Genomic DNA, 72,089 nt, shown 5'->3' with positions numbered 1-72,089 from the left:
ACTTCTATGCTTCTGAAAGAGGCAACACTAGAGGAGTGATAGAGCTAAACAACGTGGATGCACTGCTGGCTCAAAACAAGATGATCACCAAGCAGCTGGCTGACCTTACCAAGAAGATGGAAAGGAACCAAGTAGCAGCAATCACCACCTCATCAGCAGCTCAAGAAGGAGTGAATGCAGAGGCAGAGAATGATCAGAAACAAGCCAACTATATTGGGAACTCACCTAGGCAGACCCATGATCTATACTCCAAAACTTATAATCCTGGTTGGAGGAACCACCCAAACTTTGGGTAGGGAAATCAACAAGATCAAGGCCAAGATCAGAGACCTAAAAACCCCAATAACAATGCAGCTCACCAACATTCCACACAGAGATCATATCAGCACCCACCTAACAACACCTCTCAACACCCATATCAAAACCAAAATGGCCCTTCTCATCCCTCCAATCTCAACTCACCATCATCCGAAGATAGACTCTCAAGGATTGAGACTCTACTTGAACGTATATGCAAAGAAGTTCAAGACAGTAAAATATTCCAAGATGAAGTGCGGTCCAATATGCAGAATCAAGATGCTGCCATCAAGAAACTTGAGACACAAATTGGCTACCTATTTAAGCAAATTCCCAGCTATACCCTATGCAGCAACACTGAACCAAACCCAAAGGAGGAATATCAGGCTATCACCCTCAGAAGTGGGAAGGAATTGAAGGAAACTTCCAAGAAACCACAAGAGAAGAACTCAAATGAAAGGGAAGAGGAACAAGATGAAGTTCAAGTTCCCACTCCCAATTCACATCAAAAAGGAGAAATGCCGAGGCCAGATGTTCTAAAAGCTCCATATCCCCAGCAATTGAAAAGGAAGGGGGATGACAACCAATTCTCAAGATTTTTGGAAATCTTCAAAAAACTACAGATTAACATACCCTTTGCTGAAGCAATAGAGCAAATGCCGCTCTATGCCAAGTTTTTGAAGGAATTAATGACCAAGAAGAGAAGCTGAAAGAGCAACGAGACTGTGATACTAACTGAAGAATGCAGTGCCACCATTCAGCATAAACTATCCCAGAAATTGAAGGATCCTGGGAGCTTCTAGATTCCTTGTATTATAGGAGAAATCACAGTGGAAAAGGCTTTATGTGATTTAGGAGCCAGCATCAATCTGATGTCCGTAGCTATGATGAGAAAAATGAGGATTGAAGAAGCCAAGCCAACAAAAATGGCCCTACAACTGGCAGACCGATCATTCAAGTTTCCTCACGGCATAGTAGAAGACTTGCTGGTGAAGGTAGGAGATTTTATCTTCCCAACAGAATTTGTAGTGTTGGATATGAAGGAGGGAGCCAAGGCCTCTATCATCCTGGGAAGACCATTCTTGGCCACTGCTGGAGCTATCATTGTTGTCCAAAAAGGTGAACTTACTCTGAGATTACACAATGAGAAGATGACATTCAATGTGTTCAAGGCCATGAGTTACCCACAAGAACCATTGGGAGAATGTATGAGGTTAGATTCACTGGAAGATGCAGTACAAGAGATTTTTGAAGAAGAAGAACTTAAGGAGTTAACAGAGGAGGAATCAGCATCAAGCGAAGAGGCTGCAACAACGGAGATTCATGTTCAGGGCACACTAGAAGAGGAGAATGAAAGAAAAGGAGCACCCAAACTTGAACTCAAAGCACTGCCGCCCACTCTCAAATATGCATATTTAGGGGAGAATGAAAGTTACCCAGTGATCATAAACTCAGTCCTCAGCCAAGAACAAGAGGAGGAACTACTCTAAGTATTACAAAAGCATAAGGATGCCATTAGATGGACCCTCGCTGACTTGAAGGGAATCAGTTCGGCCATATGCATGCATAAGATACTGCTGGAAGATGATGCCAAACCATCCATCCAACCCCAAAGGAGGCTAAATCTAGTCCTGAAAGAAGTGGTAAAGGAAGTCATGAAGCTGTAGCAAGGAGGGGTGATCTACCCAATTTCAGATAGCCCATGGGTCAGCCTCGTCCAAGTGGTCCCCAAGAAAGGAGGAATCACTGTAGTACCAAATGAGAGGAACGAACTCATCCCTACAAGAACGGTCACAGGATGGAGGATGTGCATTGACTACAGAAAACTCAATGAAGCTACAAGAAAAGATCAATTCCCACTCCCCTTCATGGATCAGATGTTGGAAAGACTTGCAGGACACGCATATTACTGTTTTCTAGACGGCTACTCAGGATATAATCAAATAGTGGTTAATCTGAGAGACCAGGAAAAAACGTCATTTACTTGCCCATATGGAGTGTTTGCATACAGGCGCATGCCATTTGGGCTATGTAATGCTCCTGCAACGTTTCAACACTGCATGCTTTCTATCTTCTCAGATATGATAGAAAAATTCATTAAAGTCTTTATGGATGACTTTTCAGTATTCGGGAATTCCTTTCCTAATTGCCTAAATCACCTTGCCTGGTGTTAGAAAGATGCCAAGAAACCAATTTCGTCCTAAATTGGGAAAAATGTCACTTTATGGTGACAGGAGGAATAGTCCTCGGCCATAACATTTCTAACCGAGGCATTGAGGTAGACAGAGCTAAGGTGGAACTCATTGAAAAATTACCTCTACCAAGTGATGTCAAGGCAATTAGGAGCTTTTTAGGGCATGCTGGCTTTTACAGAGGGTTTATTAAAGATTTTTCAAAGATAGCCAAGCCCTTAAGCAATCTCCTTGTATCTGGTACACCATTTGTCTTTAATGAAAAGTGCATGCTAGCATTCGAAAACTTGAAAAGGAGGCTGTCCTCTGCTCCTATCATTTCCCCACCTGATTGGAACTTACCATTTGAACTGATGTGCGATGCATCTGATTTTGCAGTTGGGGCAGTGTTAGGACAGAGGAAAGATAATTTGGTTCATGTGATATACTATGCCAGCAAAGTCCTCAATGACACTCAAAGAAATTATACCACTACTGAAAAGGAATTGCTGGCAATAGTTTTTGCATTTGACAAGTTTAGATCATACCTCATTGGTGCCAAAGTGATCGTTTTCACAGATCACGCCGCACTTAAATATTTATTTTCCAAGTAGGAATCAAAACCAAGACTGATAAGATGGATCTTGTTATTGCAGGAATTCAATATTGAGATCAGAGACAAGAAAGGAGTGGAGAATAAGGTAGCCGATCACCTGTCCAGAATCCCTCATGACAAAGGTGGAACACATGATGCCAGTGTGAATGAGTGCTTCCCAGATGAGCAGTTAATGACGGTTCACAAAGCACCCTGGTTTGCAGACATTGTCAATTGCAAGGCAACTGGGGCTTTACCTCCAGAGATCAACAAACTTCAAAATAGAAAGCTCATCAATGATGCAAAATATTTTGTCTGAGATGAGCCATATCTCTTCAAGAAGTGTTCAGATGGAATCCTGAGAAGATGTGTCTCAAAAGAAGAGGGACGAGAGGTCCTGTGGAACTGCCACAGCTTGTGCTATGGAGGCCATTTTGGAGGGAAAAGAACTGCAGCAACGGTGTTACAAAGTAGATTCTTTTGGCCCACCCTTTTCAAGGATTCCAAAGAACTAGTAAAGAACTGCAATGAATGCTAAAGAGCTGGAAACCTACCCAAAAGAAATCAAGAAGGACTGGTCGAAGAAGCTAGATGATGCTCTTTGGGCATACAAAACGGCATTCAAAACACCAATCGGGATGTCCCCATACCAACTGGTGTATGGAAAGGCCTATCATTTACCATTGGAGCTGGAACACAAAGCTTTCTGGGCTCTCAAGCTACTAAATTTTGATAGCATTGCTGCTGGTGAAAAGAGGGTCTTGCAGCTGCAGGACATGGTGGAGTTTAGATCTCAAGCCTATGAAAATGCCAAGATCTATAAAGAAAAGGCGAAGAGAAGACATGACCTTAATCTGACACCTAGGAGCTTCGAAAAAGGATAGCAAGTGCTCCTCTACAACTCCAAATTGAGACTTTTCCCTGGAAAACTCAAATCAAGGTGATCAGGACCCTTTCTTGTCACAAAAGTCTCGCCATATGGACATATAAAAATCATGGAGGAAAGTTCAAAGAGGGTTTTCACTGTGAACGGACAAAGGCTCAAACACTACATGGGCAACATGGGGGAAAACCCCAAAATAAAGTATCATCTCAACTAATGGAGAAATCGTCGAGCTAGCGACGCTAAAAGACCGCTTCATTGGGAGGCAACCCAACCTAAGGTAGTTTCCTTTTCATGATCACTTCAATAAAAGTTATAAGTAGTTTTCCCTGAATTGTGAGGAGCTAAGTTTGGTGTTGCACACCAAAACAATCCAAGAGTGAATGTGTAATTCTAAGTTTGGTGTTCCACCAAATATTTCAGTTAGAATCACATTACACCTCTTCAATGGCAAGTTGCTAGCCCCAACCAATCAGGGAAACCACTTAACAGTAGTGTAGTTTCTAGTTCATAGTCATTTTATTAATAAAAGCACATGAGGTCCTCTGCATGCATTCAATCTGTTGCATTAGGCAAGGAATTAAGTTTGGTGTTCACACACCAGATTAAGTTCAGAAATTCACAAGCATACATGCATGCTAACTATTTCTCAAGTGATTTGAGAACAAGCAACTTCCAACAACTTTGCAGGAATTTAATCAATCTTCTAAAAAAAAATAGTACACCATCCTCCAAGGAGGGGAAGAAGGATGCAAAAGCTATGGATGATGACAACAAAAGGATAGCAAAAAGGCACCTCCAAAAGGTTGTATTGTTACTTGATTCTATATGCTTGGAAATGCTCAAATTGGAAGTCTGAATGTGCCCCTGATTAATAGTTACTCCTTAGTTTAGATCACTAGAATTTAATGTTTGTTTCCTGTGCTTTTGTCACATGTGTGCTGGTCCAAGTTACCTGTTTTCATCTTCATCCTACTTACTTGTATGCTTGCCCTTTGAATTTAATGAAAGAGAATGTTATGAAAGAAATTAGAGTAGAGTTCATATGGTGGAATAAGTCCTCAAGGTTGGTGGTGGGATAATAGATTAGCTAAGTTGGATCACCTATAAGGTATGAGGGCACTTATGTGTATTAAAGTACATGCTTGAAGCACATTCTATGAGATTAACCAAACAACAAAAATCCTAATAAGAAAAAGAGAAAGAACAATAAGAGTTTGAGAAAGAAAGAAAAAGAATAAATAAGGCTAGGCACCAAGGGTTTGAATCTTGAGGGATGTGTCTGTGGTGATCTTGTACCAAGGATCTACTTGGATGAATAAGTTCTTAGGAGTGCTTCATCACTTGGTAACTTGGGTTAACTAACCCAAGATATTTCAACTGAAAATCCACTATCAAGAGCAACCTTACTACAGAACATTTAGTAACCCAAAGAGGTGCTGGACACCAAGACCTCAAGGAAAGAAAATAACAAATCATGTGCCTGTGGTGTGCATGTATGGGGGAGAGAGACTTGAGGGAGTAAGTCCTTAGGGGTGTTTCAACACCTAGCACCTTGAACCAACTGGTTTGGGAGTGTTGGCTGAAAGCTTATTTTAAAGAGTCGCCCCCTTACAGAGCACTTAGCCTAAGGATGCAATAAACCCTAAGAAAAAAAAGGGGGGAGGATCAAAGAATAAAGATCTCATAGGATGCAATCAAGCAAGTATTCAAAGGCATGATAAGGACCTAGAAACCAGTAAAGGAATGAACCTAAGTTGCTATGCATGAAACCCCATAAACCAGGAGCTTTACTTCTATAATAAGAACTTATTTCTCTTGATTCTTTCATTCATCATTCTCATATTTCAGTACTTGCTTAGGGACAAGCAAGCTTTAAGTTTGGTGTTGTGCTGCTAGGGCATTTTGGCCAGTTTCACTGACCTTTTCTTTACTGTTTTAGGGTGGTTTCAAGCAAATAAGCATGTTTTGGGTAGATATTCACTTACATCTTGATTCAAGCAAACATTGTGAACTTTACATGATTTCATGAGAATTATAGATGAATTGAATGGCAAATTAGATAGTGCATGATCTCATGACTTGGGATAGAGCTTTGATGCACTTTAATTGCTTGATTTCAGGACAAAGGAAGCAAGGAAGAACCACGTTAGTAGCCACGTTAGTCTAATTAACGTGACCACTAACATGGAATGGGAGCTAATTGCAATGTTAATGAGAAAAGTGAACGCCAATAACACCTTCGAAAGCCATTATAGCCCACGTTAGTTGCCACGTTAATTACATTAACATGGAAGCTAACGTGGAGGAGAAGGGAAGCTCCAAGGTTAGTGGTAAAAGTGAATACCACTAACGTTGGAAAAGGGGCACACTTGGCCACGTTAAGAGTCACGTTAATTACATTAACGTGAACTCTAACGTGGAAGGAACAAGGAATTGCAAACGTTAGTGACACTCATTTTTGTCACTAACGTTGGATTAAGCCACTAGTGCCCACGTTAGTTTCCACGTGGAAGCTAACGTGGAGGAAGAATTGATGGACCAACGTTAGTGACACTCACCTTTGTCACTAACATTGGGAACGGAAATCACTACCATGTTAGAGGCCACGTTAATCTAATTAAAGTGAACTCTAACGTGAGAAGGAGGGGCGTTTGGAGCGTTAATGACAAAGGTAAGTATCACTAACACTCTCGAAGAAAAGCAAGCCCACGTTAATGGTCACGTTAGTTATACTAACGTGAACTCTAAGGTGGGGAAAAGGGGCAATAAGCAACGTTATTGGAAAAAGTGAATGCCAATAACATTTGCGAAGGACCAAGAGGCAACGTTAAGGGTCACGTTAGTGCCACTAACGTTGAAGTTAACGTGGACCATTTTTTGGCTTGGAACGTTAGTGAAAAAGGTGATTGTCACTAACGTTCTCGGACCCACATTTTCACTATACGTTAACGCCACTAACGCCCTAACTAACGTCCATGCCTAACTCACACTTTTTCTGCAAGCAAAGCTGATCCCACTGAAGACTGTAACTGCTTCAACTAAAGATCCAAAGGCCCATATCCAAGACTTGAAGAGCCAACTAGAAGATCAGAAGAGTAGTATATATAGGAGTAATTTTGAACTAGATAGGGAGCTTTTGGCATTTTGGAGAACTACACTCTGTATTTTACTTTCTTTGCAACTTCTAGTTTTATTTTAGAAAATGTACTTTTCAATGATGCTTTCCATTTCCAGAGCCATGAACAACTAAACCCCTTTCTTTGGGTTAGGGAGCTCTGTTGTAATTTGATGGATCAATAATAGTTTTCATTATTCTTCTTCTTTCTTTTCTCTTGATTTTACTAGAAAGCTTTCAATCTTCATCCTATTGGGTAGTTGTCTTGGAAAAAAAGCTATTCATACTTGGATCTCTTCGGACCTTGGAAAAGGAATGAAGAGATCATGCTAGAAATGCTTTCTCATGTTGGACCAAATTGGGGTTTGGATGGATATGGTGACATATAATCCTACCAACACTTTGATTTGGGAATACATGTGGTATAATCAGTGACCATACTTCATCTCTTCTCATGAGCAATTAGACCAAGGAATTGGCTATTGATCAAGATTTGAGAGATTGGGTTGCCAAGGAATTGGAATCCAATCACTTAAGATTGCCTCGGAGATCAATGAATGCATTGATTGAGGAAGAGATGAGAATGAACTTGATCCTGAGAATACAACATCTCCTGAGCCCAATGATTCCCTCACTTCTGATCTTACCCATTCTCTTTACTTTCTGCCATTTACCTTTATGTTCATTTCCCCAAATCCCCATTTAAGATTCTGTAATTTACTTTCCGTCATTTACATTCTGTCATTTACTTCCAGTAATTACATTTTCTCTTATTTACTTTCCCGCCATTTACTTTTCTGCAAATCTCAACTCAGTTCCTGCTTAGCTCAACTAGAACATTCCTCTGATTAAAGTTGTTTGACCAATCAATCCCTGTGGGATTCGATCTCACTCTATTATGAGTTTTTACTTGACGACAATTCGGTATACTTGCCGAGGGAAAATTATTGAGAGACAAGTTTCCATACATCAATAGCAGAGGCCAGACCGGTAAGTGTGCTTTCCATTGTCTGTTGTCTTTAGTGAATAACACTAAGAGTGTTGTTATCCAATGGAGGTTGTGATGGATAGGAGGGTTCATTTGTTGGGAGAAAGGGCTCATGATAGGAAGGTGATTTATCTTGATAAGGATATGGAGATGGTGTATATTGAAGTGGTGGTTCTTGGAAGTATGGCTCGTAAGGCTTTTAGTGTGGTGGGAAAGAATTAGGGTCATATGGAGATGAATGGTGGAAAGGGGCTTGTGAGTATGGTGGTTCAAAGCTATGTTGAGGAGGGGGGTCATAGGCATATGGTGGAGCTTGTTGGTAACTACAAGGGGGTCCACCATATCCATTGTCTTGGTATGCACCTTGGAATGGCTCTTGTTCATAGTAAGTTGCAGGAGGTTGTTGCCAAGAGGGTTGATCAAATCTTGTGGCTCCTCCCATCTCTGATTGTTCCATCCTCGATGCATGTTCTCATTATAATCTCCTCTTCCTGCAACATAATTAGATCCAAACTCATAGCCAAAGGGGTGAGAGTTCATAGTAGCTAAAGAAAATAAAAACAAAAACTAGTAAAAATAAGCAACTAAGTCCTGAAACTAACAAAAACTAACAAATAAACAAAAAGCAAATATTTACAATAACCAATAATGAGGCACACGTTTGTAATTCCCCAGCAACGGCGCCATTTTTACGAACAGATTTCTGCTAGTAAAGAATTTTACAAATAAATTCTCATTGCTACTATAGTTTCTAAACCAACAGAGAATCCTTTCATACAAAAATTTTGGTTGTCACTAAAACAAATCCAATAAAAGTAAACCGAAGTATTTAAACCTCGGGTCATCTCTCAAGGAATTGCAGGGAGGTGTAATTATTATTGGTTATGAGATTGTATCTTTTTGGGGTTTTTGAAAGGTTGAATAGGAAAATTAAATGGCAAGAAAGTAAATTAAGAACTAGAGAAGCTCTTGGCAAGGTATGAGAACCAGAAATCTCATCCTAGTTATCCTTATCAATTGTGATGAGAATTGTTCATTGCTCCCACTTAGTTAACCCTTACTAAATAAAGGAAAGTCAAGTGGACTAATCAAATTGATTTCTCAAGTCCTAATCAACTCCTAAGGAAAGACTAGCTTTAGAGGGATCCAAATCAACCAGCAAATTCCAATTATCAATCAACAAAGGAGTTTGATAACTCAAGTGTCACCAATTACTCAACCAAAGCCAAAAGGGAAGAAATCTAAATTAAATTGAAAACATTAATAACATAGATTGAAGAAAGCAATCATAAATCTAAAATACCTCAAATTGCATTAAATAGAAAATCAAATTAAATATGAGAATTTATAAACCAAATAGCAACATAAAGTAATCAATAAGGGAAATAGATAAACTAGAATGCTAGAACAAATAAAAGTAGTAGAGAAACTAAATTAAAGGAACATTGAACCTGGAATTGAGAAGAAATAAACCTAAAACTAAGAGAAATCCTTAATCCTAAATCCTAAATCCTAGAAAGAGGAGAGAGCCTTTCTCTCTCTCTAGAAAACTACATCTAAAACCTAAATTGTGTGAATGTAAGTTGTATTTAATGAATGAATGCATTCCCCCACTCTATAGTATCTAATCGGTGTTTTTTGGGCCGAAAACTGGGTCAAAAACAGTCCAGAAATCGCCCCCAACAATTTCTGATACGTCCAGCACGTGGCTCTGTCACGCGTATGCGTCATCCACGCGTACGCGTGGATTTAATTTTCTCTAGGCCACGCATACCCGTTATCCACGCATGCGCATTGCTGGTGCTCAAAATTGTGATCCTTAACAACGGCGCCAAAAACTTGGTGCTCAAAACGTAATTCACACACTTTGTCATAACTTCGTACAACTAACCAGCAAGTGCACTGGGTCGTCTAAGTAATAAACCTTATGTGAGTAAGGGTCGATCCCACGGAGATTGTCGGCTTGAAGCAAGGTATGGTCACCTTGTAAATCTCAGTCAGGCGGATTCAAATGGTTATAGAGTTTTAATAATTAAAAGATAAATAAAACCTAAAATGGGATAGAGATACTTATGTAATTCATTGGTGAGAATTTTAGATAAGCGTATAGAGATGCTTTCGTTCCTCCTGAACCTCTGCTTTCCTGCTATCTTCATCCAATCATTCCCACTCCTTTCTATGGCAAGCTTTGTGTAGGGCATCACCCTTGTCAATGGCTACTTCCCATCCTCTCAGTGAAAATGGTCCAAGATGCACTGTCACCGCATAGCTATTCATCTGTCGGTTCTCGATCATACTGGAATAGGATTCAGTAAGCCTTTTGCGTCTGTCACTACGCCTAGCACTCGCGAGTTTGAAGCTCGTCACAGCCATCCCTTCCCGGATCCTACTCGGAATACCACAGACAAGGTTTAGACTTTCCAGACCTCAAGAATGGCTGCCAATAGTTCTAGCGTATACCACGAAGACTCTGATCTCACGATCAGAATGCTAAGAGATACACGTTCAAGCTTGTTTGCATGTAGAACGGAAGTGTTTGTCAGGCACGCATTCATAAGTGAGAATGATGATGAGCGTCACATAATCATCACATTCATCATGTTCTTGAGTGCGAATGAATATCTTAGAGAAGAAATAGGCTTGAATTGAATAGAAAAACAGTAGTACTTTGCATTAATTCATGAGGAACAGTAGAGCTCCACACCTTAATCTATGATGTGTAGAAACTCTACCGTTGAAAATACATAAGAATAAGGTCTAGGCATGGCCGAATGGCCAGCCTCCCCAAACGTGTACAAAATGATCTAAAGATATTCCAAAGATGTAAAGACAATAGTAAAATGTTCTATTTATACTAAACTAGTTACTAGGGATTACATAAATGAGTAAATGATACAGAAATCCACTTCCGGGCCCACTTCGTGTGTGCTTGGGCTGAGCATTGAAGCTTTCACGTGCAGAGGTCTTCCTTGGAGTTAAACGCTAGTTTGTAACCTGTTTCTGGCGTTTAACTCTGCTTTGCAACCTGTTTCTGACGTTTAACTCTAGAATAGGGCAGAGAGCTGGCGTTGAACGCCAGTTTGAGTCCTCTAAAATCGGGCAAAGTATGGACTATTATATATTGATGGAAAGCCCTGGATGTCTACTTTCCAACGCAATTGAGAGCCTGCCATTTGGACGCTTGTAGCTCCAGAAAATCCACTTTGAGTGCAGGGAGGTCAGAATCCAACAGCATCTGCAGTCCTTCTTCAACCTCTGAATCTGATTTTTGCTCAAGTCCCTCAATTTCGGCCAGAAACTACCTGAAATCACAGAAAAACACACAAACTCATATTAAAGTCCAGAAATGTGATTTTTATTTAAAAACTAATAAAAATATACTAAAAACTAACTAAATCATACTGAAAACTATGTAAAAACAATGCCAAAAAGCGTATAAATTATCCGCTCATCACAACACCAAACTTAAATTGTTGCTTGTCCCCAAGCAACTGAAAATCAACTAGGATAAAAAGAAGAGAACATACTATAAATTCCAAAATATCAATGAAACTTAGCTCCAATCAGATGAGCGGGACTAGTAACTTTTTGCCTCTTGAATAGTTTTGGCATCTCACTTTATCCCTTGAAGTTCAGAATGATTGGCATCTATAGGAACTTAGAATTCAGATAGTGTTATTGATTCTCCTAGTTCAGTATGTTGATTCTTGAACACAGCTACTTTATGAGTCTTGGCCGTGGCCCTAAGCACTTTGTTTTCCAGTATTACCACCGGATACATAAATGCCACAGACATATAACTGGGTGAACCTTTCAGATTGTGACTCAGTTTTGCTAATGTCCGCAATTAGAGGTATCCAGGGTTCTTAAGCACACTCTTCTTTTGCTTTGGACCTCGACTTTAACCGCTCAGTCTCAAGTTTTCACTTGACACCTTCACGCCACAAGCACATGGTTAGGGACAGCTTGGTTTAGCTGCTTATGCCAGGATTTTATTCCTTTAGGCCCTCCTATCCACTGATGCTCAAAGCCTTGGATCCTTTTTATTACCCTTGCCTTTTGGTTTTAAGGGATATTGGCTTTTTGCTCTTACCTTTTGGTTTAAAGAGCTTTTGGCTTTTTTTGCTTGCTTTTTCTTTTTCTTTCTCTTTTTTTTTCGCCATTTTTTTTCTTTTTTTCGCAAGCTTTTGTATTCACTGCTTTTTCTTGCTTCAAGAATCATTTTTATGATTTTTCAGATTATCAAATAATATTTCTCCTTTTTTATTATTCTTCAAGAGCCAACGTATTTAACATTCATAAACAACAAATTCAAAAGACATATGCACTGTTCAAGCATTCATTCAGAAAACAAAAAGTATTGTCACCACATCAAAATAATTAAACCAATTTCAAGGATGAATTCGAAACCATGTACTTCTTGTTCTTTTGTTTTTTAGAACAGTTTTTATTTAAGAGAGGTGATGGATTCATAGGACATTCATAGCTTTAAGACATAGACATTTAAACACTAATGATCATGTAATAAGACACAAACATAAATAAAACATAAAAGCAAAATTTTCGAAAAACAGAAAATAAAGAACAAGGAAATTAAGGAACGGGTTCACCTTAGTGATGGTGGCTAGTTCTTCCTCTTGAAGATCTTATAGAATGCTTTAGCTCCTCAATGTCTCTTCCTTGCCTTTGTTGCTCCTCCCTCATAGCTCTTTGATCTTCTCTAATTTCATGGAGGAGGATGGAATGCTCTTGGTGCTCCACCCTTAGTTGTCCCATCTTGGAACTTAATTCTCATAGGGAAGTATTAATTTGCTCCCAATAGTTTTGTGGAGGAAACTGCATCCCTTGAGGCATCTCAGGAATTTCATGATGAGAAATTTCCTCATGCTCTTATTGAGGTTCATGAGTGGGCTCTCTTGTTTGCTCATCCTTTTCTTAGTGATGGGCTTTTGAGATGAATCTCTCCATCTCCATGACTCAGAGGTGGAAGCAATTGCCTTCCCTTTCCTATTTCTAGAGGTTTCTCCGGCCTTAGATGCCATAAATGGTTATGGAAAAATAAAAGCAACACTTTTACCACATCAAACTTAGAAGGTTTGCTCGTCCTCGAGCAAAAGAAGAAAGAAAGTAGTAGAAGAAGAAGATGGAGGTGTGTGAATGGTTCGGCCAAGGGGGTTTTAGGTGGTTATGATGTGTGAAAAGGAAGGAGTGATGGTTTGATTTTGAGTGGGTGGGTGTAGGTGGGTTGTATGATGGTTTTGGAGGAGTAATGGAGGTGATTGGTGGAGGTTATTTTGGGAAAGAGTGTTATGAAAAGGTGTGAGGAGGAGAGGAGAAGAGGTGTGGTAGGTGGGGATCCTGTGGGGTCCACAGATCCAGTGGGGTCCACAGATCCAGTGGGGTCAATGACTTAGCATCCTTGCTCCAATGAGGCGTGCAAAACGCCCTCAGAGTGCATGTCTGGCGTTAAACGCCAGCTTACTACTTGTTTTTGGCGTTTAACGCCACTTCCATGCTCTGTTCTGGCATTAAACGCCAGTCTGGTGATTGTTTCTGGCGTTTAACGCCAGCTTGATGCTTCTTTCTGGCGTTAAACGCCAGTTTGATACTTCTTACTGGCGTTTAAACGCCAGTAAGTTCTTCCTCCAGGGTGAGCTATTTTTAAAGCTGTTTTTCATTCTGTTTTTTATTTTCAGTAGTTTTTGTGACTCCACATGATCATCAACCTAATAAAACACGAAATAATAATAAAATAAAATAGATATAATTAAATAACATTGGGTTGCTTCCCAATAAGCGCTTCTTTAATGTCAATAGCTTGACAGTGAGCCCTCATGGAGCCTCACAGATTTCAGAACATTGTTGGAACCTCCCAACACCAAACTTAGAGTTTGACTGTGGGGGCTTTGGTTGACTCTGCAGTGAGAGAAGCTTTTCATGCTTCCTCTTTATAGTTACAGAAGAAGATCCTTGAGTTTTAAACACAAGGTTATCCTCATTCAGTTGAATGATCAATTCTCCTCTGTCCACATCAATCACAGTTCTTGCTGTGGCTAGGAAGGGTCTTCCAAGGATGATAGATTCATCCTCATCCTTCCCAGTGTCTAGGATTATGAAATCAGCAGGGATGTAAAGGCCTTCAACCTTTACTAACACGTCCTCTACTTGTCCATAAGCCTGTTTTCTTGAGTTGTCTGCCATCTCTAAAGAGATTCTGGCAGCTTGCATCTCAAAGATCCCAAGTTTCCCCATTACAGAGAGTGGCATTAAGTTTATTCCTGACCCTAGATCACACAGAGCCTTCTCAAAGGTCATGGTGCCTATGTTACAGGGAATTAGGAATTTACCAGGATCCTGTTTCTTTTGAGGTAATTTCTGCCTATCCAATGCATTTAGTTCATTGGTGAGCAAGAGAGGTTCATCTTCCCAAGTCTCATTACCAAATAATTTGGCATTCAACTTCATGATTGCACCAAGGTACTTAGCAACTTGCTCTTCAGTAATGTCTTCATCATCTTCAAAGGATGAATACTCATTAGAGCTCATGAAGGGCAGAAGGAGGTTTAATGGAATCTCTATGGTCTCTAGATGATCCTCAGATTCCTTTGGTTGCTCAAAGAGAAACTCCTTATCGGTCACTGAGCGTCCCAAGAGGTCTTCCTCACTAGGATTCACGTCCTCCCCCTCCTCTTTGGGTTCGGCCACACCAAGTAAGGTAATGGCCTTGCACTCTCTTTTTGGATTCTCTTCTGTATTGCTTAGGAGAGTACTAGGAGGGGTTTCAGTGACCCTTTTACTCAGCTGGCCCACTTGTGCCTCCAAATTTCTAATGGAGGACCTTGTTTCATTCATGAATCTTAAAGTGGCCTTAGATAGATCAGAGACTATATTTGCTAAGCTAGATGGATTCTGCTCAGAATTCTCTGTCTGTTGCTGAGTGAATGATGGAAAAGGCTTGCTATTGTTAAACCTGTTTCTTCCACCATTATTAAAGCCTCGTTGAGGCTTTTGTTGATCCTTCCATGAGAAATTTGGATGATTTCTCTATGAGAGATTATAGGTATTCCCATAGGGTTCCCCCATGTAATTCACCTCTGCTATTGTAGGGTTCTCAGGATCATAAGCTTCTGTTTCAGAAGATGCCTCTTGAGTATTGTTGGATGCAGCTTGCAATCCATTCAGACTCTGAGAAATCATATTGACTTACTGAGTCAATATTTTATTCTGAGCCAATATGGCATTCAGAGTATTAATTTCAAGAATTTCCTTCCTCTGAGGCGTCCCATTACTCACAGGATTCCTTTCAGAAGTGTACATGAACTAGTTATTTGTAACCATGTCAATGAGTTTTTGAGCTTCTGCAGGCATTTTTTTTAGGTGAATGGATCCATCTGCAGAATAGTCCAATGATATCTTTGATAATTTAGACAGACCATCATAGAATATATCCAGGATGGTCCATTCAGAAAGCATGTCAGAAGGACACTTCTTGGTCAGTTCCTTGTATCTCTCCCAAGCTTCATAGAGGGATTCACCTTCTTTTTGTTTGAAGGTTTGAACATCCACTCTAAGCTTGCTAAGCTTTTGAGGAGGAAAGTACTTGGCTAAGAAAGCCGTGACCAGCTTATCCCAAGAGTTCAGGCTATCTTTAGGTTGAGAGTCCAACCATATTCTAGCTCTGTCTCTTATAGCAAACGGGAAAAGCATAAGCGTGTAGACCTCGAAGTCAACCCCATTGGTTTTAACAGTATCATAGATTTGCAAGAATTCAGTTAAGAACTGAAAAGGATCATCTGATGGAAGTCCATGAAACTTGCAATTCTGTTGCATCAGAGAAACTAATTGAGGCTTTAGCTCAAAATTGTTTGCTCCAATGGTAGGGATTAAGATGCTTCTTCCATGTAAATTGGAATTTGGTGCAGTAAAGTCACCAAGCATCTTCCTTGCATTGTTATTATTTTTGGCCATGTCTCCTTCTTTTTCAAAAATTTCTATCAGATTTTCTCCAGAGAGTTGTGCTTTAGCTTCCCTTAGCTTCCTTTTCAGAGTCCATTCAGGTTCAGGATCAGCTTCAACAAGAATGTTCTTATCCTTGTTCCTGCTCATATGAAAAAGAAGAAAATAGAAAAGAAAATATGGAATCCTGTATGTCACAGTATAGAGATTCCTTGATGTGAGTAGAAGAAGAAAAGAATAGAAGAAGAGAAATTCAAACACCAGGAGGAAGAGAGAGTTCGAATTTTTAGATGAAGGGAAGTGTTAGTAAATAAATAAATAATTAGAAGGAGATGAGAGAGAAGAATTTTCGAAAATAATTCAAAAGAAAAAAAATATTTTTGTTTTTAATTTAAATTTAAAGTTAAAATTCGAAAATACAAAAAAAAAGAAAACAAAATTAAATCAAATTAAAATTTAAAACAAATATTTAATTAAAAAGGAATTTTGAAAAAGAGGAAGGTGATTTTCAAAAATTAGAGAGAGAGAATTAGTTAGGTAGTTTTGAAAAAGATAAGAATCGATCAAAAAGATAAGATTAATTGAAAAAGATTTGAAAATCAATTTTGAAAAGATAAGAGGTTAGAAAAGATTTTGAAATTGATTTTGAAAAAGATGTGATTGAAATTTATTTTGAAAAAGATTTGAAAAAGAATTTTAAAAAGATTTGATTTTGAAAAAATTAAAGTTGATTACTTGACTAACAAGAAATAAAAAGATATGATTTTAAATTTAAAGATTGAACCTTTCTTACTAGGCAAGTAACAAACTTAAAATTTTTGAATCAATCACATTAATTGTTAGTAAAGATTTTGAAATTATGAAACAAAATAAGAAAAAGATTTTTGAAAATCAACTTGAAATTTTCGAAAATTATGAAAGAAAAATGAAAAAGATTTGATTTTTGAAAAAGATTTGAAAAAGATAAGGTTTTTAAATTGAAAATTTGATTTGACTCATAAGAAACAACTAAATTTTTAAAACTTTTGACTAAATCAAATCAAATTTTCAAAAATTATGAGTGAAATAAGGAAAAGATATTTTTTTTTTATTTTTGAATTTTAATGATGAGAGAGAAAAACATCAAAAAGACTCAATCCATGTAAATTATGAATCAAAACACAAAATGCATGCAAGAACACTTTGAATGTCAAGATGAACACCAAGGACACTTTGAATGTCAAGATGAACATCAAGAACATATTTTTGAAAATTTTTAAGAAAAGAAAAAGATGTAAGACACCAAACTTAAAAATTTTTATTCTTTAGACACTAATAATTCAAGAATGCATATGAAAAACAAGAAAAGACACAAAACAAGAAAATATGAAGATTAAAATAGAGGATTCATCAAGAACAACTTGAAGATCATGAAGAATGCATGATGAATTTTCGAAAAATGCAACAAAGAGATAAACATGCAATTGACACCTAACTTACAATTTGACACAAGACTCAAACAAGAAACACAAAATTATTTTTTTGGTTTTATGATTTTATTAAAATTTTTGGTATTTTTCAAAAATTATTTTGGGAAAAACGAAAAAGAAAAAAAAATTTTGTATTTTTCGAAAATAAGAAATAAAAAGCTTAAAATTAAAATAAAATTACCTAATCTGAGCAACAAGATGAACCGTCAGTTGTCCAAACTCGAACAATCCCCGGTAACGGCGCTAAAAACATGGTGCTCGAAATTGTGATCCTTAACAACGGTGCCAAAAACATGGTGCTCGAAACGTAATTCACACACTTTCTCACAACTTCGCACAACTAACCAGCAAGTGCACTCGGTCGTCCAAGTAATAAACCTTACATGAGTAAGGGTCGATCCCACGGAGATTGTCGGCTTGAAGCAAGCTATGGTCACCTTGTAAATCTCAGTCAGGCGGATTCAAATGGTTACAGAGTTTTAATAATTAAAAGATAAATAAAACGTAAAATGGGATAGAGATACTTATGTAATTCATTGGTGAAAATTTCAGATAAGCGTATAGAGATGCTTTCATTACTCCTGAACCTCTGCTTTCCTGCTGTCTTCATCCAATCATTCTCACTCCTTTCTATGGCAATATTTGTGTAGAGCATCACCGTTGTCAATTGCTACTTCTCATCCTCTCAGTGAAAATGGTCCAAGATGCATTGTCACTGCACGGCTATTCATCTGTCGGTTCTCGATCATACTGGAATAGGATTCAGTAACCCTTTTGCGTCTGTCACTACGCCCAGCACTCGCAATTTTGAAGCTCGTCACAGCCATCCCTTTCCTGATCCTACTCGGAATACTACAGACAAGGTTTAGACTTTCCGAACCCCAAGATTGGCCGCCAATAGTTCTAGCCTATACCACGAAGACCCTGATCTCACGATCAGAATACTAAGAGATACACATTCAAGCTTGTTTGCATGTAGAATGGAAGTGTTTGTCAGGCACGCGTTCATAAGTGAGAATGATGATGAGCGTCACATAATCATCACATTCATCATGTTCTTGAGTGCGAATGAATATCTTAGAGAAGAAATAGGCTGGAATTGAATAGAAAAACAGTAGTACTTTGCATTAACTCATGGGGAACAGCAGAGCTCCACACCTTAATCTATGATGTGTAGAAACTCTACCGTTGAAAATATATAAGAACAAGGTCCAGGCATGGCCGACTGGCCAGCCTCCCCAAACGTGTACAAAATGATCTAAAGATAATCCAAAGATGTAAAGACAATAGTAAAAAGTTCTATTTATACTAAACTAGTTACTAGGGTTTATAGAAATGAGTAAATGATGCAGAAATCCACTTCCGGGCCCACTTGGTGTGTGCTTGGGCTAAGAATTGAAGCTTTCACGTGCAGAGGTCTTCCTTGGAGTTAAACGCCAGTTTGTAACCTGTTTCTGGCGTTTAACTCTGCTTTGCAACCTGTTTCTGGCGTTTAACTCCAGAATAGGGCAGAGAGCTGGCGTTGAACGCCAGTTTGCGTCATCTAAACTCGGGAAAAGTATGGACTATTATATATTGATGGAAAGCCCTGGATGTCTACTTTCCAACGCAATTGAGAGCGCGCCATTTGGACTTCTGTAGCTCCAGAAAATCCACTTTGAGTGCAGGGAGGTCAGAATCCAACAGCATCTGCAGTCCTTCTTCAACCTCTGAATCTGATTTTTGCTCAAGTCCCTCAATTTCAGCCAGAAATTACCTGAAATCACAAAAAAATACACAAACACGTAGTAAAGTCCAGAAATGTGATTTTTATTTAAAAACTAATAAAAGTATACTAAAAACTAACTAAATCATACTGAAAACTATGTAAAAACAATGCCAAAAAGCATATAAATTATCCGCTCATCAATTGCCTAACAGCATGGCAACTATGTCAAATTATATATCGTTTCAAAGCCCCGGATGTTAAATTTCTAATGCAACTGAAACCGCCTCATTTGGACTTTTGTAGCTCAAGTTATGGTTGATTTAGTACGAAGAGGTTAGGCTAGACAGCTTTAGCAATTCCTTTAATTTCTTGTATTCCTTCCACTTTTGCATGCTTCTTTTCCATCCTCTAAGCCATTCCTACCCTATAAACCCTGAAATCACTTAACACACATATCAAGGCATCAAATGGTAATAAGAGAGGATTAATAATTAGCAATTTTAAGGCCAAAGAAGCATGTTTTCAATCATAGCACAGAATTAGGAAGGAAAATGTAAAACCATACAATTAGTATGAATAAGTGTGCAAAGACTTGATAAAAACCACTCAATTGAGCACAAGATAAACCATAAAATAGTGGTTTATCAGCCATTGTCAGTGGTCATTCAATCTGACGGAGGGTGAAGCGCATAGCAGTCCATTCTCTTGGTGATCCTACTCAAAATGCCACAGACAAGGTCGAATCTTCCGGATCAGAGCTGCCTCTTTGGATTCTAACCTATACCACGAAGACCTTAATCTCCCCGGAGATCGGCTGAACTAGTGTCTCGAGAAGTCTCCTACAAAATCGTGGATTAACCGTCTGAGAGATGTATAGACATAGCTGTTGATTTGTACTTTCCGGCCAAGTATTCACACGAACCCAAGTAGATGTGGGTGTTTGTCAGGAACGTTAATCTTAATGTGATGAACAGAGCTGATTTGTCAGATCGTCCTGTTCATCACAATGAAGATCAAAATATACATCTTAGAGATAGATCAAACACAGATCGAAGAAGAAATAGTAATTTTATTAATTCATAGGATTCAGCAGGGCTCCTCCCCTTAACCTAGGAGGTTTAGAAACTCATACTGAAGTAAGAACAATAGTAAAAATGTGAATGATGCTCTCCTAAATTGGAGATTCTGTAAAAAAAGTCTTAGATCTCATGAATACAATCCCTTAAATACTAAACAAATGACTAGTAAGGGTAAAATAGTCTATTTAGTGCTAAAATCCACTTTTGAGACCCACTTGGTGAGTGTTTGGGCTGAGCTTTAATAAGATCCACGTGCTTTAAGGCTCCTTGGGCATGGAATACCAGCTAGAGGGTCCTCTCTGGGCTTTTGGATGTTGAGCTCTGCTCTTTGGGCGCTGGACGCTTGGAAGGGGGCAGGAAGCTGGCGTTGGATGCCAGTTTTGGACCTTCTAATCCGAAGCAAAGTATGGACAATTATATATTGCTGGAAAGCTCTAGAAGTCAGCTTTCCATAGTCGTTGAGAGCACTCCATTTGGACTTTTGTAGCTCCAGAAAATCTCTTCCGAATGCAGGAAGGTTAGATTTAGATAGCATCTGTAGTGCTTTCTTTGTCCTTGAATCAAACTTCTACTCCAACTCCTAAATTTTAGCCAGAAATTACCTGAAATTGCCCAAAAATACAACAACTCATAGTAGAATCTAAAAATGTGATTTTAACACTAAAACCTAATCAAACTCAATAAAAACTAAATAAAAACTATTAAAAACTATATGAAATTGATGCCAAAAAGCATATAAAATATCCGCCATCATTTCCTGAGTGCTGCCAGCTGCAGCTTGCATTCCAGTCAAATGCTGAGAGATCATATTGCCCTGCTGGGTCAAGATCTTATTCTAAGCCATTATGGCATTTAGAGTATCAACTTTAAGAACTGTTTCTTCTGAGAGACCCCATTGTTCACAAGATTTCTTTCAGAAGAGTACATGAATTAGTTGTTTGCAACCATCTTAATGAGTTCTCTTGCTTCTGCATGCATTTTCTTTAAGTGGAGTGATCTAGCTGCAGATCTGTCCAATGATATTTTGGACATCTCAGACAAACTATCATAGAAAATTCCTATGATAGACTATTCTGAGAGCATGTCAGGAGGACACCTCTTGATTAGTTGCTTGTATCTTTCTCAAGCTTCATAGAGGGATTCACCTTCTTTTTGACTGAAGGTTTGAACTTCCACTCTGATTTTGCTCATCTTTTGAGGAGGAAAAAATTTAGCCAAGAAAGCATTGACCAGCTTTTCCTAAGAGTCTAGACTCTCTTTTGGTTGAGAATCCAACCATATCTTAACTCTGTCTCTTATAGCAAAGGGAAAGAGCATAAGTCTGTAGACCTCAATATCCACTCCATTGGTCTTAACAATATCACAAAGTTGCAAGAATTCAGCTAAGAACAGATGTGGATCTTCCCGTGGAAGTCTGATGAGCGGATAATTTATACGCTTTTGGCATTCTTTTTACATAGTTTTTAGTATGATTTGATTAGTTTTTAATATATTTTTATTATTTTTTAAATAAAAATCACATTTCTGGACTTTACTATGAGTTTGTATTTTTTTCTGTGATTTCAGGTAATTTCTGGCTGAAATTGAGGGACTTGAGCAAAAATCAGATTCAGAGGTTGAAGAAGGACTGCAGATGCTGTTGGATTCTGACCTCCCTGCACTTAAAGTGGATTTTCTGGAGCTACAGGAGTTCCAATGGTGCGCTCTCAATTGCGTTGGAAAGTAGACATCTAGGGCTTTCTAGGAATATACAATAGTCCAAACTTTTCCCGCGTTTAGATGACGCAAACTGGCGTCCAACGCCAGCTCTCTACCCTATTCTAGACTTAAACGCCAGAAACAGGTTGCAAAGCAGAGTTAAACACCAGAAACAGGTTACAAACTGGCGTTTAACTCCAAGAAAGACCTCTGCACGTGAAAGCTTCAACGCTCAGCCCAAGCACACACCAAGTGGGCCCGGAAGTGGATTTCTGCATCATTTACTCATTTCTGTAACCCAAGTAACTAGTTTAGTATAAATAGAACTTTTTACTATCATGTTAAAAAAAAAATCTTTTGACCATATTTAGATCATTGTATGCGTTTAGGAGGCTGGCCTCACGGCCGTGCCTGAACATTCATCACTTATGTATTTTCAACAGTAGAGTTTCTACACACCATAGATTAAGGTGTGGAGCTCTGCTGTTCCTCATGAAGTAATGCAAAGTACTATTGTTTTTCTATTCAATTCAAGTCTATTTCTTCTCTAAAATATCCATTCGCACACAAGAACATGATGAATGTGATGATTATGTGACGCTCATCATCATTCTCACTTATGAACGCGTGCCTGACAAACACTTCCGTTCTACATGCTAAGAAAGATTGAATGTGTATCTCTTAGCCTTCTGATCATGAGATCAGAGTCTTCGTGGTATAGGCTAGAACTATTGGCGACCATTCTTGAGGTCCGGAAAGTCTAAACCTTGTCTGTGGTATTCCGAGTAGGATCCGAGAAGGGATGGCTGTGACGAGCTTCATACTCGCGAGTGCTGGGCGTAGTGACAAACGCAAAAGGATTACTGAATCCTATTCCAGTATGATCGAGAACCGACAGATGAATAGCCGTGCGGTGACAGCGCATCTTGGACCATTTTCACTGAGAGAATGGGAAGTAGCCATTGACAATGGTGATGCCCTACACAAAGCTTGCCATAGAAAGGAGTGGGAATGATTGGATGAAGACAGCAGGAAAGTAGAGGTACAGGAGGAACGAAAGCATCTCTATACGCTTATTTGAAATTCTCACCAATGACTTACATAAATATCTCTATCCCATTTTACATTTTATTTATCTTTTAATTATTAAAACTCTATAACCATTTGAATCCGCCTAACTAAGATTTACAAGGTGACCATAGCTTGCTTCAAGCCGACAATCTCCGTGGGATCGACCCTTACTCACGTAAGGTTTATTACTTAGACGATCCAGTGCACTTGCTGGTTAGTTGTGCGAAGTTGTGACAAAGTGTGTGAATTACATTCCGAGCACCAAGTTTTTGGCGCCGTTGTTAAGGATCACAATTTTCTGCACCAAGTTTTTGGCGCCGTTGCCGAGGATTGTTCGAGTTTGGACAACTGATGGTTCATCTTGTTGCTCAGATTAGGTAATTTTATTTTAACTTTAAGCTTTTTGTTTTTATTATTTTTAATTTTCAAAAAATTTAAAAAATAAAATAAAATAAATTATTCTATGGCTTCAGAATTTTTAAGAATGAATTCTAGAGTTTCAAGAGATATATTGAATCCTGGCTGGCTGTTAAGCCATGTCTAATCTTTTGGACCGAGGTTTCACTTATCCTTAAGAGAAGAGCTTCTTTGTCTTCTTCAGCAATTCAGCTGTTGTATGTCTGATTTGTATCTGTTGATGCTTGGCTGGCCGTTGGCCATGTCTAGTGTTTTGGACTGGAGTTTTCACTGAAAGCTTGGCTGGCTAGTAAGCCATGTCTAATTCCTGGACTGGAGCTTTAGACTAACATTGCATGATTCCTGGAATTTTAATTAGAAATTTTGAAATCCTTAATTTTCTTTTTCCAATTAATTTTCGAAAAAACCAAAATGAAAAATTAATAAAATCATAAAATCAAAAATAATTTGATGTTTCTTGTTTAAGTCTTGTGTCGGTTTTTAAGTTTGGTGTCAATTGCATGTTTATCTCTTTCTTGCATTTTTCGAAAATCCATGCATTGCATTCTTCATGATCTTCAAGTTGTTCTTGGTAAGTCTTCTTGTTTGATCTTTAAAATTTCTTGTTTGGTGTCTTTTCTTGTTTCTCATATGCATTTTTGAATTATCAATGTCTCAACATTGAAAATTTCTAAGTTTGGTGTCTTGCATGTTTTTCTTTTCTCAAGAATTTTAAAAAATAAGTTCTTGGTGCTCATCTTGACATTCAAAGTGTTCTTGTGTTTATCTTGACACTCATAGTGTTCTTGCATGCATCTTTTATTTTAATCCAAAATTTTTATGTTTTGCATCAATTTTATGTTTTTCTCTTTCTTCATTAAAATTAAAAAATCAAAAAAATATCTTTCCCATTTTCTCTCATAAACTTTCGAAAATTTGAGTTGACTTTTTCAAAAAGTTTCTAAATTTAAGTGTTTCTTATGAGTCAAATCAAATTTTCAATTTAAAAATTCTATCTTTTTCAAATCTTTTTCAAAAATTAAATCTTTTTCATTTTTTCTTTCATATTTTCAAAAATTTTAAATTTTGATTTTCAAAATCTTTTTCTTATTTTGTTTTATAATTTCAAAATCTTTACTAACAATTAATGTGATTGATTCAAAAAAGTTTGTTACTTGCCTATTAAGAAAGGTTCAATCTTTAAATTTTAAAATCATATCTTGTTGTTTCTTGTTAGTCAAGCAATCAACTTTAATTTTCAAAATCAAATCTTTTTAAATTTCTTTTTCAAATCTTTCTCAAAATAAGTTTCAATCACATCTTTTTCAAAATCAATTTCAAAATCTCTTATAACCTCTTATCTTTTCAAAATTGATTTTCAAATATTTTTCAATTAATCTTATCTTTTTGTTTAATTCTTATCTTTTTCAAAACTACCTAACTAATTCTCTCTCTCTAATTTTCGAAAATCACCTTCCTCTTTTTCAAAATACCTTTTTAATTAACTATTTGTTTTAATTTTTAATTTGATTTAATTTTGTTTTTCTTTTTAAATTTTCGAATTTCAACTTTAAATTTAAATTAAAAACAAAAATATTTTTCTTTTCTTTTCAATTATTTTCGAAAATTCTTCTCTCTCACCCCCTTCTAATTATTTATTTATCTACTAACACTTCTCTTTCTTAAAAATTTGAACCCACTCCCTCTTTCTGTGTTCGAATTTATTTTCTTCTTCTACTCACATAAAGGAATCTCTATACTGTGACATAGAGGATTCTATATTTTCTTTTCTGTTTTCTTCTTTTTCATATGAGCAGGAACAAGGATAAGAACATTCTTGTTGAAGCAGATCCTGAACCTGAAAGGACTCTGTAGAGGAAGCTAAGGGAAGCTAAAGCATAACTCTCTGGAGAAAATCTGACAGAAATTTTTGAAAAAGAAGGAGACATGGCCAAAAATAATAACAATGCAAGGAAGATGCTTGGTGACTTTACTGCACCAAATTCCAACTTGAATGGAAGAAGCATCTCAATCCATGCCATTGGAGCAAACAATTTTGAGCTAAAGCCTCAATTAGTTTCTCTGATGCAACAGAATTACAAGTTTCATGGACTTCCATCAGAAGATCCTTTTCAGTTCTTAACTGAATTCTTGCAAATCTGTGATACTGTTAAGACCAATGGGGTTGATCCCGAGGTCTAGAGGCTTATGCTTTTCCCGTTTGCTGTAAGAGACAGAGCTAGAATATGGTTGGACTCTCAACCTAAAGATAGCCTGAACTCTTGGGATAAGTTGGTCACGGCTTTCTTAGCCAAGTTCTTTTCTCCTCAAAAGCTTAATAAGCTTAGAGTGGATGTTCAAACCTTCAAACAGAAAGAAGGTGAATCCCTCTATGAAGCTTGGGAGAGATATAAGCAACTGACCAAAAAGTGTCCTTCTGACATGCTTTCAGAATGGACCATCCTGGATATATTCTATGATGGTCTGTCTGAATTATCAAAGATGTCATTGGACCATTCTGTAGGTGGATCCATTCACCTAAAGAAAATGCCTGCAGAATCTCAGAAACTCATTGACATGGTTGCAAATAACCAATTCATGTACACTTCTGAAAGGAATCTTGTGAGTAATGGGACGCCTCAGAGGAAGGAAGTTCTTGAAATTGATACTCTGAATGCCATATTGGCTCAGAATAAAATATTGACTCAACTAGTCAATATGATTTCTCAGAGTCTGAATGGATTGCAAGCTGCATCCAACAGTACTTAAGAGGCATCTTCTGAAGAAGAAGCTTATGATCCTGAGAACCCTACAATAGCAGAGGTGAATTACATGGGGGAACCCTATGGGAATACCTATAGTCCCTCATGGAGAAATCATCCAAATTTCTCATGGAAGGATCAACAAAAGCCTCAACAAGGCTTTAATAATGGTGGAAGAAACAGGTTCAGCAATAGCAAACCTTTTCCATCATCCACTCAGCAACAGACAGAGAATTCTGAGTAGAGTCCATCTAGCTTAGCAAATATAGTCTCTGACCTATCTAAGGCCACCTTAAGTTTCATGAATGAAACAAGGTCCTCCATTAGAAATTTGGAGGCACAAGTGGGCCAGCTAAGTAAAAGAGTTACTGAAACTCCTCCTAGTACTCTCCCAAGCAATACAGAAGAGAATCCAAAAAGAGAGTGCAAGGCCATCACCTTACTTGGTGAGGCCAAACCCAAAATGGAGGACGAGGACGTGAATCCTAGTGAGGAAGTCCTCTTGGGACACTCAGTGACCAATAAGGAGTTTCCCTTTGAGGAACCAAAGGAATCTGAGGCTCATCTAGAGACCATAGAGATTCCATTGAACCTCCTTCTGCCCTTCATGAGCTCTGATGAGTATTCTTCCTCTGAAAAGGATTAAGACATTACTGAAGAGTAAGTTGCTAAATACCTTGGTGCAATCATGAAGTTGAATGCCAAGCTATTTGGTAATGAGACTTAGGAAGATGAACCTCCCTTGCTCACTAATAAACTAAATGCATTGGATAGGTAGAAATTACCTCAAAAGAAACAGGATCCTGGTAAATTCCTAATTCCCTGTAACATAGGCACCATGACCTTTGAGAAGGCTCTATGTGACCTGGGGTCAGGAATAAACTTAATGCCACTCTCTGTAATGGAGAAACGTGGGATCTTTGAGGTGCAAGCTTATGGACAACGGACGTGTTAGTAAAGGTTGAAGGCCTTTACATCCCTACTGATTTCATAATCCTAGACACTGGGAAGGAGGAGGATGAATCCATCATCCTTGGAAGACCCTTCCTAGCCACAGTAAGAGCTGTGATTGATGTGGACAGAGGAGAGTTGGTCCTTCAACTGAATGAGGACAACCATGTGTTTAAAACTCAAGGATCTCCTTCTGTAACCATGGAGAGTAAGCATGAAAAGCTTCTCTCACTACAGAGTCAACCAAAGCCCCCACAGTAAAACTCTAAGTTTGGTGTTGGGAGGCCACAACCAAACTCTAAGTTTGGTGTTGAACCCCCATATTCAAACTCGAAGTTTGGTGTTGGGAGGTTCCAACAATGCTCTGAATATCTATGAGGCTCCATGAGAGCTTACTGTCAAGCTATTGACATTAAAGAAGCGCTTGTTGGGAGGCAACCCAATGTTATTTAATTATATCTATTTTATTTTATTTTATTTTTTTTAGGTTGATGATCATGTGGAGTCACAAAAACTACTGAAAAATCAAAAACAGAATAAAAAACAGCTTTAAAAATAGCTCACCCTGGAGGAAGAACTTACTGGCGTTTAAATGCCAGTAAGAAGCATCAAACTGGCGTTTAACGCCAGAAAGAAGCATCAAGCTGGTGTTAAATGCCAGAAACAAGCAACAGACTGGCGTTTAACGCCAGAACAGAGCATGGATGTGGCGTTAAATGCCAGAAACAGGCTACTTTTGGGTGTTTAACGCCAAAAACAAGCAGCAAGCTGGCGTTTAACGCCAGACATGCATGCTAAGGGAGTTTTACATGCCTAATTGGAGCAGTGATATTAAGTCCTTGACCCCTCAGGATCTGTGGACTCCACAGGATCCCCACATTTTCTTCTCTCCTCTTTACACCTTTTCATAACTCTTTTCCACAAATACCCATCACCAATCACCTCAATCGCTCTTCCCCATCACCTCTTCAACACTCACATCCATCCTCTCTTTCCCAAAACCCTACCTACCTCTAAAATTCAAACCCTTTTCCCTCTCAAACCCAACCCTAATGGCCGAACCCTAAACCTTCCCGCACTCCTATATAAACCCCTCTTTCATTCTTCATTTTCACACAACACAACCCTTTCTTCTTCCCCTTGGCCGAATACACACCTCTCTCCCTCTCCTCCATTTTTCTTCTTCTTCTCTTTCTTTCTTTCTTCTTTTGCTTGGGGACGAGAAAACATTTTAAGTTTGGTGTGGTAAAAGCATAGCTTTTTGTTTTTCCATAACCATTAATGGCACCTAAGGCCAGAGAAATCTCAAGAAAGAGGAAAGGGAAGGCAATTGCTTTCACCTCTGAGTCGTGGGAGATGGAGAGATTCATCTCAAAGGTCCATCAAGACCACTTCTATGAAGTTGTGGCCAAGAAGAAAGTGATCCCTGAGGTTCCTTTTAAGCTCAAAAAGAATGAGTATCCGGAGATCCGACATGAGATCCGAAGAAGATGTTGGGAAATTCTCACCAACCCCATTCTACAAGTCGGGATCTTAATGGTTCAAGAGTTCTATGCAAACGCATGGATCACTAGAAACCATGATCAAAGTGTGAACCCGAATCCAAAGCATTGGCTTACAATGGTTCGGGGGAAATACTTAGATTTCAGTCCGAAAAATGTAAGGCTGGTGTTTTACTTGCCAATGATGGAAAAAAATGCACGCCCCTACACTAGAAGGGTCAACTTTGATCAAAGGTTGGACCAAGTCCTCATGAACATATGTTTGGAAGGAGCTCAATAGAAAGTTGACTCAAGAGGCAAGTCGGTTCAATTGAGAATACTGGACCTTAAGCCTGTAGCTAGAGGATGGTTGGAGTTTATTCAACGCTCAATCATTTCTACTAGCAACCGGTCTAAAGTTACTATATACCGGGCCATCATGATCCATAGTATCATGATTGGGGAGGAAGTAGAAGTTCATGAGATTATACCTCAAGAACTCTACAAGGTGGCTGACAAGTCCTCTACTTTGGTAAGGTTAGCCTTTCCTCACCTCATCTGCCACCTCTGTAATTCGGCTGGAATTGACATAGAGGGAGACATCCTCATTGAAGAGGACAAGCCCATCACTAAGAAAAGGATGGAGAAAACAAGAGATCATGGACATCAACAAGAGCATGAAGAAATTCCTCACCATGAAATCCCTGAGATACCTCATGGGATGCACTTTCCTCCACAAAACTATTGGGAGCAAATCAACACCTCCCTAGGAGAATTAAGTTCCAGCATGGGACAACTAAGGGTGGAACAGCAAGAGCACTCCATCATTCTCCATGAGATTAGAGAAGATCAAAGAGCTATGAGGGAGGAGCAACAAAGACAAGGAAGAGACACAGAGGAGCTCAAGAGCACCATTGGTTCTTCAAGAAGAGGAAGACGCCACCCTCACTAAGGTGGACCCGTTCCTTAATCTCCTTGTTCTTATTTTCCTATTTTTTGTTTATTATGCTTCATGTTTATTTATGTTTGTGTCTATACTATATGATCATTAGTGTCTAAGTGTCGATGTCTTAAAGCTATGAATGTCCTATGAATCCATCACCTCTCTTAATTGAAAACTGTTCTAAAAACAAAAGAACAACAAGTAAAGGGTTTTGAATTCATCCTTGAAACTAGTTTAATTATTTTGATGTGGTGACAATACTTTTTGTTTCCTGAATGAATGCTTGAACAGTGTATATGTCTTTTGATATTGTTGTTTATGAATGTTAAATATGTAGGCTCTTGAAAGAATGATGAAAAAGGAGAAATGTTATTGATAATTTGAAAAATCATAAAAATTGATTCTTGAAGCAAGAAAAAGCAGTGAATACCAAAGCTTGCGAAAAAAAAGGAAAATGGTGAAAGAAAAGAAAGAAAAAGAAAAAACAAGCAGAAAAAGCCAAAAGCTCTTTAAACCAAAAGGCAAGAGCAAAAAGCCAATAGCCCTTAAAACCAAAAGGCAAGGGTAATAAAAAGGATCCAAGGCTTTGAGCATCAGTGGATAGGAGGGCTTAAGGGAATAAAAATCCTGGCCTAAGCGGCTAAACCAAGCTGTCCCTAACCATGTGCTTGTGGCGTGAAGGTGTCAAATGAGAACTTAAGACTGAGCGGTTAAAGTCAAGGTCCAAAGCAAAAAAAGAGTGTGCTTAAGAACCCTGGACACCTCTAATTGGGGACTTTAGTAAAGCTGAGTCACAATCTGAAAAGGTTCACCCAGTTATGTGTCTGTGGCATGTATGTATCCGGTGGTAATACTGGAAAACAGAGTGCTTAGGGCCACGGCCAAGACTCATAAAGTAGCTATGTTCAAGAATCAACATACTGAACTAGGAGAATCAATAACACTATCTGAAATCTAAGTTCCTATAGATGCCAATCATTCTGAACTTCAATGGATAAAGTGAGATACCAAAACTATTCAAGAGGCAAAAAGCTACTAGTCCCGCTCATCTGATTGGAGCTAAGTTTTATTGACATTTTGGAATTTATAGTATATTCTCTTCTTTTTATCCTATTTGATTTTCAGTTTCTTGGGGACAAGCAACAATTTAAGTTTGGTGTTTTGATGAGCAGATAATTTATACGCTTTTTGGAATTATTTTTACATAGTTTTTAGTATGATTTGATTAGTTTTTAATATATTTTTATTAGTTTTTAAATAAAAATCACATTACTGGACTTTACTATGAGTTTCTATATTTTTCTATGATTTCAGGTAATTTCTGGCTAAAATTGAGGGACTTGAGCAAAAATCAGATTCAGAGGTTGAAGAAGGACTGCAGATGCTGTTGGATTCTGACCTCCTTGCACTCAAAGTGGATTTTCTAGAGCTATAGGAGTCCAAATGGCCCGCGTTCATATGCGTTGGAAAGTAGACATCCAGGACTTTTCAGAAATATATAATAGTCCATACTTTGCCCGAGTTTAGATGACACAAACTGGCGTTCAAAGACAGCTCTCTGCCCTATTCTGGAGTTAAACACCAGAAACAGGTTGCAAAGCAAAGTTAAATGCCAGAAATAGGTTACAAACTGGCTTTTAACTCCAAGAAAGACCTCTGCACGTGAAAGCTTCAATGCTCAGCCCAAGCACACACCAAGTGGGTCCGGAAGTGGATTTCTGCAACATTTACTCATTTCTGTAACCCAAGTAACTAGTTTAGTATAAATAGAACTTTTTACTATCATGTTAAAAAAATCTTTTGGCCATCTTTAGATCATTGTATGCGTTTAGGAAGCTGACCTCACGGCCATGCCTAAACCTTCATCACTTATGTATTTTCAACGGTAGAGTTTCTACACACCATAGATTAAGGTGTGGAGCTCTGCTGTTCCTCATAAAGTAATGCAAAGTACTATTGTTTTTCTATTCAATTCAAGCCTATTTCTTCTCTAAGATATCCATTCGCACACAAGAACATGATGAATATGATGATTATGTGACGCTTATCATCATTCTCACTTATGAACGCGTGCCTGACAAACACTTCCGTTCTACATGCAAACAAGCTTGAATGTGTATCTCTTAGCCTTCTAATCATGAGATCAGAGTCTTCGTGGTATAGACTAGAACTATTGGCGGCCATTCTTGAGGTCCAGAAAGTCTAAACCTTGTCTGTGGTATTCCGAGTAGGATCCGTGAGGGGATGGCTGTGACGAGCTTCAAACTCGCGAGTGCTGGGCGTAGTGACAGACGCAAAAGGATTACTGAATCCTATTCCAGTATGATCAAGAACCGACAGATGAATAGCCGTGTGGTAACAGCACATCTTGGACCATTTTCACTGAGAGAATGGGAAGTAGCCATTGACAACGGTGATGCCCTACACAAAGCTTGCCATAGAAAGGAGTGGGAATGATTGGATGAAGACAACAAGAAAGTAGAGGTTCAGGAGGAATGAAATCATCTCTATACGCTTATCTGAAATTCTCACCAATGACTTAGATAAGTATCTCTATCCCATTTTACGTTTTATTTATCTTTTAATTATTAAAACTCTATAACCATTTGAATCCGCCTGACTGAGATTTACAAGGTGACCATAGCTTGCTTCAAGCCGACAATCTCCGTGGGATCGACCCCTACTCACGTAAGGTTTATTACTTGGACGACTCAGTGCACTTACTGGTTAGTTGTGCGAAGTTGTGACAAAGTGTGTGAATTACGTTCCGAGCACCAAGTTTTTGGCTCCGTTGTTAAGGATCACAATTTCGTGCACCAAAGTCCATGGAACTTGCAATTCTGTTGCAGAAGAGAGACTAACTGAGGTTTAAGCTCAAAATTGTTAGCTTCAATGGTAGGTACAGAGATACTTCTGCCATAAAAATCAGAGGTAGGCATGGTGAAGTCACCAAGAACCTTTCTTGCCTCTCCTTCATGTTTGGCTATGTCTTCAGCTTCTTGTTCAAAATTTTCTGAAAGGTTTCTTCTAGAGTGTTGTGCTTTAACTAGTTGTAAGCTCCTCTTTAAATACCTTTCAGGTTTAGGATCAAGATTAAAGAGAGGTTCTTTATCCCTGTTCTTGGTCATGAACAAGAAAAGAAGAAACCAAGGACAGAAGAGAATGGGAGCTCTATGTTCAAGAACAGAGGACTCCATGTGAGATGTGAAGAAAGAAGAGAAAGAAGAATGAAGATAGAAGAAGTAGAACAAGAATTCGAATAAAGAGAGGAGAAGCATTAGAAGTAGAAAAGATAAACAAGATTTAAAATATTTTTGTTTTTGTTTTATTAATTTATGTAATTCAAAAATAATGGTTAATGAATTAAAAAGATTTGAAAATTAAATGATGAATTTTCGAAAATAGAAGAGAGAGAAATAGAAGAAGAGATTTTGAAAATTATAAGAGAGAAGAATTAGTTACGAAGTTTTGAAAAAGAAGAGAGAGAAAACAAGTAACTAATTAAGAAAAGATTTGAAAACAAGATAAGATAGAAGATTAGAAAAGATTTGATTTTGAAAATATTTGAAAAAGTCAACAAGATAAGATAAGAATTAAAAAGATTTGGAAAAGATTTAATTTTTAAAATTTAAAAGAACATAAGATAGAAAAGATAAGATAAGTTAGGTAAGAAAGATAACATAAGAAAGTTAAGAAAAGATAAGTTTTAAAATTAAAAAGATTTGAATTTAAAATTTGAAATTTGAAATTTAAATTTTGAATTTTGAATTTTGAATTTGAAACAAGATAAGAAAAAGATTTGATTTTTGAAAAGGTTTGATTTTGAAATTTGAAATAAGATAAGATAAGATTTTTTTTATTTTTAAGAAAGATAAAAAGATAAGATAAGATTTTGAAAAAAATATGATTTTTTAAAAGATTTGATATTGAAAGGATTTGAATTTTGAAATTTAAAACCAAGATAAGGTAAGATAAAAATTTTGAAATTAAAGTCTGAAATTTTAATTAAAATTTTCGAAAAATTAATTAAAGATAAGAAAAGATTTTTTTTTTTTGAATTTAATGATGAAAGAGAAAAACAACAAAAAGACACCAAACTTAAAATTTTTAGATTTAAGACACCTACTATGCGAAAATTAGAAGGAAAAACACAAAGAGACACCAAACTTAAAAATTTTAGGATCAAAACAAAAAGAAAAAACAAGAACACTTTGAAGATCAAGAAGAACACTAATAACAAAACTCAAAGAATTCAAAGAAAACAAGAACATGCAAAGGACACCAAATTTAAAAATTTTAAAAACCAAAGACAAAATTTTCGAAAATTATAAATGAAAAACACAAGAAGACACCAAACTTAAAGATTGACATAAGACTCAAACAAAAGACACTATTTTTTAAAATTTTTAGAAAGAAAGACTTAAAGAATTCAAAAATTTCAACAAGAACAAAAACAAAATACTCAAACCAAAAATAAAGATTAAATAAAGAAAAGAAAAGGTTTTTGAAAAATTTTTGAAATTTTTTTGGAAAAGTTTTTTATTTTTCGAAAAAAAGAAAAATAAAATAAAAGACTCTAACAAAATTAATGACAATCCCTAATCTAAGGAACAAGATAATCCGTCAGTTGTCCAAACTCGAACAATCCCCGGCAACGGCGCCAAAAACTTGGTGCACGAATCCCCATACTTCGTACAACTGTACCAGCAAGTGCACTGGGTCGTCCAAGTAACACCTGAACGAGTCAGGGTCGATCCCACAAGGATTGTGGTTTGAAGCAAGCTATAGTTATCTTGTAGATCTTAGTCAGGTGGATAGAAGAGTTGTTGGATTTGGTTAAAAGCATAAAAGGAATAATGAGATCTAAACTAGGTTGACCTGTTTATAATGATAAGAAGATGGTTAAGGCTTGGAAATGCTTTGTCCTTCTGGATTAACTCTGGTCTTACTGTCTTCTTCAATTGTAAATGATTTCTTCTATGGCAGGCTGTATGTGATCAACGCCGTACGGTCGCGGTTGCCAATCTCCTTCAGATCTGAACCCCAGGGTTAGTGTGGATCCATTCTGATTGAGGGTGAAGCTCTTGCAATCCATTCTCCTTAATGATTCTACTCAAAATGCCACAGACAAGGTCAGATCTTCCGGATCAGAGAATGCTGTGCCTTTGGGTTCTAACCTCTACCACAGAGACCCTAATCTTCCGAAACCTCGGCTGAACTGGTGTCTCTAGAAGTCCCCAACAAAGTCATGGATTAGCCATCTAAGAGATGTATAATCAAGATGGTGGTTCGATGCTTTCCAGTTACGTATTCACACGAACTCAAGAAGAACATAGGTGGTTGTCAGGCACGCAGTCTTAGTATGAAAAACGTAGATGATTGTCACGGGTCATCCCATTCATCAAGTTGAAGAACGAAGATACATCTTAGATTTGAATCAAACACGGATTGAAGTGAAACAGTAATACTTGTATTAATCCATAAAACTTAGCAAGGCTCCTTCCCTCAACCTAGGAGGTTTAGAAACACATAATGATAGAAAACACAATGATACACAAAAAAATATCGCATAAAGTCCTCAAAGATTATGTAAAATATCCCTTAAATACTAAACTAATGACTAAGGATTACATAAAAAAGGGTAAAATAGTCTTTTAGTGCTAAAATCCACTTTTGGAGTCCACTTGGTGAGTGTTTGGGTTGAGCTTGATTAAGATCCACGTGCTATGAGGCCTTTAGGGTGTTGAACACTGGCTAGAGGGTCCTCTTTGGCCGTTTGGACGCTGTTCTCCTCCTTTGGGCGCTTGACGCCTGGACTAGGGCAGGAGGCTGGCGTTGGATGCCAGTTTTGGGCCTTCTATTCTGAAGCAAAGTATAAACTATTATACATTGCTGAAAATCTCTGGAAGTCAGCTTTCCATAGCTGTTGAGAACGCTCCATTTAGATATCTGTAGCTCCAGAAAAGCTCTTCCCGGTGTAAGGAGGTCAGATTCGAACAACATCTGCAATACTTTCTCTGTCTTTGAATCAGACTTTTGCTCCACCTCCTCAATTTCAGCCAGAAAATACATAAAATTGCATAAAAACACACAAAGTCAAAGTAGAATCCAAAAATGTGAATTTCACGCTGAAACCTATGAAAACTTAATAAAACTTAAACAAAACATGCTAAAAACTATATGAAAATGATGCCAAAAAGCGTATAAAATATCTACTCATCAACTAACAAGAGAACTAAGTTGAATTATAACTAAGGAAATTAAAATTAAGCCAATAGAACTAAAGTTAACAAGCTCCAATTCAGAAATTCAAATAAAAGATGACCAAAAATAAACTAAACCCTAGATAGAAGTGAGTGTTCTTTCTTTAGGGAACAAAAACATAAAACTATGACAAAAACTCCCTAATTTTCTATTGTGAATGTTGTGTCTTCTAACTTGATTGACTCCCCCTCCATTTCTCTTAAGTTGGCATCAATTTGGGCTTGGGAAGGGGTCTAAAAACGTCTGAAATTGTGAGTCACGTGCTCTCATTAATGAGGCACTTTTTTTCCCAGTATGCGTACGCATGCAAAGTGTATGCATACGCATACTGGTGCACAAAATTGTGATATTAGGCAACGGCGCCAAAAACTCTATACGCACGTCTTAATAAATCATTTTTTCATTCACAACTTCGATACAACTAACCAGCAAGTGCACTGGGTCGTCCAAGTAATAAAACCTTACGTGAGTAAGGGTCGATCCCACGGAGATTGTTGGTATGAAGCAAGCTATGGTCATCTTGTAAATCTCAATCAGGCGGATAATAATTGATTATGGAGTTTTCGAAAATAAATAATAAATAGAAAATAAAGATAGAAATACTTATGTATATCATTGGTGAGAATTTCAGATAAATGTATAGAGATGCTTTTGTCCCTCTGAACTTCTGCTTTCCTGCTGTCTTCATCTAATCAGTCCTACTCCTTTCTATAGCTGGCTTTATGTAAGGACATCACCATTGTCAATGGCTACTTTTCATCCTCTCTGGAAAATGGTCCGATGCGCTGTCATTGCATGGCTAATCGTTTGGAGGCATCTCCGTGGTCAATGGCTGCATGCTATCCTCTTGTGAAAATGGTCCAAATGCTCTGTCACAGCACGACTAATCATTAGAGGTTCTCGGTCATACTGGAATAGGATTCACCCTCCTTTTGCGTCTGTCACTACGCCCAGCACTCGCGAGTTTGAAGTTCGTCACAGTCATTCAATCCCAGAATCCTACTCGGAATACCACAGACAAGGTTTAGACTTTCTGGATTCTCATGAATGCCGCCATCAATCTAGCTTATACCACGAAGATTCTGATTAAGAGATCCAAGAGATAATCATCCAATCTAAGGTGGAACAGAAGTGGTTGTTAGGCACGCGTTCGTGGGGGAATGATGATGATTGTCACATTCATCACATTCATATTGGAGTACGAATGAATATCTTAGAAGCAGAATAAGTTAAATTGAATAGAAAAACAGTAGTACTTTACATTAATTCATGAGGAATAGCAGAGCTCCACACCTTAATCTATGGAGTGTAGAAACTCTACCGTTTGAAAATACATAAGTGAGAGGTCCAGGCATGGCCGAATGGCCAGCTCCCATGATCTAAGAACCAGACGTCCCAAGATGTCTAATACAATAGTAAAAGGTCCTATTTATACTAGACTAGCTACTAGGGTTTACAGAAGTAAGTAATTGATGCATAAATCCACTTCCAGGGCCCACTTGGTGTGTGCTTGGGCTGAGCTTGAATGCTACACGTGCATAGGCTCTTTCTGGAGTTGAACGCCAGGTTGTAACGTATTTCTGGCGTTCAACTCCGGTTCGTGACGTGTTTCTGGCGTTTAACTCCAGACTACAGCGTATAACTGGCGTTCAACGCCCTTATACGTCATCTAAACTCCGCCAAAGTATGGACTATTATATATTACTGGAAATCCCTGGATGTCTACTTTCCAACGCAATTGGAAGCGCGCCATTTTGAGTTCTGTAGCTTCCGAAAATCCACTTTGAGTGCAGGGAGGTCAGAATCCAACAGCATTAGCAGTCCTTCTTCTACATCTGAATCTGATTTTTGCTCAAGTCCCTCAATTTCAGCCAGAAAATACCTGAAATCACAAAAAAACACACAAACTCATAGTAAAGTCCAGAAATGTGAATTTAACATAAAAACTAATGAAAACATCCCTAAAAGTAACTAGATCCTACTAAAAACATACTAAAAACAATGCCAAAAAGCGTATAAATTATCCGCTCATCACAAGACCAAACTTAAATTGTTGCTTGTCCCCAATAAACTGAAAATCAAATAGGATAAAAAGAAGAGAATATACTATAAATTCCAAACCATCAATGAAACATAGCTCCAATCAGATGAGCGGGACTTGTAGCTTTTTGCCTCTTGAATAGTTTTGGCATCTCACTTTATCCATTGAGGTTCAGAATGATTGGCATCTATAGGATCTCAGAGTTCAGATAGTGTTATTGATTCTCCTAGTTTGGTATGTTGATTCTTGAACACAGCTACTTTATGAATCTTGGTCGTGGCCCTAAGCACTTTGTTTTCCAGTATTACCACTGGATACATAAATGCCACAGACACATAACTGGGTGAACCTTTTCAGATTGTGACTCAGCTTTGCTAAAGTCCCCAATTAGAGGTGTCCAGGGTTCTTAAGCACACTCTTCTTTTGCTTTGGACCTTGACTTTAACCGCTCAGTCTCAAGTTTTCACATGACACCTTCACGCCACAAGCACATGGTTAGGGATAGCTTGGTTTAGCCGCTTAGGCCGGGATTTTATTCCTTTAGGCCCTCCTATCCACTGATGCTCAAAGCCTTGGGATCCTTTTTATTACCCTTGCCTTTTGGTTTTAAGGGCTATTGGCTTTTTGCTCTTGCTTTTTGGTTTTAAGAGGTTTTGGCTTTTTCTGCTTGCTTTTGCTCTCTCTTTTTTTTTTGCTATTTTTTTTCTCTTTTTTTTTTCTGCAAGCTTTGTTCTTTGCTGCTTTTTCTTGCTTCAAGAATCATTTTTGTGATTTTTCAGATTATCAAATAACATGTCTCCTTGTCATCATTCTTTCAAGAGCCAACATTTTTAACATTCTTAAACAACAACTTCAAAAGACATATGCACTGTTCAAGCATTCATTCAGAAAACAAAAAGTATTGTCTCCACATCAATATAATTAAACTAAGTTCAAGGATAAATTCGAAACTCATGTACTTCTTGTTCTTTTGAATTAAAAACATTTTTCATTTAAGAGAGGTGATGGATTCATATTCACTACTTTAAAGCATAGACACTTAGACACTAATGATCATGTAATAAAGACACAAACATAGATAAGCACTTAACATAAAGAAAACGAAAAACAAAGAATGTAAGAACAAGGAATGAATCCACCTTAGTAATGGTGGCGTTTCCTCCTTGAGGAACCAATGATGTCCTTGAGCTCTTCTATGTCTCTTACTTGTCTTTATTGCTCCTCCCTCATTGCTTTTTGATCTTCTCTAATTTCATTAAGGATGATGGAGTGCTCTTGATGTTCCACCCTTAATTGTCCCATGTTGGAACTTAATTCTCCTAGGGAGGTGTTGATTTGCTCCCAATAGCTTTGTGGAGGAAAATGCATTTGAGGCATCTCCGAGATCTCATGGTGATGAGCTTCATGCGTCTCTTGAGCTCCATGAATGGGCTCTCTTGTTTGCTCCATCCTTTTCTTAGTGATGGGCTTCTCTTCCTCAATGGGAATGTCTCCTTCTATGTCAATCCCAGCCGAATTGCATAGATGGCAAATGAGGTGAGGAAAGGCTAACCTTGCCATAGTGGAGGACTTGTCAGCCACCTTGTAGAGTTCTTGAGGTATAATCTCATGAACCTCCACCTCTTCTCCAATCATGATGCTATGGATCATGATGGCCCGGTCTATAGTAACTTCAGACCGGTTGCTAGTGGGAATGATTGAGCATTGAATGAACTCTAACCATCCTCTAGCTACAGGCATAAGGTCCAGTCTTCTCAGTTGAACCGGTTTGCCTTTTGAGTCAATCTTCCATTGAGCTCCTTCCACACATATGTCCATGAGGACTTGGTCCAACCTTTGATCAAAGTTGACTCTCTTTGTGTAGGGGCGTGCGTTCTCTTCCATCATTGGCAAGTTGAATGCCAACATTACATTTTCCGAACTAAAATCTAAGTAATTCCCCCGAACCATGGTGAGATAATTCTTTGGGTTCGGGTTCTTACTTTGATCATGGTTCCTTGTGATCCATGCATTAGCATAGAACTCTTGAACCATTAGAATTCCAACTTGTTGGATGGGGTTTGTTAGAACTTCCCAACCTCTTCTATGGATCTCATGTCGGATCTCCGGATACTCATTTCTCTTGAGTTTGAAAGGGACCTCGGGGATCACCTTCTTCTTGGCCACAACATCATAGAAGTGGTCTTGATGAGCTTTAGAGATGAATCTTTCCATCTTCCATGACTCGGAGGTGGAATCTTTTGTCTTACCTTTCCTTTTTCTAGAGGATTCTCCGGTCTTAGGTGCCATCAATGGTAATGGAAAAACAAAAAGCTTATGCTTTTACCACACCAAACTTAGAATTTTGCTCGCCCTCTAGCAAGAGAAGAAAGAATAGATGAAGAAGAAGAAGAAAATATGGAGGAGAGGAGGGAGAGGTGTATTCGGCCAAGAAGAGAAGAGAGGGTTGTGTGGTGTGAAAATGAGGAAGAATGGAGGGCTATATATAGGGAAGGGAGGGGGTAAGGTTCGGCCATAAGGGTGGGTTTTGGGTGGGAAATTGATTTTGAATTTTGAAGGTAGGTGGAGTTTATGAGGTAGGTTTATGGGGAAGAGTGGATGATGTGAGTGGTGAAGTGGTGATAGGGAAGAGAGATTGAGGTGATTGGTGAAGAGTTTTGGGGAAGAGTGTTTATTGGGAAGAGAGGATGAACATTGAGAAGAGGGAAGAGAGTGAGTGGAGGTAGGTGGGGATCCTGTGGGGTCCACAGATGCTGAGATGATCCTGTGGGGTCCACAGATGCTGAGGTGTCAAGGAATTGCATCCCTGCACCAATTAGGCATGTAAAATGCCTTTGTATGCAGTTCTGGCGTTTAAACACCGAATTGATGCTTGTTCTGGGCGTTCAACGCCCAGATGCAGCATATTTCTGGCGTTGAACGCCAGCCAGATGCTTGTTTCTGCCGTTCAGCGCCAGCTCTTCTTCACTGTGCATTTCTGGCGTCTGAACGCCAGGATGCTGCTTATTTCTGGCGTTCAACGCAAGAAACATGCTCTGTTCTAGCGTTGAACGCCAGACAGATGCTCCTTACGCTAGTAAGATCCTCCTCTAGGGTGTGATTTTTCTTCTGCTGTTTTTGATTCCGTTTTCAATATTTATTTTGAGACTCCACATGATCATGAACCTAATAAAACATGAAATAACAATAAAAATAAATTAAAATTAGATAAATAAAAATTGGGTTGCCTCCCAACAAGCGTTTCTTTAATGTCAATAGCTTGACAGTGGGCTCTCATGGAGCATCACAGATGTTCAGAGCATTGTTGAAACTCCCCAAGACCAAACTTAGAGTTTAGATATGGGAGTTCAAACTTAGAGTTTGGTTGTGGCCTCCCAACACCAAACTTAGAGTTTGACTGTGGGGGCTCTGGTTGACTTTGTTTTGAGAGAAGCTTATTGTGCCTCTTTTCCATGTTTACAGAAGGATGTCCTTGAGTTTTAAACTCAAGGGAGTCCTCATTCAATTGAAGGACTAATTCGCCTCTGTCAACATCAATCACAACTCTTGCTGTAGCTAGGAAGGGTCTTCCAAGGATGATGGATTCATCCTCATCCTTCCCAGTATCTAGGACTATGAAGTCAGTAGGGATGTAAAGGCTTTCAACCTTTACTAACACGTCCTCTACTTGTCCATAAGCCTGTTTTCTTGAATTGTCTGCCATCTCTAATTAGATTTTAGCAGCTTGCACCCCAAAGATTCCTAGTTTCTCTATTACAAAGAGGGGCATGAGGTTTATCCCTGACCAAGGTCACACAAAGCCTTTTCAACGATCATGGTGCCTATGGTACAAGGTATTAGGAACTTTCCAGGATCCTGTTTCTTCTGAGGCAATGTCAGTTGATCCAGATCACTTAGTTCATTGGTGAACATGGGAGGTTCATCTTCCCAAGTCTCAATACCAAATAATTTGGCATTCAGCTTCATGATTGCACCAAGGTACTTGGTAACTTGCTCCTTAGTAACATCCTCATTCTCTTCAGAAGAGGAATAATCATCAGAGCTCATGAATGGCATAAGGAGGTTCAATGGAATCTCTATGGTCTCTAGATGAGTCTCAGATTCCTTTGGTTCCTCAGAGGGAAGCTCCTTATTGATCACTGGACGTCCCAGGAGGTCTTCCTCCTTGGGATTCACGTCCTCCCCTTCCTCTCTAGGTTCGGCCGTGTTGACTATGTCAATGGCCTTGCACTCTCCTTTTGGATTTTCTTCTGTATTGCTTGGGAGAGTACTAGGAGGGATTTCAGTGATCATTTTACTCAGCTGGCCCACTTGTGCCTCTAAATTTCTAATTGAGGACCTTGTTTCATTCATGAAACTTATAGTGGCCTTAGATAGATCAGAGACTAAGTTTGCTAAATTAGATGTATTTTGTTCAGAGTTCTCTGTCTGTTGCTGAGTGGATGATAGAAAAGGTTTACTATTGTTAAACCTATTTCTTCCACCATTATTAAAGCCTTGTTGAGGCTTTTGTTGATCCTTCCATGAGAGATTTGGGTGATTTCTCCATGAGGGATTATAGGTGTTTTCATATGGTTCACCCATGTAATTCACCTCTGCTATTGCAGGGTTTTCAGGATCATAGGCCTCTTCTTCAGAAGGCGCCTCTTGAGTACTATTGGATGCAGCTTGCATTCCATTCAGACTCTGAGAAATCATATTGACTTGCTGAGTCAATATTTTGTTCTGAGCCAATATGGCATTCAGAGTATCAATTTCAAGAACTCCCTTCTTCTGAGGCGTCCCATTACTCACAGGATTCCTCTCAGAAGTGTACATGAACTGGTTATTAGCAACCATGTCAATGAGTTCTGGAGCTTCTGCAGGCGTTTTCTTTAGGTGAATGGATCCACCTGTAGAAGTATCCAATAACATCTTTGATAGCTCAGATAAACCATTATAGAATATATCCTGGATGGTCCATTCTAAAAGCATGTCAGAAGGACACTTTTTGGTCAGTTGCTTGTATCTCTCCCAAGCTTCATAGAGGGATTTACCTTCTTTCTGTCTGAAGGTTTGAACATCCACTCTAAGCTTACTAAGCTTTTGAGGAGGAAAGAACTTGGCTAAGAAAGCTGTGACCAGCTTATCCCAAGAGTTCAGGCTATCTTTGGGTTGAGAGTCCAACCACACTCTAGCTCTGTCTCTTACAGCAAAAGGAAAAAGCATGAGCCTGTAGACTTCAGGATCCACTCCATTAGTCTTAACAGTATCATAGATCTACAAAAATTCAGTTAAGAACTGAAAAGGATCTTCAGATGGAAGTCCATGAAACTTGCAGTTCTGCTGCATCAGAGAAACTAATTGAGATTTCAGCTCAAAGTTGTTTGCTCCAATGGTGGGGATGGAGATGCTTCTTCCATGTAAATTGGAATTAGGTGCAGTAAAGTCACCAAGCATCCTCCTTGCATTATTATTATTTTCGACTGCCATCTCCTCTTCTTGTTCGAAAATTTCTGAAAGGTGCTTGCTGGATTGTTATCATTTAGCTTCTCTTAGTTTCTTCTTCAGAGTCCTTTCAGGTTCTGGATCTGCTTCAACAAGAATGTTCTTGTCCTTGCTCCTGCTCATATGAAAAAAAGGGAACAGAAAAATAATAATAATAGGGATCCTTTTTACCACAGTATAGAGGTCCCTGTGTGAGTAGAAGAAAATAAGAAGAGAAAATCTGAACTCAGAGAGAGAGAGGGGGTTCGGATTTTTGGTGAGTGAGGAAGAGATGTTAGTAAATAAATAAATAAATAGAAGAGGATGAGAGAGGGGAGGTTTTCGAAAATAATTTTTGAAAAAGAGTTAGTGATTTTCGAAAATTAAAAGAAGAAATTAATTAAAATTGAATTTTGAAACAATTAGTTAATTAAAAATAATTTTTGAAAAATAGGGAGATATTTTCGAAAATTAGAGAGAGAGGGTTAGTTAGGTAGTTTTGAAAAAGATAAGAAACAAACAAAAAGTTAGTTGAAACAAATTTGAAAATCAATTTTGAAAAGATAAGAAGATAAGAAGTTAGAAAAGATATTTTAAAATCAAATTTTTGAAAAAGATATGTTTAAAAAGATATGATTTTGAAAAAGATAAGATAAAAAGATATTTTTGAAAAGATATGATTGAAATTAGTTTTGAAAAAGATTTGATTTTTAAAATCACAATTAATGACTTGATTCATAAGAAATCACAAGATATGATTCTAGAACTTAAAGTTTGAATCTTTCTTAACAAGCAAGTAACAAACTTGAAATTTTTGAATCAAAACATTAATTATTGATTTTATTTTCGAAAATTGTGATAGAAAATTAAGAAAAATTTTTTTTTTGAAAAATATTTTAAGATTTTCGAAAATAAATAAGAAAAATGAAAAAGATTTGATTTTTGAAAAAGATTTTGAAAAAGATAAGATTTTTAAATTGAAAATTTGATTTGACTCATAAAAACAACTAGATTTTAAAATTTTTTGAAAAAGTCAATCCAAATTTTCGAAATTTATGAGAGAAAAAAGGAAAGATATTTTTTTTATTTTTGAATTTTTTTATGATGAGAGAGAAAAACATGAAAAATGATGCAATGCATGAAAATTTTGGATCAAAGCATGTGATGAATGCAAGAACACTATGAATGTCAAGATGAACACCAAGAACACTTTGAAGATCATGATGAACATCAAGAACTTATTTTTGAAAATTTTATATGCAAAGAAAACATGCAAGACACCAAACTTAGAAATCTTTAATGCTTAGACACTAAGAATTCAAGAATGCATATGAAAAACACCATACAACACAAAACAATATAATATGAAGATCAATCAAGAAGGTACATCAAGAACAACTTGAATATCATGAAGAACACTATGAATGCATGATTTTTTTCGAAAAATGCAAGATGAACATGTAATTGACACCAAACTTAAAATCTGACTCAAGACTCAAATAAGAAACACAAAATATTTTTGATATTTTTATGATTTTCTAAATTTTTTTTTTGGATTTTTCGAAAATTATATGAAAAAGAAAAATAAGGATTCCAAAATTTTTAATATGAATTCCAGGAATCTTGCACTCTTATTCTAAAGCTCCAATCTGAGGGTTAGACATGGCTTAATAGCCAGTCAAGCTTTAGCATGTAAATCTTTTGGATCTGGAACAGCAGTAGGTGGATTAGCAACAACTAGCTTGCTCTTGATATTGTTGGGTTGGAAGCCCCCGTCCAAATGAATTTAGACATGGCTTTACAGCCAGTCAGGCTTCACATGCTTCATGAAACACTAGAATTCATTCTTAAAAATTCTGAAGAAAAATATTTTTTATTTTTTTGAAAAATTTTTGAAAACTTTTTGAAAATAAAATAAGAAGAAAATTACCTAATCTGAGCAACAGGATGAACCGTCAGTTGTCCAAACTCGAACAATCCCCGGCAACAGCGCCAAAAACTTGGTGCATAAAATTGTGATCTCAGGCAATGGCGCCAAAAACTCTGTACGCATGTCTTAATAAATCGTTTTTTCATTCACAACTTCGATACAACTAACCATCAAGTGCACTGGGTCATCCAAGTAATAAAACCTTACGTGAGTAAGGGTCGATCCCACGGAGATTGTTGGTATGAAGCAAGCTTTGGTCATCTTGTAAATCTCAGTCAGGCGGACAATAATTAATTATGGAGTTTTCGAAAATAAATAATAAATAGAAAATAAAGATAGAAATACTTATGTATATCATTGGTGATAATTTCAGATAAATGTATAGAGATGCTTTCGTCCCTCTGAACTTCTGCTTTCCTGCTGTCTTCATCCAATCAGTCCTACTCTTTTCTATGGCTGGCTTTATGTAAGGACATCACCATTGTCAATGGCTACTTTTCATCCTCTCTGGAAAATGGTCCGATGCGCTGTCACTGCATGGCTAATCGTCTGGAGGCATCACCGTGGTCAATGGCTGCATCCTATCCTCTTGTGAAAATGGTCTAAATGCTCTGTCACAGCACGGCTAATCATCTGAGGTTCTCGATCATACTGGAATAGGATTCACCCTCCTTTTGCGTCTGTCACTACGCCCAGCACTCGCGAGTTTGAAGTTCGTCACAGTCATTCAATCCCAGAATCCTACTCGGAATACCACAGACAAGGTTTAGACTTTCTGGATTCTCATGAATGCCGCCATCAATCTAGCTTATACCACGAAGATTCTGATTAAGAGATCCAAGAGATAATCATCCAATCTAAGGTGGAACGGAAGTGGTTGTCAGGCACGCGTTCGTGGGGGAATGATGATGATTGTCACATTCATCACATTCATGTTGGAGTACGAATGAATATCTTAGAAGCGGAATAAGTTGAATTGAATAGAAAAACAGTAGTACTTTGCATTAATTCATGAGGAACAGCAGAGCTCCACACCTTAATCTATGGAGTGTAGAAACTCTACCGTTTGAAAATACATAAGTGAGAGGTCCAGGCATGGCCGAATGGCCAGCCCCCATGATCTAAGAACCAGACGTCCCAAGATGTCTAATACAATAGTAAAAGGTCCTATTTATACTAGACTAGCTACTAGGATTTACAGAAGTAAGTAATTGATGCATAAATCCACTTCCGGGGCCCACTTGGTGTGTGCTTGGGCTGAGCTTGAATGTTACACGTGCAGAGGCTCTTTCTGGAGTTGAACACCAGGTTGTAACGTATTTCTGGCATTCAACTCTGGTTCGTGACGTGTTTCTGGCGTTTAACTCCAGACTACAGCGTATAACTGGCGTTCAACGCCCTTTTACGTCATCTAAACTCAGCCAAAGTATAAACTATTATATATTGCTGGAAAGCCCTGGATGTCTACTTTCCAACGCAATTAGAAGCGCGCCATTTTGAGTTCTGTAGTTCCAGAAAATCCACTTTGAGTGCAGGGAGGTCAGAATCCAACAGCATCAGCAGTCCTTCTTCTACCTCTGAATCTGATTTTTGCTCAAGTCCCACAATTTCAGCCAGAAAATACCTGAAATCACAGAAAAACACACAAACTCATAGTAAAGTCCAGAAATGTGAATTTAACATAAAAACTAATGAAAACATCCCTAAAAGTAACTAGATCCTACTAAAAACATACTAAAAACAATGCCAAAAAGCGTATAAATTATCCGCTCATCACATACACATATGGACTTCAAGTTGTGTACACATGCAAAGTGTATGCGTACGCATCTCCCATGCATATGCATGACTCCAATTCAACGTGGGACGTTGACGAAGGATAAATGTCGGTCTAGAAAAATTCAAAAGGATTTTCAACTCAAGTGTCGCAAATATAGCCTAAACCGACAAGTGATCCCCAATCAAAGTTTAGAAGAGTGTCACAACAATCAAATCAATTATTGGAAGTAAAATTTCGGGTCATTTTTCCTAGGACTTGCAATTGAAAGCACGTCATTGGTTAGGAAATTTGGGGGTTTTGAATTGCTTGCGAAAAAGTAAAGTGACAAGAATCTAAGAGTAATGAACAATTAACAGTTAAATTGAAACAACTAAAATTACCAATCAAGTAATTGACTAATTAACAAGCATGCAATAAAATTATAGTAATAAAAAGGGCATATAACTATTGCATGTGACATTAAGCTGGTGCAGAATTTATAACCACAAACTAACCGGCAAGTGCACCGGGTCGTACCAAGTAGTACCTCAGTTGAATGAGGGTCGATCCCACGAGGATTGATGGACTAAGCAACAATGGTTAAGTGATTTACTTAGTCAGACAAACAAAAAATGGTGTTGAGAGTTCAAAAACATTAAACAGCAAATTCAGTAAATCAGAAGGCAAGCAGTAAACAAGTTGTGAATAATATATGGAGAAACAGTTAAGGCTTCAGAGTTATCAATTTTCCGGATTGACTTTTCTTACTAACTATTTTAATCATGCAAGATTCAATTCATGGCAAACTATATGTGACTAAACTCTAATTCCTTAAACCTTTTTAGTCTCCTTTAATTATCATCAACCGCCAATTCCTTGGACACTTAATTCCAATTAGAGGGTGAAGTTCAATTTTAGTTTATTTGCCATAAAAACCCTCATTACCCAAATATAAGAGGATTATATGTCACATTAATGACATGTCAATTTGTGCAAGTTTTACTATCAATTTTTATCTATTTTTACTTGGTTTTCATGCATTTTTAGGCAATAAGTCAGTGCTTGGATGAGAAATTCATGCTTGTCCTGATTCAAACAAACATTGTTGATTTTATGCATTTTCATGAGATTTTTGCAAGATTTAGTTGATAATATGAATGATGCAAGATTTGATGATTATGCCAAGGCTTTGATGTATCTGTTTGGTTGATGACAGGCAAGAAAGAAGCAAAAAAGCATAAAATAAGCTCAAAAGAAGGATTCTGGACACACTTTGAAGTTTGAGCATGCTTTGCAACCTTAGGCCATTCTTTTAAAAGCGTGGCCCATGATTTAAAAACAATGAGCATTCTTGGCGCGAGAGCGCTACACACGTTTTCAAAGAGCGCTTGCGATAATGGAGCAAGCGAAATTCGCAAGTGATGCGTACGAGAAGGTGACGCGTACGCGTCGAAACTGCAATTCTGAAAGACCACACGTATGCGTAGAGCACGCATACGCATCGGTGGGACATTTTTGAAAAAGCACGCGAATGCGTGAGTGAAGCACAGCGTGGAAGTGAAGTTTTTGAAGACCACGCATACACGTAGGGGACGCGTACGCGTGGGGAGCGCTCTTATTTCGAGCGCTATGCTCTTTTGGAGAGCCCACAAAGGACGTGCAAGCGTGTATCACGCGTACGCATCATAAGGGCAAATGTTGAAGGCCACGCGTACGCGTGCGTGACGCGTACACGTAGATGTGCCAAAACGCAAAAAGACGCGTAAGCGTATGGGATGTGTACGCGTGGGTATAAAAGCGCTCCGTTCTCCAAATGAACGCTATGCTCTCCTGGAAGTGCATTTCTGATAAATTAGCTTTATTCCAAGCCCATTTGAACTACAAGCAAGTAGAGCCCATTGACATCACTCAAAGGCACAAGAAAAAGTTAGAATAGGAATTTTGCATTTAGTTGTAATTTGTTTTCAATTTTATTTCAATTTGTAATTTAGGAATGCCTATAAAAAGGGTTTAGTTTCACAGATAGAAGGGGGAGTTCTGGCACTGGAGTACAGTAGGAGGAGTAGTAGTAGTAGGAGTAAGAGTAGGAGTAGAATAGAAGGCTCTTGTAAACACTTTTATCTTTCTGCACTTTTACATTTCAATATTGAATTCAATTTATCTTATGCAATTTCAATTTCTGTAATTTTCTTCTACAACTTTCGTTTCTGCCAATCTTATATTTCTGTTTTTATTGAGCTTGATTTACTTTCCTGCAATTTACATTTCCTGCAAGTGTGTTTTTTTAGAGCTATGATCCACTGAACCCCAAATCATTAGGGGGAGGAGCTCTATTATGATTCACATGATTTAGTGAACGTCTTCTTCTTCTCAATTCATTTGTGTAGCTATAGGATATCCTCTATTTTGATTGAGATTCATTCACTCTGGAAGGGGGTTTGAATCTGTTGAATGCTTGTGTGAGCCTCGGAAGGGGAATCATGAGCATTAAAACTGAGGCTCTATCCTTTACAACTCTCTTGATCAACAGCATTCGGGAGGAATTGAGATCTTGAGAGATTGTGTGGCTTATGGATGAGAGACATGAACTTAACGTCTTCTCATGACAATTAGATCAAGGAATTAGCAAGATTGATTGTGATTAGAGAGGTTGGATTGTCAAGGAATTGGGATCCAATCAATTTTAATCGGCTATAGATCTACTCACATGATTGAGAAAGGAGTTGAGACCCATTGATTCATTGTGGATTATGATATCTCCAATCCCTAGTGAATTTCTCTTTCTGTTAACTGTCTTTAATTTCACCTTGATGCAATTTACTTTTCTTTCCATTTAAGTTTCTGCCATTTACTTTCAGCACTTTAAATTCCTTACAATTTACATTCTGTGATCCAATTTCACTCAATTCACCACTGTCAGCTTAGCTAGACTAATCATCACACTAAAGTTGCTTGATCCATCAATCCCTGTGGGATCGACCTCACTTTTGTGAGTTTTACTACTTGCTGCGACCCGGTACATTTGCCAGTTAGTTTGTGTCAAAATCAATTTTTCCTCATCAAGTTTTTGGCGCCGTTGCCGGGGATTGATTTAGATCAATATTGATTAAGTGGGTGATAAATCTAGATTAAGAATTTTCTTTGTTTTTGTCCTTTAAGTTCTTTCAATTTTCTGTTTTCTTTTGATACTTAGGTGTTTGTGTTTTTGCCTCACTAAGAAATTCTCATCTGAGACATGAATTTCAATTTTCTTTGGTGATTGTGTTTTACAAAAATTCAAATGGAGTTCACTTCATCTTTTGATCAAACAAATTTCATGGGATATTGCCCACTATCACCAAATAACTACTCTAATGGTGGTTGGGAATATCACCAAGAAATAACAGATTATGAGCAATCTAACCAGTGGGGATATGCTCCAGACCTACAAAATAATCAAACAGATTATATGGGATACTGCCCACCACCAAATGATTCAAGTCATTATCCTCATGGTGGCTGGGAGTATCAACAAGAAATGATGGAATATGAACACCTCCCAGTGCCACAAAATGACCCACATTTTGATGAATCTAACAACTACTCATATTATGGCTGGGAAAGTTAAAACCAAAGAGATTTTAATGCTTCATATTCTAATCATCCAAAGACATCATCACTTGATTATGCTGTCAATACATTCATGCAAGATTGCTCCCCAATGCCACAAAATGATCTATACCCTGATGAATCCAAAATTTACTCAAGTTGTAGGTGGGAGGATCAAAATCAAAGAGCATTTACTAGTTCGTACTCCACTTATCAAGAGCTTTCATCACTTGAGCACACCTTTAATTTATTTATGCAAAATTGTCCAATCTCACCTCCCAGTTTCTCACTTGAAAATTCTTCATCACTTGACTATGTCTCAACACAAAGCTCAGTCCAAGATCCATACAACTCATTTTACTAACCACAAAATTTATTACACTACACAGAAAACTCATTTCAGTATTCACAAAACTCATTTCACTATTTATAAAACTCATTCCATACCCCTCAAAACAATTTCACCACAACACATACATATCCACAAAGTCATTCCCAGCCTTCATCTCTTGAGCTATCATTCTCAAATTATGAATCCATGTTTGAAAAACATTGTGAGGAGATGAAGAGGCTTAGAGAAGAGGAAAAGAAATCCTGGAAAGAACAAGAGATCCTCTTCAAGAAGATGGAAGGACACTTAGAGCAAATAAGGAGAAACTTAGGATTGCCAACCATTGAGGATGAAGACTAATTTGTGGGTGAGGAAGTGGAAGAACAAGAAAAAGAGGTCCCAGTGTCAAGTGAAATTTCTATGAAGAATAAGGTTGTGGAGGTATATAATTCACCCAAAAACTGTCTCTCAACAATTTCCTACCGGCAAGTGCACCGGATTGTCGTCAACTAAAAACTCACTGTAGAGTGAGGTCAAATTCTACAGGGATTAGTTGGATGATCAATGTTAATTGGAGAATTGTTCTAGTTGAGAAAAATCATAATTGAATTGGGAATGCAGAATGTAAATTTGGCGGGAAACTTAAATTGCAAGAATTAAATGACAGAAATTAAAGTGCGAGAAATTAAACGACAAAATCTTAAATTACAGAAATTAAATGGGAATGGGGATTCTAAATATTTTGTGACAAGGATGCTCTTGATAGTGGACTTTCAGTTGAAAATCTCGGGTTAGTTAACCCAAGTTATCAAGTGATAAAGCACTCCTAAGAACTTACTCATCCAAGTAGATCCTTGCACAGAAACACCACAGACACATTCCTTAAGGTTCAAACTATTGGTGCCTAGATTTATTTGCTCTTTTCTTTTTTTTTTCATTCTCTTTTTTTTCCTTTTTTTGTTTTTAGATCTTATTAAGTCATTTAAGTCTCATAGAATGCACTTCAAGCTCATAATTCAAGAGATATCTTAGCCCTGTACCTTATTGATGAATCAACTTAGCTAGCAATTACCACCACAACGCTAGGACTTAATTCTGCACATTAGATTTCACTCTTGTCTTTCACAGCAAATTCTCATAGTTTCTTTTATTAAGCTAAAGGACACAGCATACAATTCAAGCAAGGAAGCAGTAGCCTAGGCACTTAGACTAGCACACTTATGACAAAATTAAAGAAAACAAACACAATAAATTCTAATGACTTAAACTAAAGAATAACTATCAACAGGGGCACATTCAGACTTCCAATTTAAACATTGCAAAGTATAAATAGTTAAGCAACAATACAACCTCTTGAAGTCCAGTTGCTTCCTTTCTATCATCACCATCTTTGGCTTTTGTGTCCTTCATTTTCTTCTTAGCTGATGGTGTGTATTCCTTCCAAGAGATTGATTGAATTCCTGCAGAGTTATTAAAAGTTGCTTGTTTCCTAAGCACTTGAAAGATTGTTAGCATGCATGTATGCTTGTGATTTTCTGAACTTGAGTTGGTGTGTGAACACCAAACTTAGTTCCTTGCCTAATGCAGCAAATTGAATACATGCAGAGAACCTCATGTGCATTTATTAAGAAAACAACTATGAACTAGAAAAATAAACTATGAACTAGAAATTAAACTATTGTTAAGTAGTTTCCCTGTTTGGTTAGAGCTAGTGACTAGTCATGCTGAGGGTTACAATGTGTTCTTTAATGAAATCTTTGGTGAAACACCAAAATTAGAATTACACATTCACCCTTGAATTGCTTTGGTGTGGAACACCAAACTTACCTCCTTGCAATACAGAGAATCTACTTAACTTTTTTATTGAATTTAACTAGGGAAAGAGAACTACCTTTGGTTAGGTTGCCTCCCAACAAGCACTCTTTTACTGTCATTAGCTTGACACTTTGTTCATGACTTTCTTCCTCTTCTTCCAATTTGTTAAGAGGAATGACCTTAAGTGGAGGAAGGGACCAGTTAATGCCCCTTGCTTTGAGTGCTTCTTCCCAGCAAGCTTTCTTTTGTGATTGGCTTGAGTGAACTTGCTTGTTGGATCAACAGTTGGATTGTTCTTTGACCTTCTCTTTTTCATGGATATGATCCTTTGTTTCTCGGTCTCAATTCTCCTTTTGGTGCTTGTATTTACTGCTTTCACATCTTTATCTCAAGACTTGGGCATTGTTGGATAGTTGGAGCATTATTTTAATCAAGAACTTCTTAGATTGATGGTTCAATAAACTCACCCTCTGTGCAACTCTCTGTTTCATTGGAGTGTGGACTCCCTTGATTGGCTTCCTCCCTTTCTTCTACATGATGTTGCATTGAGTCTTTTGGGAGTGAGTTTGCATGTTCTTTTGTCACCCCTAGTAGCCTCTGTGGCTATGGAGCCTTAGGCTTATATATTCTCACAACCTCTTCCTTCATAGGAATCTCACTTGGTATGAATGCCTCTTTTTCTTGTTCTTCTGGTTCCTCCCTTGTACTCATCCTTTGGTCCTCATCCTCCTTGCTAGGTATCTCTTCAAAGTATTTTGCTCTATGGTTTAAATTTGCTTCTATGTTTTTGAAGGCGATGTCTTGTTCTAGCCTCCATGCTCTGGACCATTGAATGAACTCCCCTGTTGCTATTTTCTCCTCTTCCTTTATCTTTATCATTTTTTCAAGGAGGAGTTCTATCCTAGCAAGTTGATCTAAAGGGGGTTGTGTAGGTTGTGATGGTTGGTTGGGGTGGGCTTGTGAATAGAATTGGTTGTTTTGTGCTTGTGTATTCTAAGAGTGGTATGACTCTTGTGGGTAATGGAATGGGTTTTGTGGACTGTGAAAAGAATTTTGTGTGTAGTGGAATGAATTTTGTGAATGCTAAAATGAATTGTATGGATCTAGGAAGGAATTTTGTGCTGAAGCATACTCAAGTGATGAAGAACTTGGACATGTAAATCTCGGAGGTGAGGTTGGGTAATTAAGAGGTGATGGCTTTTGATGAATGGGGTATGAATGAGTGAAATTCCTTTGATTTTGATCTTCCTAACCACAACTTGAGTAATGATCAATTTCACCAAAATATGGACCATTTTGTGGCTCTGGGAAGTACCCCATTTCATCTTCTTGATGCTCCCATCCACCATGAGCATAATAACATGAATCATCATCCTGTGGTGGTGGGAAGCTTCCCAGGAAATTCGATTGACCAGAATATGATGAATGCTCCCTTCTTTCTTGCAAAATGTTCTGTCTCAAACAATAATCACCAAAAGATATTAGAATCTCCATTGTCATTAATGAGAAAATCTTAGTTAGGCAGTATTACAAACAGCTAGTGATTAGTGTGCTAAAAAGTAAATGAACAAAGAAAAACAACTCAAAGTGCAGAAAATAGCAGTAACAAACTGAAATAAAAACTATTAACAAAAGAAAAGAAAAATGTTCAATCTAGTTATCCTCCAATTTAATCACTGTCAATACAAAACCAATCCCCGGCAACAGCGCCATAAACTTAATTCACCCGAAAATTGTCTCTCAACAACTTCCTACCGGCAAGTGCACCGGATTGTCGTTAAGTAAAAACTCACTGTAGAGTGAGCTCAAATCCCACAGGGATTGGTTGGTTGATCAATGTTAATTGGAGAATTGTTCTAGTTGAGCGAAATTAGAATTGAATTGGGAATGCAGAATGTAAATTTGGTGGGAAACTTAAATTGCCAGAATTAAATGACAGAAATTAAAGTGCGAGAAATTAAACGACAGAAGCTTAAATTGCAGAAATTAAATGAGAATGGGGATTAAGCATTGGTGTACGAAATTGTGATCGTTTATTCCTTAGTAACGGCGCTAAAAACTTAATACGCACGTTCATAATCTTAGTTCTTTGTCACAACTTCACACAACTAACCAGCAAGTGCACTGGGTCGTCCAAGTAATAAACCTTACGTGAGTAAGGGTCGATCCCACAGAGATTGTCGGCTTGAAGCAAACTATGGTCACCTTGTAAATCTCAATCAGGCGAATTCAAATGGTTATGGTGAATTGATAATTAAAATATAATTAAAATATAAATAGGATAGAGATACTTATTTAATTCATTGGTGAGAATTTCAGATAAGCGTATAGAGATGCTTTTGTTCCTTCTGAATCTCTGCATTCCTGCTGTCTTCATCCAATCATTCCTATTCCTTTCCATGGCAAGCTTTATGTTGGGCATCACCATTGTTAATGGCTATATCCCGTCCTCTCAGTGAAAATGGTCCAAAATGCACTGTCACCACACGGCTAATCATGTGTCGGTTCTCGATCCTGCTGGAATAGGATTCAGTAATCCTTTTGCGTCTGTCACTACGCCCAGCACTCGCGAGTTTGAAACTCGTCATTGCCATCCCTTCCCAGATCTTACACAGAATACCACAGACAAGGTTTAGACTTTCTGGATCTCAAGAATGGCCGCCAATAATTCTAGCCTATACCGCGAAGACTCTGATCTCACGATCAGGAGGCTAAGAGATACACATTCAAGCTTGTTTGCATGTAGAACGGAAGTGGTTGTCAGGCACGCGTTCATAAGTGAGAATGGTGATGAGCGTCACATAATCATCACATTCATCATGTTCTTAAGTGCGAATGAATATCTTAGAGAAGAAATAGGCTTGAGTTGTATAGAAAAACAATAGTAATTTGCATTAATTCATGAGGAATAGCAGAGCTCCACACCTTAATCTATGGTGTGTAGAAACTCTACCGTTGAAAATACATAAGTGATGAAGGTCCAGGTATGGCCGAATGGCCAGCCCCCTTAAAGGTCTAAGATAGCATAAGACTAATCAAATATTGTAAATACAATAGTAAAAAGTTCTATTTATACTAAACTAGTTACTAGGGTTTACAGAAATGAGTAAATGATGCAGAAATCCACTTCTGGGCCCACTTGGTGTGTGCTTGGGCTGAGCATTGAAGCTTTCACGTGTAGAGGTCTTCCTTGGAGTTAAACGCCAGTTTGTAACCTATTTTTGGCGTTTAACTCTGCTTTGCAACCTGTTTCTGGCGTTTAACTCCAGAATAGGGCAGAAAGCTGGAGTTGAACACCAGTTTGCGTCGTCTAAACTCGGGCAAAGTATAGACTATTATATATTTCTGGAAAGACCTGGATGTCTACTTTCCAACGCAATTGAGAGCATGCCATTTGGACTTCATTACCTCCATAAAATCCACTTTGAGTGCAGGGAGGTCAGAATCCAACAGCATCTGTAGTCCTTCTTCAGCCTCTGAATCTGATTTTTGCTCAAGTCCCTCAATTTCAGCCAGAAATTACCTAAAATCCTAGAAAAACACACAAACTCATAGTAAAGTCCAGAAATGTGATTTTTATTTAAAAACTAATAAAAATATATTAAAAACTAACTAAATCATACTAAAAATTATGTAAAAACAATGCCAAAAAGCGTATAAATTATCCGCTCATCACAACACCAAACTTAAATTGTTGCTTGTCCCCAAGCAACAAAAAATCAAATAGGATAAAAAGAAGAGAATATACTATAAATTCCAAAATATCAATGAAACTTAGCTCCAATTAGATGAGCGGGACTAGTAGCTTTTTGCCTCTGAATAGTTTTAGCATCTCACTTTATCCATTGAAGTTCAGAATGATTGGCATCTATAGGAACTCAGAATTTAGATAGTGTTATTGACTCTCCTAGTTCAGTATGTTGATTCTTGAACATAGCTACTTTATGAGTCTTGGTCGTGGCCCTAAGCACTTTGTTTTTCAGTATTACCACCGGATACATAAATGCCACAGACACATAATTGGGTGAAGCTTTTCAGATTATGACTCAGCTTTGCTAGAGTCCCGAATTAGAGGTGTCCAGGGTTCTTAAGCACACTCTTCTTTTTGCTTTGGACCTCGACTTTAACCGCTCAGTCTCAAGTTTTCACTTGACACCTTCACGCCACAAGCACATGGTTAGGGACAGCTTGGTTTAGCCGCTTAGGCCAAGATTTTATTCCTTTAGGCCCTCCTATCCACTGATGCTCAAAGCCTTGGATCCTTTTTACCCTTGCCTTTTGGTTTTAAGGGCTATTGGCTTTTTGCTCTTGGCCTTTGGTTTAAAGAGCTTTTGGCTTTTTTTGCTTGCTTTTTCTTTCTCTTTCTCTTTTTTTTTTCTTTTTTTTTTGCCATTTTTCTTTACTTTTTTTTCGCAAGCTTTTGTATTCACTGCTTTTTCTTACTTCAAGAATCAATTTTATGATTTTTCAGATTATCAATAACATTTCTCCTTTTCATCATTATTTCAAAAGCCAACATATTTAACATTCATAAACAACAATATCAAAAGACATATGCACTGTTCAAGCATTCATTCAGAAAATAAAAAGTATTGTCACCACATCAAAATAATTAAACTAATTTCAAGGATGAATTCAAAATTCATGTACTTCTTGTTCTTTTGTAATTAAAGCATTTTTCATTTGAGAAAGGAGATGGATTCATAGGACATTCATAGCTTTAAGACATAGACACTTAAATACTAATGATCATATAGTAAAGACACAAATATAAATAAAACATAAGGCTCAAAAACCGAAAAACCTGAAAATAAGAACAAGGAGATTAAGGAATGGGTCCACCTTAGTGAGGGTGGCGTCTTCCTCTTCTTGAAGAACCAATGGTGCTCTTGAGTTCCTCTATGTCTCTTCCTTGCCTTTGTTGCTCCTCCCTCATAGCTCTTTGATCTTCTCTAATCTCATGGAGAATGATGGAGTGCTCTTGGTGCTCCATCCTTAGTTGTTCCATGTTGGAGCTTAATTCTCCTAGGGAGGTGTTGATTTGCTCCCAATAGTTTTGTGGGGGAAGTGCATCCCTTGAGGTATCTCCGAGATTTCATGGTAAGGAATTTTCTCATGCTCTTGTTAAGGTCCATGATCTCTTGTTTGCTCCATCCTTTTCTTAGTGATAGGCTTGTCCTCTTCAATGAGGATGTCTCCCTCTATGTCAATTCCAGCCGAATTGCAGAGGTGGCAAATGAGGTGAGGAAAGGCTAACCTTGCCAAAGTGGAGGACTTGTCAGCCACCTTGTAGAGTTCTTGAGGTATAATTTCATGAACTTCTACTTCCTCCCCATTCATGATACTATGGATCATGATGGCCCGGTCTACAGTAACTTCAGACCGGTTGCTAGTAGGAATAATTGAGCGTTGAATAAACTCCAACCATCCTCTAGCTACAGGCTTAAGGTCCGGTCTTCTCAATTAAACCGGTTTGCCTCTTGAGTCAACTTTCTATTGAGCTCCTTCTACACATATGTCCATGAGGACTTGGTCCAACCTTTGATCAAAGTTGACCCTTCTAGTGTAGGGGCGTGCGTTTTCTTGCATCATTGGCAAGTTGAACGCCAACCTTACATTTTCCGGACAGAAATCTAAGTATTTCCCTCGAACCATGGTAAGCCAATTCTTTGAATTCGGGTTCACACTTTGATCATGGTTCCTAGTGATCCATGCGTTTGCATAGAACTCTTGAACCATTAAGATCCCGACTTGTTGAATAGGGTTGGTGAGAACTTCCCAACCTCTTCTTCGGATCTCATGTCGGATCTCCGGATATTCGCTCTTTTTGAGCTTAAAAGGGACCTCAGGGATCACCCTTTTCTTGGCCACAACTTCATAGAAGTGGTCTTGATGGACCTTTGAGAATAATCTCTCCATCTCCCATGACTCAGAGGTGGAAGCAATTGCCTTCCCTTTCCTCTTTCTTGAAGTTTCTCTAGCTTTAGGTTCCATTAATGGTTATGGAAAAACAAAAGCAATGCTTTTACCACACCAAACTTAAAATGTTTTCTCGTCCCCGAGCTAAAGAAGAAAGAAAGAAGGAGAAGAAGAAGAAAAATGGAGGAGAGGAAGAGAGGTGTGTATTCGGCCAAGGAGAAGAAGAAAGGGTTGTGTTGTGTGAAAATGAAGAAGGAATGAGGGGTTTATATAGGAGTGGGGGGAGGTTTAGGGTTCGGCCATTAGGGTTGGGTTTGGGAGGGAAAAGTATTTGAATTTTGGAGGTAGGTGGGTTTTATGGGGAAGAGTGGAGGGATGTGAGTGGTTAAGAGGTGATGGGGAAGAGTGATTGAGTTGATTGGTGAATGGTATTTGGGAAGATTGTTATGAAAAGCTGTGAAGAGGAGAGAAGAAGAGGTGGGGATCCTGTGGGGTCCACAGATCCAGTGGGATCAATGACTTAACATCCCTGCTCCAATTAGGCATGCAAAACGCCCTTTGTATGTAATACTGGCGTTTAACGCCAAACTGCTGTCTGTTTTTGGTGTTAAACGCCCAAATGTAGCCTGTTTCTGGCATTTAACGCCAGGTTGATGTTTGTTTCTGGCATTAAATGCCAGCTTGGTGCTTGTTTCTGGCGTTAAACGCCAGACAGATGCTTGTTTCTGGCGTTTAAACGCCAGAGTGCTCTTCCTCCAGGGTGAGCTGTTTTTAGTGCTGTTTTTCATTCTGTTTTTGATTTTTCAGTAGTTCTTGTGACTTCACATGATCATCAACCTAATAAAACATGAAATAACAATAGAAATAAAATAGATATAATTAAATAACATTGGGTTGCAACAAGCGCTTCTTTAATGTCAATAGCTTGACAGTGAGCTTTCATGGAGCCTCACAGATAATCAGAGCAAGGTTGGGACCTCCCAACACCAAACTTAGAGTTTGACTGTGGGGGTTCAACACCAAACTTAGAGTTTGATTGTGGCCTCCCAACACCAAATTTAGAATTTGACTGTGGGGGCTTTGGTTGACTCTGCAGTGAGAGAAGCTTTTCATGCTTCCTCTCCATGGTTACAGAAGGAGAACCTTGAGTTTTAAACACAAGGTAGTCCTCATTCAGTTGAAGGATTAACTCTCCTCTGTCCATATCAATCACAGCTTTTGCTGTGGCTAGGAAGGGTCTTCCAAGGATGATGGATTCATCCTCATCCTTCCCGGTGTCTAGGATTATGAAATCAGCAGGGATGTAAAGGCCTTCAACCTTTACTAACACGTCCTCTACTTGTCCATAAGCCTATTTTCTCGAGTTGTCTGCCATCTCTAATGAGATTCTAGCAGCTTGCACCTCAAAGATTCCTAGTTTCTCCATTACAGAGAGTGGCATAAGGTTAATGCCTGACCCCAGGTCACACAGAGCCTTCTCAAAGGTCATGGTGCCTATGTTACAGGGAATTAGGAATTTACCAGGATCCTGTTTCTTTTGAGGTAATTTTTGCCTATCCAATGCATTTAGTTCATTGGTGAGCAAGGGAGGTTCATCTTCCCAAGTCTCATTACCAAATAATTTGGCATTCAGCTTCATGATTGCACCAAGGTACTTAGCAACTTGCTCTTCAGTAATGTCTTCATCCTCTTCAGAGGAAGAATACTCATCAGATCATGAAGGGCAGAAGCAAGTTGAATGGAATCTCTATGGTCTCTGTATGAGCCTCAGATTCCTTCAGGTCCTCATTGAGGAACCCCTTAGTGTTCAGAGGACGTCCCATGAGGTCTTCCTCATTGGGATTCACGTCCTCCTCCTCCTCTCTGGGTTCGGCCACACCAAGTAAGGTTATGGCCTTGCACTCTCTTTTTGGATTCTCTTCTGTATTGCTTGGGAGAGTACTAGGAGGAGTTTCAGTGATTCTTTTACTCAGCTGGCCCACTTCTGCCTCCAAATTTTTGATGGAGGACCTTGTCTCATTCATGAAATTTAGAGTGGCCTTAAATAGATTAGAGACTATATTTGCAAAGCTAGATGGATTCTGCTCAGAATTCTCTGTCTGTTGCTGAGTGGATGATGGAAAAGGCTTGCTATTGCTAAACCTATTTCTTCTACCGTTATTAAAGTCTTGTTGAGGCTTTTGTTGATCCTTCCATGAGAAATTTGGATGATTTCTCCATGAGGGATTATAGGTGTTTCTATAGGGTTCACCCATGTAATTCACCTCTGCTATTGCAGGGTTCTCAGGATCATAAGCTTCTTCTTCAGAAGATGCCTCTTTAGTACTGTTGGATGCAGCTTACAATCCATTCAGACTCTGAGAAATCATATTGACTTGCTGAGTTAATATTTTGTTCTGAGCCAATATGGCATTCAGAGCATCAATTTCAAGAACTCTCTTCCTTTAAGGCGTCCCATTACTCACAGGATTCCTTTCAGAAGTGTACATGAACTGGTTATTTGCAACCATGTCAATGAGTTCCTGAGCTTCTGTAGGCGTTTTCTTTAGGTGAATGGATCCACCTGCAGAATGGTCCAGTGACATCTTTGATAATTCAGACAGACCATCACAGAATATATCCAAGATGGTCCATTCTGAAAGCATGTCAGAAGGACACTTTTTGGTCAATTGCTTGTATCTCTCCCAAGCTTCATAGAGGGATTCACCTTCTTTCTGTTTGAAGGTTTGAACATCCACTGTAAGCTTGCTAAGCTTTTGAGGAGGAAAGAACTTGGCTAAGAAAGCCGTGACCAGCTTATCCCAAGAGTTCAGGCTATCTTTAGGTTGAGAGTCCAACCATATTCTAGCTCTGTCTCTTACAGCAAATGAGAAAAGCATAAGCCTGTAGACCTCGGGATCAACCCCATTGGTCTTAATAGTATCACAGATCTGCAAGAATTTAGTTAAGAACTGAAAAGGATCTTCTTATGGAAGTCCATGAAACTTGCAGTTCTGTTGCATCAGAGGAACTAAATGAGGCTTTAGCTCAAAATTGTTTGCTCCAATTTCAGGGATTGAGATGCTTCTTCCATGTAAGTTGGAATTTGGTGCAGTAAAGTCACCAAGCATCTTCCTTGCACCTCCACCATTGTTATTGGTTTCGGCCATCTCAACTTCTTTTTCGAAAATTTCAGGAAAGTCCTCTTCAGGGGATTATGTTTTAGCTTATCTTAGCTTCCTCTTCAGAGTCCTTTCAGGTTCCAGATCAGCTTCAACAAGAATGTTCTTGTCCTTGCTCCTGCTCATATGAAAAAGAAGAGAACAGAAAAGAAAATATGGAATCCTCTATGTCACAGTATAGAGATTCCTTATATAAGTATAAGAAGAGAAGAATGGAAGAAGGAAAATATAAGAATTCGAACACAGAAAGAGGGAGAGGGTTCAAATTTTTAAGAAGAAGAGAAGTGTTAGTAGATAAATAATTAGAAGGAGATGAGAGATGGAAGAATTCGAAAATAAAAAAATAAAATAAAAATATTTTTGTTTTTTTTAATTTAAAATTAGTTAGAATTCGAAAATTTTAAAAAGAAAAATGAAATTAAATTAAATTAAAATTTAAAACAATTAGTTAATTAAAAAGAAATTTTGAAAAAGAGGAAGGTGATTTTCGAAAATTAGAGAGAGAAAATTAGTTAGGTGGTTTTGAAAAAGATAATAATTTTAAAACAAACAAAAAGTCAATTAGTTAGTTGAAAAAGATTTGAACATCAATTTTGAAAGGATAGGAAGTTAGAAAAGAAGTTAGAAAAGATTTTGAAATTGATTTTGAGAAAGATGTGATTGAAATTTATTTTGAAAAAGATTTGAAAAAGAAATTTAAGAAGATTTGATTTTGAAAATTAAAGTTGATTACTTGACTAACAAGAAACAAAAAGATATGATTTTAAAATTTAATGATTGAACCTTTCTTACTAGGCAAGTAACAAACTTAAAATTTTTGAATCAATCACATTAATTGTTAGCATTAATTTCGAAAATATGAAATAGAAATAGAAAAAAGATTTTGAAATTAAAGTTTGAAAATTTCGAAATTATGAAAGAAAAAAATGAAAAAGATTTGATTTTTTGAAAAAGGTTTGAAAAAGATAGAATTTTTAAATTGAAAATTTGATTTGACTCATAAGAAACAATTAAATTTAAAAACTTTTTGATTAAATCAAACCAAATTTTCGAAAATTTATGAGAGAATAAGGGAAAGATATTTTTTTTATTTTTGAATTTTTAATGAAGAAAGAGAAAAACATAAAAAAGACACAAGACATAAAGATTATGGATCAAAACAAGAAAAATATGCAAGAACACTTTGAATGTCAAGATGAACACCAAGAACATGTTTTTGAAAACTTTTAAGAAAAGAAACACATGCAAGACACCAAACATAGAAATTTTTAATTTTTAGACACTATGAATACAGGAATGCATATGAAAAACAAGATGCAACACACAACAAGAAAATATGAAGACCAAACAAGAGGATTCATCAAGAACAACTTGAAGATCATGAAGAATGCAATGCATGAATTTTTGAAAAATGCAAGAAAGAGATAAACATGCAATTGACACCAAACTTATAAATTGACAATAGACTCAAACAAGAAACACAAAATTATTTTTGGTTTTATGATTTTATTAAAAATTTTTTTGTACTTTTCGAAAATTATTTGGAAAGAGAAAAATAAGGATTTCAAGATTTTTAATAAGAATTCCAAGAATCATGCAATGTTAGTCTAAAACACTAGACATGGCCTATGGCCAGCCAAGCTTTAGCATACATAGTTCAAGCATGTGAAGAGGAAGCCTCAGTCCAAAAGAATTTAGACATGGCTTTACAGCCAGCCAGGCTTCAACCTATCTCATGAGATTCTAGAATTCCTTCTTATAAATTCTGAAGAATATAGAATAATTTATTTTTTGAATAATTTTTATTTTTTTTTTTTGAACATTTTTTTCGAAAATAAATATAATAAAAACAAAAAGCTTAAAATTAAAATAAAATTACCTAATCTGAGCAACAAGATGAACCGTCAGTTGTCCAAACTCGAACAATCCCCGGCAACGGCGCCAAAAACTTGGTGCACGAAATCGTGATCGTTCATTCCTTGGTAACGGCGCTAAAAACTTAATACACACGTTCATAATCTTAGTTCTTTGTCACAACTTCGCACAACTAACCAGCAAGTGCACAGGGTCGTCCAAGTAATAAACCTTACGTGAGTAAGGGTCGATCCCACGGAGATTGTCGGCTTGAAGCAAGCTATGGCCACCTTGTAAATCTCAGTCAGGCGGATTCAAATGGTTATGGTGAATTGATAATTAAAATATAATTAAAATATAAATAGGATAGAGATACTTATGTAATTCATTGGTGAGAATTTCAGATAAGCGTATAGAGATGCTTTTGTTCCTTCTGAATCTCTGCTTTCCTGCTGTCTTCATCTAATCATTCCTACTCCTTTCCATGGCAAGCTTTATGTTGGGCATCACCTTTGTCAATGGCTACATCCCGTCCTCTCAGTGAAAATGGTCCAAAATGCGCTGTCACCGCACGGCTAATCATCTGTCGGTTCTCGATCCTACTGGAATAGGATTCAGTAATCATTTTGCATCTGTCACTATGCCCAGCACTCACGAGTTTGAAGCTTGTCACAGCCATCCCTTCCCAGATCCTACTCGGAATACCACAGACAAGGTTTAGACTTTCCGGATCTCAAGAATGGCCACCAATAATTCTAGCCTATACTACGAAGACTCTGATCTCATGATCAGGAGGCTAAGAGATACACATTCAAGCTTGTTTGCATGTAGAACGGAAGTGGTTGTCAGGCACGCGTTCATAAGTGAGAATGGTGATGAGCGTCACATAATCATCACTTTCATCATGTTCTTATGTGCGAATGAATATCTTAGAGAAGAAATAGGCTTGAGTTGAATAGAAAAGCAATAGTACTTTGCATTAATTCATGAGGAACAGCAGAGCTGCACACCTTAATCTATGGTGTGTAGAAACTCTACCGTTGAAAATACATAAGTTATGAAGGTCCAGGCATGGCTGAATGGCCAGCCCCCTTAAAGGTCTAAGATAGCATAAGACTAATCAAAGATTGTAAATACAATAGTAAAAAGTTCTATTTATACTAAACTAGTTACTAGGGTTTACAGAAATGAGTAAATGATGTAGAAATCCACTTCCGGGCCCACTTGGTGTGTGCTTGGGCTAAGCATTGAAGCTTTCACATGTAGAGGTCTTTCTTGGAGTTAAACGCCAGTTTGTAACCTATTTCTGGCGGTTAACTCTGCTTTGCAACCTGTTTCTGGCGTTTAACTCCAGAATAGGGCAGAAATCTGGCGTTGAACGCCAGTTTGCATCATCTAAACTCGGGCAAAGTATAGACTATTATATATTTCTGGAAATTCCTGGATGTCTACTTTCCAACGCAATTGAGAGCGCGCCATTTGCACTTCTGTAGCTCTAGAAAATCCACTTTGAGTGCAGGGAGGTCAGAATCCAACAGCATCTGCAGTCCTTCTTCAGCCTCTGAATCTGATTTTTGCTCAAGTCCCTCAATTTCAGCCAGAAATTACCTGAAATTACAGAAAAACACACAAACTCATAGTAAAGTCTAGAAATGTAATTTTTATTTAAAAACTAATAAAAATATATTAAAAACTAACTAAATCATATTAAAAACTATGTAAAAACAATGCCAAAAAGCGTATAAATTATCCGCTCATCAAGCATGAAATTAAAGAGCATAATATAAAAGAATGCGAAGATCAGAGATGGGGAATTCAATGGGTTTTAGGAGATATTGAACTCTCTGGATCAAATCATTTTCATCTCTTCCTCAATCAATGCATTCATTGACATTGCTTGGCAATCTTAGATGATTGGATTCCAATGTCTTGGCTCACCAATCTCTCTAAGCATGAAAAATTACCCAATGTCTTGATTTAATTGCTCATGGGAAGAGTTGAAGTTCGGTCACTGATTATACCACACAAATTCATAGATCAAAGTATTGGTAGGATTACATGTCACTATATCCATCCAAACCCCAATCTAATCCAATGTGAGAAAGCATTTCTAGCATGAATTCTTCATCCCTCTCTGAAGGATCCGAAGAATTCCAATTATGGATAGCTTCTCTGTCAAGACAACTATCCAATGGAATTGAGATCGAAAGCTTTCTAACAAAAATCAAGAGAAAAGAAAGAAGAAGATGATGAAAACTACCATTGATCCATTGAATTACAATAGAGCTCCCTAACCGAATGAAAGGGGTTAGTTGTTCATAGCTCAATTCAATTTACAGAGAAGAAGAGTGTAGGAAAATAAAGCCTAGCTATTAAGTAAAAGGAAAAAAAGTACATAAAACTAAAAAGGGAAAAAGTGGAGAAGAGAAACAACAGAATTCTGAACTCCCAGAGCCCCTCAGGGCCTCCTAGAGAGCTTCTTTCAATCTTCAATAATCCTTCTATTTTTACTCTTATTTCTCATCTTCAATTGGATCTAGTACTTGGAAGTGGGCCTTGGTCTTGATTGAAGCAATGACGAATGATTCTTAGTGATGGGCATTGGCAACTAACTTTCATATTCTGTATAGGTGCAATTTGGAATTGAATTGGCCTTAATGTTGGTGATCACGTTTGAGGGCAAACGTTGAATCAAATGCCGCTTTGAAAATTCAGTACTGCTTGCTGTCATTGGCATTTGACTCAACGTTGGAGTGCCAATATTCTCGGGTCCACGCGTGTGCATATACCACGCGTATGCATGAAGGCTGTGTTTTTTCCCTTCCACGCGTGCATGCACACCACGCTTACGCGTTCATTACCATTTTTCCATTCCACGCTATGCTTCATAGATGCATGCGCGTCGATTCAAGTTTCTCAACTCCACATTCAGGGCTTCTCATCGTGGACGTTTGGAGGTAGCATTTGAGACAACGTTGGACCTCCAACGTTGGACCTCCAATGTTGGCACATCCACGCTTGCGCGTCACCTATGCGTGCGTGTGGATGCTAAATTCTCAAATTCCAAAACTAAATGTTGCACATCAAGCCCTGGGACGTTACTTTGTCCTCTTGTCAATGTTGGCAATTTTATATCCATGATGACAAGTCATCTTAGCCTAGTTTCACTAGTCTCTTTCTTTTGTTTTCATTAGAATTTTGCACTTTCTTGAGCTACAAGCAAGCTAATTGAGTAGATTTTCATGTTTCCCTTGATTGAATCAACCATGTATGAATTCATGCCATTTCATGAGATTTTATGCTATAATTGTTGCATATTATGATAGAATGAATATCTCATGATTATGAGCATAGCTTTGATGTGTTTGGTTGATTAAGGATAGGTGAAGAAAGCTTGGAGAAAGGTTGAAGCAAGAAGGAATGGCTAGGAGTGAAGAGAGGACAATGGAATAAGTGAAATTGAACCAGGAAGCAAAAATCTGGACCTAAAGTTAGCATCAAACTTTTGCACAAACTTTTGGTTGAAAAGTTAGCCCCAACGTTAGCCCCCTAACTTGGAGGCTAACGTTGGAACTTGAAAATCACTCCCTGGGTATCAAAAGTTTGCGCCAACGTTAGCCCCCTAACTTTGAGGCTAACGTTGGCACATGAAATTCTCCCCTGGGCACCAAAAGTTTGCGCCAACGTTAGCCCCCTAACTTTGAGGCTAACGTTGGCTCATGAACATCACAAGGAGGAGCAAAAGTTTGCGCCAACGTTAGCCCCCTAACTTGGTGGCTAACGTTGGCGCCACAAGCACACAAGGCAAGGCCAACGTTAGGGTCAAAGTTAGACCCCTAACGTTGGCACCAACGTTCATATCAGCAAGTTTTGTGGGCTGCTATGAAAAGTTGGAGCCAAAGTTAGACCCTTAACTTTAGCTCCAACTTTTGGTCCAACTTTTGCAAAACTCCAACCCGGTTCAATTGGTTCACTTTGGTTCTTCTCCAAACTTCAAGAGCAATCAACCAAGGCCTCTTTCAACCCAATTCCACCAAGAGCAAAGGCCCAACTCAAGGCTTGAAGATCATTTGAAGAAAGTGTATAAATAGGATAGAATTCAAGTTCTTCGGGGAGCTTTCTTTTAGAATTTTCATAATAGTTTTCGGAGAGCTTTGGATATTGAGTGATCTTTAATTTCTTTGTCTTGGAGAAAGAGAATTCACTTCTCTTCCTCTTCATTTTATTGCTTTCTATTTCAATTGCAATTGTCTTGGATCTTGGGTTGGAGAATTGAAGGAATTCTGTTTCAATCTCATCCTTGGATCTCTCTGCTTTGTTTACTGCAAATTAAATTTCCGTTTCTGTTACTTGCTTCTCATCTACTTTCCTTACAATTTACAATTCCCTTGCAATTGTTCTTGTTGGATCTAGGAAGGCATTGAGATCTAGACTTGGTTTTCTAGTCTCTGGGTCCTGAGATCTGAATTTCCCATTTCACCTCTCTGTTTACTGCTTTCTATGTTTATTTACTTTTCTGCTTCATATCCGGTTCAATCCCAAACACCTTTTACTCTTCTGTTTGATGCAAATTTACTTTTCCTTGTTTAAATTCTGCAAATCCAATCCCCAATTCCCTTTACAATTCCAGCCGTTTACATTTCTTGCACTTTAAGATTCCGCAATTTACATTTCTTGCATTCTAAGTTTCTGCTATTTAATTTCTTGTTCTTTAAGATTCAGCACTTTAATTCCCTGTTCTCTTTACTTCCATGCAATTTAATTTCTGCAAATCACAAAACACTCAACCAAATCTTCATTCGCTTGACTAAATTAACCACTAAGCTAAAATTGCTCAATCCTTAAATCCCTGTGGGATCGACCTCACTCCCGTGAGTTTTTATTACTTGATACGACCCGGTACACTTGCCGGTTGGATTTGTGTGTTTTGGAGGAAATTTATTTTTCACCAAAATACTCATCAAGTTTTTGGCGCCGTTGCCGGGGATTGATTAGATTGACAATGATTAAGTGAGGTGGTGATTTAGATCAAGCACTTTTTCTTTATATTTTTTTTTTATTTTTTGACTAACCCGCTAACTGTTTGACGTTTTGTCTCAACTAACTACACTTAATTTTCAAGAGAATCACTGTGTGCTCCGTAGTTGATTTATATGTCACAGGGAAGAAGGAGTTTCTGAGAAAGAAGAACATCACAACATGAAGCCACAACTCATTACACTAATAGAGAACAATTGTTCCTATGGTGGGAATCCCTTGGAAGACTCTAAACAGCACCTATCCATTTTTCTGAAAACTTGTGGGGCTGTCAATCTCAATGGTGTAGACCATGATACCATTAAGCTCCTGTTATTCCCCTTCTCACTGAAGGATGAAGCGGCACAATGGCTTGAAACTTTTCCCCAAGGAAGTATAACTAGTTGGGATGAATTGGTTGCCAAGTTTCTAGCCAAATTTTCCTCACCCCAACAACACATCAAGACGAAAGAAGGAGTACATCCATTGATACAAGGAGAGGAAGAACCACTGTTCAAAGCATGGGAGAGATACAAGAAAGCAAATGACAAGGTGGATTTTCGAGCGTTCTATGAAGGATTAACCTCCGAAACAAGAAAAGCAGTAGATTACTTCTCAGATGGCCTACTCAAGACAACAGCAACCATCCAAGGAACTGCAGAGTTCAGTGACGAAAAAACCAATAACCAAAACTCATTTGAGACGCCACGGAATGCAATTTCAGAAAAGGAAGTAATGAATCTTGAAGGAGTGAGAGCAATCATGAATCAAAACAAGCAGCTACACCAGCAAACTCAGCAGCAATTGGAATCAATAGCTAGACAAATTGATTCTCTACATTCTGCCACAGTGAATGCACAATTTCCACCATGGAAACCACATTCTTATTTAAGAATGAGGGAATCTCAGCATCAGGAACAAAGGGACTTCAACTATAATAACCCCAACTTCCCAAACCTGCAAAAACACCACCATACCAACAAAAATCACTACACACCACCCCAATATACACACCTCCAACCCTATCCTACCTCACCACCTGCCCAAAATGACTTACATCAATCACCACAATTAACACAGTCACAACCAATCCTAAACTTCCAAAAACTCTATGTTCTAGAAATGATGATGGAAAGGTTTATGAAAATTCAAGAAATGACATTAATAGAGCAGGAGGACATAAGGAAAAACCAAGAGGCATATCTCAAAAGAATTGAAAGGTACATGGAACAACTGGTTCAAAACCCTGCTAAATTGGGCGAGAGAGAGAGAGAGATGTCCCTAAGAGCCACTGAAGATGACTCGAAGAACAATGAAAAAGCTGCTGGATTGAAAGGGAAAGCAGTTATGGAAAACAAGGAGAAGCCTACGGTGAGAGGAGGAAACCAAAGGCAACAGAAACCTCAACTTCCATGATCAGAGGATGAAGGATGTCAAGCTAGTGACAATAAAAGAGCGCTTGTTGGGAGGCAACCCAACCTGAGGTAGTTCTCTTTTCATATCTATTTTAATAAAAAGGTTAATTAGTTCTATCTATAATGCAAGAAGCTAAGTTTGGTGTTGCACACCAAAACAATCTAAAGGAGAATGCAGGATTCTAAGTTTGGTGTTTCACCAAAATCCCATTATAAAACACATTCTCACTCTCTGCATAATGCTGGCTTCAAGCATGATGGATGAACCAGTTAACTATTCTGCTGTTTCCTAGTTTTCAGTTTTATTGCTTTTGAAAAAGAAGAAGAAAAGAAAAAAAGTTATTACACATGGTTAATTTGATGCATGAAACCTATTGGCAAGGTACTAAGTTTGGTGTTCCCACACTAAAGTAAGTTCAAAAAGCCCATAAATAAATCATGAAGACTAACCAGTGTTCTAAGTGCTTGGGGAACAAGCAACTTTCAATATCATTGCAGAATATCATACAAGCCTTTGGAGAAATTAAGAATCATCAACCAAAGAAACAAAAGATGAACATAAAGGCCAGCAATGGTGATGAGAAGGAAAGCAAGTGAACTCCAACAGGTTGTATTGATAAGTGATTGTTTACATCAAATATTGCTGCTATTGCAAGTTGGATTGTATCCTTATTTACCCTGCCTGTCTGCATAGTATAGTTTTTTTATATACCCCTGCCTGCATGCATAGCATAGTTTTTCTTTATAATTCAATAAGCAAGATGTTTGATCATTCACAACATTCTTATCTTCAAAACTTGTTTGCACTCAATTTTCAAGAATGCATCACATGAAAGTTCTTTGAAAAGAAGGATTGAGGAATTAAACAATTTTGAGGCAAGCAAAAGATTAGGAGAAGTGGTGGTTCTAGTTGTATGATTATGTATTGAGGTTGCATGCTTGTGAAAACTTGCATGGGAGCTCATAGGCGGGACATGAAGTTCAAAGAAGTATTGTGGAGATTCTCAAAAATCTATTGATCCAAGAAGCAGCAAACAAAACAAAAGAAAGAAAAGAAAATACAAAAACAAAAAGAATATGGCCCAAGGCTCTGAGCATCAATTACTAGGCAGAAAAAGAAAAAAAAGAAACAAAACTCAAGGAGTTGTTAGCCTAGTAAATGCTTGTGGTTGAAGTGTGTCAAGGAAAGAGGCTTGAGCAAGTAAATCCTTAGGGGTGCTTTAACACCTAATACCTGAAAACCAATTGGTTTAGGAGTATTGATTGAAAGCTTATCTAAAGAGCCGCTTTGAGACATGATACTTAGAGTCGAGGCCAAAGCACAGAAATTATAAGCTGCTTCAAGGTGATTACATATAAAGAGATCTCCATGATACCATTTGGATGAAAATCCTAAGACCTACGACTCCCAATATGTAAGGACTAGTGAGCACTGAAGCCCTTGCATAAGCATATGATTTAGAATTCACCCCACTGTTACTTGATCACTTCACTCACTGTATTTTACAAGTGCTCCTCAATCCATCTTAATTAAAAGAATCTCTGAGCATAATTCATTTCTTGCTTGGGGACAAGCAAGTTTTAAGTTTGGTGTTGTGATGACAAGTCATCTTAGCCTAGTTTCACTAGTCTTTTTCTTTTGTTTTCATTAGAATTTTGCACTTTCTTGAGCTACAAGCAAGCTAATTGAGTAGATTTTCATGTTTCCCTTGATTGAATCAACCATGTATGAATTCATGCCATTTCATGAGATTTTATGCTATAATTGTTGCATATTATGATAGAATGAATATCTCATGATTATGAGCATAGCTTTGATGTGTTTGGTTGATTAATGATAGGTGAAGAAAGCTTGGAGAAAGGTTGAAGCAAGAAGGAATGGCTAGGAGTGAAGAGAGGACAATGGAATAAGTGAAATTGAACCAGGAAGCAAAAATCTGGACCTAAAGTTAGCATCAAACTTT

At 37.9% G+C, this 72,089-nt stretch overlaps 5 non-coding genes across 5 annotated transcripts; 4 read left to right on the top strand and 1 right to left on the bottom strand.

The window, feature by feature from the left end:
* The first annotated feature begins 15,519 nt into the window (after positions 1-15,519).
* On the top strand, positions 15,520-15,627 carry LOC112725915 (small nucleolar RNA R71). Its single transcript, XR_003164994.1, has one exon. It is a non-coding gene; the product is annotated as a small nucleolar RNA R71 (small nucleolar RNA).
* A 5,713-nt stretch (positions 15,628-21,340) lies between these two features.
* Positions 21,341-21,449, top strand: LOC112725330 (small nucleolar RNA R71). Its single transcript, XR_003164445.1, has one exon. It is a non-coding gene; the product is annotated as a small nucleolar RNA R71 (small nucleolar RNA).
* A 4,320-nt stretch (positions 21,450-25,769) lies between these two features.
* On the bottom strand, positions 25,770-25,877 carry LOC112724437 (small nucleolar RNA R71). The gene has a single exon (XR_003163599.1). It is a non-coding gene; the product is annotated as a small nucleolar RNA R71 (small nucleolar RNA).
* Positions 25,878-42,839: 16,962 nt separating this feature from the next.
* Positions 42,840-42,947, top strand: LOC112725675 (small nucleolar RNA R71). Its single transcript, XR_003164767.1, has one exon. It is a non-coding gene; the product is annotated as a small nucleolar RNA R71 (small nucleolar RNA).
* Positions 42,948-61,318: 18,371 nt separating this feature from the next.
* Positions 61,319-61,426, top strand: LOC112724396 (small nucleolar RNA R71). The gene has a single exon (XR_003163560.1). It is a non-coding gene; the product is annotated as a small nucleolar RNA R71 (small nucleolar RNA).
* The last annotated feature ends 10,663 nt before the right edge of the window (positions 61,427-72,089 follow it).

This window comes from Arachis hypogaea, chromosome 11 (assembly GCF_003086295.3).
Source record: "Arachis hypogaea cultivar Tifrunner chromosome 11, arahy.Tifrunner.gnm2.J5K5, whole genome shotgun sequence".
Classification (NCBI taxonomy): Eukaryota; Viridiplantae; Streptophyta; class Magnoliopsida; order Fabales; family Fabaceae; genus Arachis; species Arachis hypogaea.
This window is presented reverse-complemented; position numbering and strand designations above follow the sequence as displayed.